Source organism: Neoarius graeffei, chromosome 8, assembly GCF_027579695.1.
Source record: "Neoarius graeffei isolate fNeoGra1 chromosome 8, fNeoGra1.pri, whole genome shotgun sequence".
NCBI lineage: Eukaryota > Metazoa > Chordata > Actinopteri > Siluriformes > Ariidae > Neoarius > Neoarius graeffei.
Genome location: NC_083576.1, coordinates 94,248,031 through 94,320,119, shown reverse-complemented (window position 1 = coordinate 94,320,119; position 72,089 = coordinate 94,248,031). Strand labels below are relative to the sequence as shown.

Sequence of the window (72,089 nt, the reverse complement as noted above, 5' to 3'; positions counted from 1 at the left end):
CTACTGGAGAAGTGCCGCGAACAGCACCAAGAAGTCCACCTTGTCTTCGTGGACCTAGTCACAGCCTTTGACACTGTAAACAGAGAGGTTTTGTGGGAGCTGTTGCTGCACATTGGAATACCACCTAAAGTTGTCAACATAATTCGTAGCTTCCATCAGGACATGCAAGCCCAGGTCCTCGTGGACGGTGAGATGACTAAACCTTTCGAGGTCTCATCGGGCCTGAGGCAGGGCTGTATTCTGGCACCAACGCTCTTCATACTGTTCTTCTCTTTCATGTTGCACCACACACCAAATCCATGGGAAACTTTGGAATTGACATCAGGTACAAGTTGGATGGCAAACTTTTCAACCTTAGACGCCTGAAGACTAAGGCTGCCAAGGAATCAAGACTGGATGACTTCCTGTATGCGGATGACGCGGCACACTGCGCAGCAACGGCACAGTCACTGCAAAGCGCAGTTAACGCCCTCAACGGAGTGTGCAATGACTGGGGACTTACAATCAGCAAGCCCAAGACTGAAGTTATGCACTTCGGATGCGAAGATCCTCCACCAATTACTATTGAGAACCACCAACTCACCAATTCCAACCACTTCATCTATTTGGGCAGTGAACTATCCGTTGACGCCTCACTTGACACCGAGATTAAGAGGAGAATTGCTAGAGGAGCAGCCGCATTCCACTCACTCTCGAGCAGGTGCTGGGACCGTAAAGGTCTCACCATAACCACCAAGGTTACAGTCTACAAAGCCATCGTCCTCCCATGCCTGCTATACGGCAGTGAGACCTGGAGCACTCTTGCTTCCCACATCCACCTTCTTGAGATGTTTCATCAAAGATCACTGAGACAGATTTTGAACATAAAATGGTGGCACCATGTAACTAACACTGAGGTCCTCAGGCGAGCTAAATCAACAACAATAGAGACCATGATTCGGAGCAACCACCTCCGTTGGCTAGGCCATGTATGCCGGATGCCAGATCATAGGATACCAAAACAACTGCTCTTTAGTGAGCTTGCCAAAGGCAAAAGATCCCATGGCCGCCCAAAGAAAAGGTGGAAAGATTGTATCAAAGAGGACCTATCTATATTTGGTTTTGATGATAAATGGTATGAAGCTACAGCGGAACGACCTAAATGGAGAAACCTCATTTCCGATGGCAAAATACTGTCGGAGTTGAGACTGCAAAAATGAGCTGAAGAGCGTAGAGAACGATGACATAGAAGGGTCCCCCATTCTCACACGTGAGAGGGACCATAAGTAATGAAGTATCATACCGTCTTGAACTTCCCCCTCACAGCTGAGTATCTCCTACCTTCCATGTATTATACCTGAAACCTGCTATCCCGGGGCCCCTTGTCAGCAACACACCAGTCCAGGAGCACCCTACACTCAATCTAGAGGGAGAGCCCACCTACCAGGTAAATAAGATCCTCGACTCAAGATGAAGAGGAGGCCAAGTCAAGTACCTGGTAGATTGGGAAGGATATGGACCCGAGGAACAAAGTTGGGTCAGGGCCAGGGACATTCTTGACCCACTTCTGAAACAAGAGTTTCATGCCCAATATCCCAACAAACCAGCACCCAGAGGTAGGGGTCGTCCAAAAAAGAATGTAGCTCCCGGAGGTAGCTCCTTGGGGGGGGGGGGGGGGGGTTCTGTCAGTAAACCCACTGAAAAAAAACAAACTACAAAGATGGACACTCTGAACTACAGTTCCCAAGACTCACAGCGCCCTCTGTCTCCAGCCTACTGAAACTCAGCTGTCTCTCATTTCTTTAATCACATGTCCCTCTATTTAAGCTCCCCAAATAAACACTCCAGTGTGAAGTATCATTCTGCCTGCTCAGTACATACCTAGCCTTCTTTCTTCTGACTGCTTCTTGTATTTCTGACCCTTTCACTTTTCCTCTAACGTTTTCGCTCTTTGCCTGATCTTCCCTGTGTTGTTCGCCGATCGCCCAACCCTTGCTTGTTTACCGACTCTGATTCTAGTCTCTTGTCTTGGCTTTGATTGTCAGTCTCCACCCCGCTCTCCTCTGCGCTTACATCTGTAAGTGCCTGCATTCTAACATGTGTGTCTGTGTGTGTGTGTGTCTGTGTGTACACACAAACATAGAGTACCAGTCAAAAGTTTGTCCACCCCTTCTAATTCACTGTTTTTCTTTATTTTTATGAATTAAAAGTCACTTTATGTCTTAAAGTAATGATGGATGTCATTTCTCTTTACTTAGTTGTTTGGTTCTTGACATAATATGGATTACTACAGTATAGAGCTATTTACTGTATTTTTATTATTTACTATTTACTGTTTGAGCTCAGATGCATTAAGTAGGTAAGAAACTCATCCACTAATTACCTTTTGATGAGACACAGCTGTTAATTGAAAAGCGTTCCAGGTGACTCCCTCATGAAGCTGGTTAAGAAAATGACAATAGTGTACAAAGTATCATCAAGGGAAACACTGGATATGCTAAAGAATCTAAAATATCAAACATATTTTGTTTTTTAACTTTTTTTTTACCACATAATTCCAGATATGTCCCAGATGTTATTTCATAGTGTTTGATGTCTTCAGTTTTGTTCTACAGTGTAGAGAATCGTCACAATACAGAAACACCTGTGAATGAGTCGAGTAGGGGGGTACAAACTTTTGACTGGTACCATAAAAACATTTTCTCAGCAGCTGACTGTCGAATTGACTTCATCCAACCTGATATATTTTCCTGCTGATAATTACAGGACATTTAGCTGATTTCTTTACCATCTGCTTCACTCTGGTTTCCACTCCGACTCGTCGCCATCCCAAGCCACTCGAGCCTGTATTCATTCACGAGTTCAGGCAAAACACACGGCACAGAGAAGAGCAGCAGACAGGTTCTACAGTCAGATCAGTAACACCACATGCCACACTCTCTCCGTCAGATTATTACAGCTTCTTCACACTCTCTCACCAGTGGAACATCACAGAGGGATTCTGAAACATGAATGTTCACTAGAAGAACCAGAAGAACCCAAAAGTTCTGCTGAAGGAGTCAAAACAGAACACATTCTATACACCAACCCAACTGCTCAGCACACAATGACATCACTGTTCTTCTACATTCCATCCTTCTGACCGTGTGTGTGTGTGTGTGTGTGGTGCAGTCCATCGTTCTCCCCCGACACAACATGGATGACAGAAAAAACATCCATGTTCTGCTTCATTTTCCTGAGAAAATCTCTCTCTCTCTCTCTCTCTCTCTCTCTCACACACACACCTACTCAGAGGAGTCCATCGTATCCCATAAGTATCCAACAATTTGAGGACTTCAGTGAATCCACAGTCTGTCTCTCACTGTCTTTCAACTATTGCTAAAATCGGTGTGTGTGTGTGTGTCGTACCTGTGGAGTCCAGCACTTCCTCTATAAGTGGTGGCAGCCGCAATCCATCCATGGTTTTCATGGAGGAGAGAGACACAGTCCTCACACACACCCGCCTACACACACCACTCACACACGCACGCAACACACACACACACACTGTGTAGAGCCTGAATCTGATACAGCGTGGGAGAGAGAGAGAGAGAGAGAGAGAGAGAGAGAGTGTGAAACTGAAAACAGCAGCAAGGAAAGGAAGTGCAGTCAGAGTTTACTACACATCTCTCTCTCTCTTGCATATATTTACCGTAGATGAGTGTCTCATTCTTCATAGCACTAAAATTTGTGTCCCTTTTTCTCATTCTTTCACATTCTGTACACTTTTGACACACAGTTGGAGTCTTATCTACACACACACACACACAAAATTCCAGTGAAGCACATTATGATTTAACCCTTCAGGAGGTCATGAGAAATCTGGAAATAATTCTCTCTCTCTCATTGCTGCTGGGAGAAAGAGAGGCACAGGAAGTAAGTGTTTGTGTGTGTGATGATATACTGCAATTCTGCAGTGTGTTAGAGTATATGTAAAGATTGAGCTTAGACGGGCTGAATAGGTGTGGAAGAAGGAGGTGTGGCCTGTGTATCTGTCAGTCTCAGTGTAGGAGGTGTGGCCTATGTATCTGTCAGTCTCAGTGTAGGAGGTGTGGCCTATGTATCTGTCAGTCTCAGTGTAGGAGGTGTGGCCTATGTATCTGTCAGTCTCAGTGTAGGAGGTGTGGCCTATGTATCTGTCAGTCTCAGTGTAGGAGGTGTGGCCTATGTATCTGTCAGTCTCAGTGTAGGAGGTGTGGCCTATGTATCTGTCAGTCTCAGTGTAGGAGGTGTGGCCTATGTATCTGTCAGTCTCAGTGCAGGAGGTGTGGCCTATGTATCTGTCAGTCTCAGTGCAGGAGGTGTGGCCTATGTATCTGTCAGTCTCAGTGTAGGAGGTGTGGCCTATGTATCTGTCAGTCTCAGTGTAGGAGGTGTGGCCTATGTATCTGTCAGTCTCAGTGAAGGAGGTGTGGCCTATGTATCTGTCAGTCTCAGTGAAGGAGGTGTGGCCTGTGTAGCTGTCAGTCTCAGTGTAGGAGGTGTGGCCTATGTAGCTGTCAGTCTCAGTGAAGGAGGTGTGGCCTATGTAGCTGTCAGTCTCAGTGAAGGAGGTGTGGCCTGTGTAGCTGTCAGTCTCAGTGTAGGAGGTGTGGCCTGTGTAGCTGTCAGTCTCAGTGAAGTTTTTTCAGTTTCGCCATTTTAAAATTCACATCTGTCACATGTGAGGTTTCTGAACTGAAAACTAAAGGAGCACAACCTCACCTCAACAGCACTGGTCTTCCCTGGGGGTCATGTGGTATCACAGACTTCATCCTCAGGAGCTACTTAAAAGATTAACTAAGGACAAATGGGTGAAAATTGAAGACCCCAGCATGGTGTGTTTGTGAAGTTCAGGACACCACGAGCCTCCAAAAAAGCTTTAGTGAAAACAGATTCTACACATCAGCGGAACTGTACTGGACCCATGGAGAACCGTTCCAAAAGACCTTCCCTCATGAGATGGACTGATGAAGATTTATTATCTGTCTGTATTTTTGTTTGTAGTTTAACTAATTTATAACTTCAGTAAATGAAGCTGGCACCATTTAGCTGGGGGTTTCATTAAATTCTGTTAAAAATAAATAGCCAGTGAACAACCAATAAAATACAGCATTACATATCACAAGCTGGTCATCGTTACTTCATTGGGGAGTCTTTGGAACAGCTGAACATAAACAGCCAAAGAGGTTTATAGGTATTTACAATGACTTTATAAAATAAAGGATTTAATACATTACAACTGTGAAACCCACAAACACAATCAGTAAACATCAACACTGTTCTCAAAGTGAGCTTCTTCAGAACCTGAACTGACAGGAGCTGGTTCTCCAGCGCAGGCAGAGCCCAGTGATGAGCGCATCGTCTCAAATCAATTTTATTTTATTAAATGTAAATGATAGAAATGCAGACACACTAATGCCATGTAATGAAGTAACATTACACACTCAATGAGAACCTCACACACACACACACACACACACACACACACACACACACACACACACACACAAACAGCTTCCTGAAACCATTTAACCCTCAGCTTTCCTCTGGCCCTGGGTCGTTGCTTGGCAACAAGAAGTGAAATGAACATGACAAACACAAGATTGTAATTTCACAGGGAAAAAAAGAATATTTGCATTTTTATTATTGCATACAGAGTCCAGAACCTCACTGGGATCTGATACGGACACTACACTTACCCAGAAACAGATATTAGAGAGAGAGAGAGAGAGAGAGAGAGAGAGAAGATGAATCTCAGCTGTTCCAGTCAATCCAAAACATAAACTCATTCTAGAACCCTGAACGCAGGATTAGTGTACTACACAGTGCACATGTTTATACAGTGTAGGGAATAGAACAAGTAATGCACTACAAATCTCTCTCTCTCACACACACACACACACACACACACACACACACGTTTCTCTCTCTGCCCGTCTCCCTGTTCTTCTAGTCGTCATGCCAACGTGATGAGAATCACTCTGCCCTTGCTTATTAATTATAGCCTACTCATGAACACACACACACACACACACACACACACACACACACACACACAGTATTAAAATGATAAAAGGCGTTACACATCTCTTTTACATGTCAAATGAAAGCAAATTAAAAAATGTATAATGTTTTTGTCCTTTTTAAAAAAACTTAATCTGTATCCAGTCAAACCCTTTCTTAGCAACACGTGCCCTTCCCCCACAGACACAAAATAAATACCTGAAAGATGAACAAGTAAGAGTGATTTTTTTCTTTTAAAATGTAAAGCCTTAATAATAATAATAATAATAATAATAATAATAATAATAATAAAGCTATGGAACAGTCTTCCAAGTAGTGTTCGGGAATCAGACACAGTCTCAGTGTTTAAGTCTCGGCTGAAAACAGATCTGTTTAGTCAAGCCTTGTGTTAATGGTGTTTATGAGGTAAAGGAGTAGATCTGGAGGATCCTCAGACAGAGTGTTTTGGTAAACTGGGATGTATGGATGCTGTCAGTCCCCACTCGCTTGCTCACTCGAGTTTGTTGACGGTGTAGTGGCTGCTGCTTTATGTCCCGGGGCCCCTCATGCCTGTGTTACCTTCTGGCTCTCCCCTTTTAGTTATGCTGTCATAGTTAGTTTTGCCGGAGTCCCTGCTTGCACTCAGCGCACAATGTATCCTGTTTCTTACTCATTAGGTGATATTGAGCATACCTAACACCCTGTTTTCTCTCTCTCTCTCTTTCTCTCCCCCCCTTCACTCTGTCTGTCCCTCTCTGAGTTACATATCAATCCTGAGACCAATATGCTGAACCTCTTCTGCTCCTCGGACCTGCCTGATCCATCCTGATGCCCTACGTCTGGCTGGAGTCTCATCACATTGCTCCTGTGGAGGACGGCCCCATATGGACAGTTGAAAGTCACACTTGGAAGACGCTCTGGACTCTTACAGTAATGCTTTTATGGCTGAGGACTACAGTTGTCATGAACAGTTTTGCACTCAAGTTTCCATCAATGAACAGTTTATAACAAAACAGACTTCCTGTTAAACTATAATGAATTTCCTGGTTCCACAGTTGTACTTTGTGACTCTATAGGACACAGTTATAGAAGTGAGTTATTTATAATCATGCTATCTGTTATCACCCAGATGAGGATGGGTTCCCTTTTGAGTCTGGTTCCTCTCGAGGTTTCTTCCTCGTGTCGTCTGAGGGAGTTTTTCCTTGCCACCGTCGCCACAGGCTTCATCATCAGGGATAAAATTAGCTCATGTTTAATAAAGTCTTTAATTTTCTCTAAAGCTGCTTTGTGACAATGTCTATTGTTAAAAATGCTATAAAAATAAACTTGATTTGACTTAATATTTAAATATCTTAAATGCCCAAACTTGAAATGCATGTTGCGGAGAGTGGTGGCTGAGAACTGCAAGACCGGAATTTCCCATCTTCCTCATGTGCTGAAGAGACCTCATGTACCATTAGATATTTAAAAGTTATTCCATGAAATTGAGTTGTACCTGAGCTGATAGGCGACGAGGCGCATAGCACCGAGTTGTCTATAAGCCATGTACGATGAGATTGAGTGGAATAACTCTTATTCTATCCACATTCACTGGATTTTGAGAAACAGAGCAATTTTATTTTTTGCAAATTTGATAAATAAAAACTTTACAAAACCTCTGACAAAATCATTTCCACTTAGAATGTAAACAAACCAGTGAAATGACAGGAGCAATTTGTGAAAAATGCAATAATAATTCTTGAATAATAAAAAAGACACATTCTTACCGTCAAATACTTTTATTCCATATTTTGTTGCTTTTTTTGTATTTTTGAGGGTTTTGTTTTCGAATAGAGTTTTTATTTTGTCCTCGGTTGGTTCAGCAGCACGCTCCGTCATTTTGTTTTTGTCTACTCACGGTATATGAGCTGATATCTTAGCAGTAGAGTAGCCAATCAGAGCGCACAATTGCTCATATCCAGTGAATGTGGATAGAATAATATCAGATATCTGAGACTAATGGCCTTGGATTCTTTTACAGCCTGAGACCCTCTCAGTCTTGATCTAAAAAAACAGCTTCTAGTAAGAGCATTTCCCAAATTTTCTGGACCTGCGCTTGTCACTTGACATAGTAAAAGAGTCCCATCAACAGTGGTGTGTCTGTTACAAGGAGACTCCAGAACTCTGCTCAGCAAAATTTGTTCAGCTCGCTATGATGGCCATCTCAAAATCACTGGAAGGCCTAAACTTTACAAGTATTATATTCAATTAAACCAAACATGAAGACACAATTCCCAAACACCTGAAAATCCCTGTGTGTTAATTGTTTGGATTTTTGTCTTATAAACAGTCAGTCATCACCACCACCATGAGTGTTTTATGCAGTAAGAATGTTTGTTCATCTTTATAGCAGTATAACAATCACTATAAAATTACACCTAAATATTCAAATGTCATCATCATCATCATCATCATTCGACTGCCATCAAGATAGACGACACAATGCTCCACCATAGGGACCTATAAGACATTGCCTGAGCTAATTTCTCAAAGACTAAGCTGGAGTCTCTGGCTAGAGTATCAGGGAATGTTAAAGGTCTATTTCACCTTTTTGGGCACAGTAATCTCCACAGAATGACATCGGAGATTATTTGATATTTTGCTCGGAAACAATGTCCAGCGAACCTAGCTCTCCTAGGTGCCACTGTTCTAGAGATGGACAGGACGTGAAATTAGCTCAGCCTTTAGGGGGACCAGCAGCTTTAGTCAGGTGTATATCGGGAGCCAGGGCGCCGGACATAGCAGATAATCTTAAGGTCCTAGGCAAGCACAGGCTCTCAAAGATAGTTATCCATGCAGGAGCTAATGATATACGCCTTTGTCAGTCTGAGGTTACTAAGAGTAAGTTTGTAGAGGTGTTTAAATTAGCGAAGGCGATGTCCGATGCTGTAGTATGCTCTGGCACCATCCCAATGCAGCATGGCGATGTGGCTTACAGCAGGTTATGGTCGCTGAACTGCTGGTTGTCCAGGTGGTGCTCTGAAAACAATGTGGGCTTTAGAGATAATTGGGCTAATTTTGAGGGCACTGCTGGCCTGTTAGGGTGGGACAGTATCACATCAAGAAAGCACTTCAGAACTGCAGATATCCCAACTGGTCTTTCCTCAAAAGCAGAAAAAGGAACAGAACGGACAAGGAGGATAACAGGAACAAACACAAGAACATTGTCATTCCCTACATTTCTGGTCTATCTGAGAAACTCAGAAGGATCTTCTACAAACACAACATTCCGGTACATTTCAGACCCAGTAACACCCTGAAGCAGAAACTGGTCCACCCTAAGGACAGAATACCCAGACACAAACAGGACAACGTAGTGTATGCCATTCAGTGCAGTGAGGAATGCGTATATTGGGGAGACAAAACAACCGCTTCACAGATGCATGGCTCAACACAGGAGAGCCAGTTCCTCAGGCCAGGACTCTGCTGTCTACCTTCATCTTAACAACAAAGTACACTCATTTCAGGATTGCAACGTACGCATTTTAACCAGAGAGGATCGTTGGTATGAGCGAGGAGTTAAAGAAGCCATTTTTGTCAACCTAGAACGGCCATCACTGAACAGTGGTGGGGGTCTAAGACATCATTTATCAGCCACCTACAATGCAGTCCTTGGCACACTTCCCAGACAACTGAATGCACACCAAAACCCAGCTGTTTTCAGTGACTCACAGGAGGACAGAGAGAATCAGCATTCCATTGATCACCCTAACGGGCAATACATTGATCATCCTAACGACTCTCGAGGCCGTTCACAACCAGCCCCCAGTGACCCACACCAACAGGATGACTCAATGACACCTTAGATGAGCTTTTCATCCATGAGAGGATAAATACCTGATGCTCCCTACCAGTCAGATAGAACTGAAGAAGCCTTTCGGACAAGAGGTGAAACGTCTTCAAGAATCTTCAAGCAAGTCCAGTTGATCTCTTGTACCACCCACAGCTGACAGTATCCATCCCACTCAGGAAGGTGCTGCTCTCATTTCCTGCAGCATAGGTCATAGTCTCAGAACAGGTCTAGTTAATTTCTGACAATCCAGAGCCAAGGCCAGGGAGCAGACGAACAGGCTAAACCGACTGTCTGCTAGCTGCACAGAGTCGTCACTCAGGGTCCACTACATCGAGACTGTATCTGTTCCCCGAGCTCAACAAAAAGGTAGAAATACTCAGTTTGTTCCAGTAACCTAATCAATATAAAATTAGATCATACTGACTGTACAGCTGCTGCCAGCACCTTTGATCTAAAGGTGGGGCTATTAAATATTAGATCTCTTACATCTAAAGCGCTAATGGTTAATGAACTCATTACTGATCAGGAGTTTAATGTACTGTGTTTAACTGAAACATGGATTAAGCCAAATGAATATATAGCATTAAATGAAGCTAGTCCTCCTGGATACAGTTATATACACCAGCCTCGTCTAACTGGCAGAGGAGGAGGCGTCGCGGTTATTTATAACGATTATCTAGGTGTAAAACACAAACCTGGTTATAAATGTAATACATTTGAAGTTCCTCATATTAATATCATGTATGTAGCCTCGAAAAATAGGTCTACCCAGTTAATTCCGTTACTTATTATTTTCAGGCCCCCGGGGCCATATTCTGAGTTTCTTTCTGAATTTGCAGATTTTATCTCAGATCTGGTTATTTCCTTAGACAAAGCTTTAGTTGTCGGAGATTTTAATATTCACTTCGATAACCCAGAAGACCCTTTAAAAACAGCGTTTGTGTCCATCTTAGATTCAGTAGGGATTAATCAGAATGTCATAGGACCGACCCATAATGGTGGTCACACCCTCGATCTCAAAGTAACATTCGGGTTAAACGTAGAAAATATAGTCACACTTCCACAGTCTGAAGTTCTCAGATCATTATCTCATCTTATTCAAAATATGTCTGAGTAATAATATATGCACCTCACCACACTACTGTATTAAACGTACATTCACATCAACTACTGCACAGAGCTTTATAAATGATCTCCCAGAGTTATCAACTTTGATTGCGTCACTGTCAGCCCCTGCAGAACTTGATCAGGCAACTGAATGCTTAGAGTCAACGTTCCGCCATACCTTAGATAATGTAGCTCCTCTTAAAAGGAAAATGGTCAGAGATTAAAAAAAAATTAGCACCCTGGTATAATGATGACACTCGCACATTAAAACAGACCACTTGAAAATTGGAACGTAAATGGCATCAAACAAAATTGGTAGCATTCAAATTAGCGTGGAAGGAGAGCTTCCTGAAGTATAGAAAAGCTCTTAGTGCTGCGAGATCAACATATCTCTCCTTCCTAATAGAAGATAACAAAAATAATCCTAGATTCCTATTTAATACTGTAGCAAAATTAACCAGGAATAAGTCCACTATAGACACATGCACACCTGCAGTATGGAGTAGCAACGACTTCATGAATTTTTTTAATGACAAGATTGAGAATATCCGACAAAAAATTCAAACTACTAATTTAAGGTCAGACAATGTAAGTGACCCTGTAGTTAACAATATAACTGTATCAGATCAGCAATTAGAATGTTTTACTCCCCTAAAAGAAACTGAATTACTTTCATTAATCTCGGCATCAAAAGCCTCAACTTGTGTACTAGATTCCTTACCTACACGTCTATTCAAGCAGATAATACCTGAAGTAATTGAACCATTGATCATGGATACAAGCGGCCAAAATGAGTTTCCTTAGCAGGGTGGCTGGGTGCTCCCTTAGAGATAGGGTGAGAAGCGCAGTCACTCGGGAGGAGCTCGGAGTAGAGCCGCTGCTCCTCCACATCGAGAGGAATCAGCTGAGGTGGCTTGGGCATCTCTTTCGGATGCCTCCTGGATGCCTCCCTGGGGAGGTGTTCCAGGCATGTCCCCCCAGGAGGGGCCCCGGGGAAGACCCAGAACACGCTGGAGGGACTATGTCTCTCAGCTGGCCTGGGAACGCCTCGGTGTTCTTCCCGAGGAGCTGGCCAAGGTGTCTGGGGAGAGGGAAGTTTGGGCTTCCATGCTCAGACTGCTGCCTCCACGACCCGGCCTCGGATAAGTGGATGAAAATGAATGAATGAACCACTTCTAAAAATAATAAATTCTTCTCTTAGAATCAGCTATGTATCCAAATCCTTTAAACTAGCAGTTATCAAACCCCTGATTAAAAAACCTGACCTTGATCCCTGTCAGCTGTCCAATTATCGGCCAATATCAAACCTCCCCTTTATCTCCAAGATCCTAGAAAAAGCTGTGGCACAGCAGTTATGCTCATATTTACATAGGAATAACATCCATGAAATCTATCAGTCAGGATTTAGACCTCATCATAGCACAGAGACAGCTCTGGTTAAAGTAGTAAACGACCTACTGTTGGTGTCTGATCAGGGCTGTGTCTCGCTGCTTGTGTTGCTTGACCTTAGTGCAGCATCTGATACCATTGATCATTCCATTCTTCTGGATAGACTAGAAAATGTTGTGGGAGTTAAGGGAACGGCCCTCTCCTGGCTCAGGTCTTATTTAACTGATCGATATCAGTTTGTTGATGTAAATGGTGATATTTCTAGACATACTGAGGTAAAGTTTGGTGTTCCACAAGGTTCTGTCTTGGGTCCACTGCTTTTTTCTTTATATATGTTCCCTCTGGGTGATATTATTCATAAGCATGGTATTAGTTTCCACTGTTATGCTGATGACACACAGTTGTACATTTCTGCAAAACCTGATGAGAGACACCAGCTTAATAGAATTGAGGAATGTGTAAAGGACATTAGACACTGGATGCTTATTAACTTCCTTCTGCTTAACTCTGACAAGACTGAAGTACTTGTACTCGGACCACATGCAGCTAGAAGTAAGTTTTCTGATTCCACAGTAACTCTGGATGGCCTTTCTGTTTCTTCACGTGCAGCAGTAAAAGACCTCGGAGTGATTATTGACCCCAGTCTTTCATTCGAAACTCACATTGATAACATTACCCGGATAGCTTTCTTTCATCTCAGAAATATTGCTAAGATAAGAAATTTAATGTCACTACATGACGTAGAAAAACTAGTTCATGCTTTTGTTCCCTCCAGGTTGGATTATTGTAATGCCTTACTGTCTGGATGTTCCAATAAGTGCATAAACAAGCTCCAGTTAGTTCAAAATGCAGCAGCAAGAGTCCTTACTAGAACTAGAAAATATGACCCCATCACCCCTGTCTTATCCACACTGCATTGGCTCCCAATCAAATTTCGTATTGATTATAAAATACTACGATTGACCTTTAAAGCACTGAATGGTCTCGCACCACAGTACCTGAGTGAACTTCTGCTCCTCTATGACCCGCCACACCTACTTAGATCAAAAGGTGCAGGCTATCTGCTGGTACCTCGTATAGTGAAGGCTACATCAGGGGGCAGAGCCTTTTCTTACAAAGCCCCACATTTATGGAACAGCCTTCCAAGTAGTGTTCAGGAATCAGATACAGTCTCAGCATTTAAGTCTCGGCTGAAAACATCTGTTTAGTCAAGCCTTGTGTTAATGGTGTTTATGAGGTAAAGGTGTAGATCTGGAGGGTCCTCAGACAGAGTGTTTTGGTAAACTGGGATGTATGGATGCTGTCAGTCCCCCACTTGCTTGCTCACTCAAGTTTGTTGACAGTGTAGTGGCTGCTGCTTTATGTCCCGGGGCCCCTCATGCCTGTGTTACCTTCTGGCTCTCCCCTTTTAGTGATGCTGTCATAGTTAGTTGCCAGAGTCCCTGCTTGTAATCAGTGCAATATGTATCCTGTTCCTACTTATTCAAGTGACATTGGGCATACCTAACAACCTGTGTTTTTTCTCTCTCTCTCTCTCTCTCTCTCCCCAAATCTGTCCCTCTGAGTTACATGTTGGTCCTGGGATCGAGATGCTGAACCTCTTCTGCTCCTCAGACCTGCCTGATCCATCCTGATGCCCTGTGTCTGGTTGGGGTCTCATCGCATCGCTCCTGTGGAGGGCGGCCCCATGTGGACAGTTGGGGGTCACACCTGGAGGACAATCTGGACTCTTGCAGTGGTGCTTTTGTGACTGGGGACTGCAGTTGACTTGCTGACTTTGGGACTGCGGTTTCCATCGGTGGGGGGTTTATAGCATCAACGAAGCTGACTTTATGTTTGGACTGTTAATGTTATAGTCATGTTGTCTGTTGTTGCCCAAATGAGGATGGGTTCCCTTTTGAGTCTGGTTCCTCTCGAGGTTTCTTCCTCATGTCGTCTGAGGGAGTTTTTCCTTGCCACAGTCACCACAGGCTTGCTCACTGGGGACAGATTAGGGATAAAATTAGCTCATATTTTAAGTCGTTCAAATTCTGTAAAGCTGCTCTGCGACAATGTTTATTGTTAAAAGCGCTATACAAATAAACGACTTGACTTCACCATAGATCACAGTTTTGGTTGGGTGGCCTTTCCAGGATAGGTTTTGGACCCGCATTAGCAGTCTTGTGTATGTGCCATCAAGGCGTTTTTCAAGTTCTTTACTAATGGTCCATGTTTCAGCACCATAAAGTAGTATGCTTTCAACACAGGCCCAAAAGAAGCTAACCTTGGTTGATCTGGTGATGTCCGACTGCTATATATGATTTAATCTGTTGCATGCAGCCCACGCTTGACCCTTTCTTGATAGAGAGTCCTTTTTACTGTCAGCAACAAAAGAGCCAAAATATTTAAAGTCGTTCACCTCTTTTATAACAGAACCATCTCTTGGGCTGATTGCATTGTGGTCCCCATCTTCAGTTATAGCCATGCAATCTGTCTTCTTTGTATTGCTGCTTCATCTAGAGACAGGAGGAACTTCTGTGCTGATGTCAGCTGCTTGGTTATAAAAGCAACGTCATCAGCATAGTCTAGGTCATTTAGGTGCTTTCAGCTTTAACAACCAGATCATCTGCCTATGGCAAGACCATTATGGTTGATGGTGTCAACTGATTGTCTTTGGACATAGTCCACAGCGATGATAAAAAGAAAAGGAGCGAGCATATCACCTTGGAGTATACATGCTATTGTTGTAAATGCCTTTACTGGTACAAAAATTGTGTCTGTATCGGGTTCTGATGTAGGTTTTACTGACCACAGGTTGATTGAGTGTTGTCTCAGTGTGCCACCTTCTAAACTTCCTCTGCGTTCTACTGTCTCTTTCCGTAATCTTTCTTCTATTGATGTGCATTCTTTCTCTGCCTCTCTCCTTTCTTCTTTTTGTAAATTTGCTGAGGTTTCCTCTCCTGATGATACAGTTGCTATTTACAATAATACTATATCTAACACACAACACTTTCGCTCCCCTTAAAACTAGACAGGTCTCTGCAAATCGCGCCTCTCCTTGGTTCACCTCTGAGCTTAGGGCCATGAAGGCCAAGGGAAGGCGGCTAGAGCACCTTTATAAGAAAACTGGCCTTACTATTCATCTTTCACTCTTCTCTGAACACATCACAAAGTATAAGGATGCTCTTAATGCTGCTCGATCTTCCTACTATGCTAACATCATTAAGAGTGGCAACTATAGACCCAAAACTCTGTTTAATACAATAAATAAACTTCTTCAGCCTCCTTCCTCAACCACTCCCAGTTCTCCTGCTCAGTGTCAGGCTTTTTTGGATTTTTTCAATGATAAAATTTCCAGTATTTACCAACACTTTCATTCTGAAATTCATTCTTCTGTCCCGCTAGTAGCTCTTTCTCATAAAGCTGACTGCTGTCTCTCTGCTTTCTCTCCTGTTGATTCTTTTAAAGTATCGGAAATTATAACTAAGTCCTCCTCCTCATGTTTGTTGGACCCTGCACCCACTGCACTTCTTAAATCTTGTGTATCTGCTATCTCCCCTTATATTGCTCATTTGATTAATCAGTGTTTTGCTTTAGTCACTGTTCCCATCTCCCTCAAAATTGCTTCAGTTACACCAATACTAAAGAAACCTGGTCTAGATTCTCTTTCACTGTCCAATTACAGACCCATTTCAAATCTCCCTTTTCTAGCTAAAGTAATGGAGAGAGTTGTAGCCTCTCAGCTTCATACTTTCCTTGCTCAAAATGATCTGTATGAACCCTTTCAGTCAGGCTTTCGTAATTTGCATAGCACTGAATCTGCTCTCTTGAGAGTTGTTAATGACCTCCTGCTCTCAACTGATGCTGGTCATCTCAATGTTCTTGTTCTCCTGGACCTCACAGCCACCTTTGACACCATACATCATGAGAGACTCATTTCCAGACTGTCTTCTTTTGGTATTACTGGCTTAGCTTTATCCTGGTTTCAGTCATATCTAGCAAACAGGCAACAGTTTATTTCTATTGGTGTTCATAAATCATCCACTGCTACTGTTGCTTAAGGTGTGCCTCAGGGTTCTGTCCTTGGTCCCCTTCTTTTTATATGTTTCTCCTATAGGCCAGATTATTCGTAACCATGGCCTTAACTTCATTGTTATGCTGATGATATTCAAATCTACATCACTATCACTCCTTCCATAGCCTCTGTTCAGCTGCTAAGGTCTTGCATCACTGACCTTAAGCAATGGCTGTATAAGAACTGCCTTAAACTTAATGCTGGCAAAACGGAGGTTCTATTAGTAGGTACCAAAAGACAGGTTCAGAATTCATCTCATCTCATCTCATTATCTCTAGCCGCTTTATCCTTCTACAGGGTCGCAGGCAAGCTGGAGCCTATCCCAGCTGACTACGGGCGAAAGGCGGGGTACACCCTGGACAAGTCGCCAGGTCATCACAGGACTGACACATAGACACAGACAACCATTCACACTCACATTCACATCTACGGTCAATTTAGAGTCACCAGTTAACCTAACCTGCATGTCTTTGGACTGTGGGGGAAACCGGAGCACCCGGAGGAAACCCACGCGGACACGGGGAGAACATGCAAACTCCACACAGAAAGGCCCTCGCCGGCCCCGGGGCTCGAACCCAGGACCTTCTTGCTGTGAGGCGACAGCGCTAACCACTACACCACCGTGCCGCCCAGGTTCAGAATTTCTCCAGTTTTACTATTGATGTTGATGGTGTGTCTATTCATCCTTCCCAAGTTATAAAAAACCTTGGAGTTATCTTTGACTCCACCCTTACGTTTGAACCCCATCTTAAACTAATTACTAAGAATGCTTTCTTTCACCTCCGCAATATTGCTCATCTCCGCCCTTTTCTTTTGGAAACTGATGCCAATATGTTGGTCAATGCATTTATTTTTTCTCGTCTTGACTATTGCAATTCTCTCTTTTATGGTCTCCCTGCCATATTGCTCAATCACCTGCAGTACATTCAAAACTCAGCAGCAAGAATCCTCACACTCACCAAGCGCACTGCTCACATCACTCCTGTTTTACAGCAACTGCATTGGTTGCCAGTTATCTCCCGGATCAAATACAAAATCTTGCTGTTAACCTATAAAACTCTTCATGGTTTCGCTCCTTCCTATCTCTGTGAGCTAATTCATTTGTACTGTCCCTCCCGCTCCCTCAGATCTTCTGTTTGTGGACTTCTGACTGTTCCTCGTTTTAAATTGGCATCTATGGGTGGCAGATCATTTAGTGTTGCTGCTCCTAAACTTTGGAATTCGTTGCCACAATCGCTTCGTGACTGTTCCACACTCTCTTCCTTCAAAGCCAACTTGAAAACTTTTCTCTTTACCTCACACTATTCTTCCTAATTTTTTTTTTTTTTTTGGTAGTAACTCTTTTGTAAAGCGTCCTTGAATTTGTGAAAGGCGCCATATAAATTGAACTTATTATTATTATTATTTGTTGGACCCTCATGAGTCTGTACAAAGCATGATGGATTATGGTACATAACCGCAATCACCTTGACTATCTCCTTTGACACTCCATAACTGAGTAGGATGTGGGGGATCACTTTCCTGTTCAGACTCTTAAATGCTTTTGATTAGTCTACAAATGAGTGATGCATTCTTTTTTGAGACTTTCAGTTCTTCAATTAGGGCAGCACATTGGTGTAGTGGTTAGCGCTGTCGCCTCACAGCAAGAAGGTCTGGGTTTGAGCCCCGTTGCCAGCGAGGGCCTTTCTGTGTGGAGTTTGCATGTTCTCCCCGTGTCCGCGTGGGTTTCCTCCGGGTGCTCCGGTTTCCCCCACAGTCCAAAGACATGCAGGTTAGGTTAACTGGTGACTCTAAATTGACCGTAGGTGTGAATGTGAGTGTGAATGGTTGTCTGTGTCTATGTGTCAGCCCTGTGATGACCTGGTGACTTGTCCAGGGTGTACCCTGCCTTTCGCCCGTAGTCAGCTGGGATAGGATCCAGCTCGCCTGTGACCCTGTGTAGAACAGGATAAAATGGCTAGAGATGATGAGTTCTTCAATTATTTGTCTGAGAGCAAGGATCTGTGGTAGTGTAGATCTTTTGCGGAAACCATTTTGGTTTCTTTGAAGGAGTGGCTCAATGTGTGGAGTCATTCAATTGAGAATAAGAGAGTTGTGGACCTTTGATGCAATTGGAGACAGAGTAAATCCTCTGTAGTTTTCGGGCAAACGCAGATCACCTTTCTTAGGTATAGAGTTGATATATGACTGGGCGAAAGCTGCTGGTTTGTTGCCCTTGTTTCATTCCAGAATTCAATAAATTGCTCTTGGAAAACATGGTTTTTCCATCTTACTGCAGGAATATAGTCAGGACTAGGTGCTTTTGAGTTGCTGAACTTTCTGAGGCAAGTTTGAAGCTCAGCAATGGTGAATGGATTTGTATCAATAGGTAATTGATCAGATACTTTGTTATAGAAAGGCTCACTCAGGTCTACAGGGTGTTGTTCAGGTTGGCCTAGAAGTGTGCTGAAGTGTTAGTACCAAGAATTCAAGCAATCATTGGCATCAGCTCCCTTTATCTTAATGTATCAAATGTGTTTGAATACTAAATGTTTTAAGATCCTGAAATTTGAATGCAACTTTGATATTTAACATCCCTAATGCACAATTCTAAAATAAAGTGAAGAAACAGGAAATAAAGCATAAAGTACGGAAACTTGTTTATTCAAAAACAAACTATTACACATTTTAGCAAGTATGTACCATCCTACTTACAGTGGTTCAAAACAAAAAACTGAGTAATAAATATATTAAGCTATCTTTAACACACAGTCAAGACCAGTGAATGAGGGGCCACAATCCTTGACAGACTGAATTGCTGCAGTCCTAGAGTGAGTGAGGGGCTATGATCCTAGAGTTACTGAAGCACTGTGATAAAGTGACTAAGGGGACCCAATCCTTAAGTAACCAAGGAGCTGTTATCCTCAGACCTAAAAGGCTGCAGTCCTAGAGTGACCGAGGGGCTGCAATCTTCTGGAGACCATGAAGCCGTAATCCTTATTATACACCAAGGGGCTGTGATCACAGAGTGACTAACCTGCTGAGATGTACAATGCACAAAGGAGCTGCAATCCTTCGAGAGATGGCGGGGCTGAAGCCATTGAACAGAGGGAATGAGATCATAGAAAAAAAAAAGAGATGGGAATTTTATAAAACAATGACAGAATGTCGTCATTAATGCTACTACCAATCAGCAGTTGCTAAATTGTGAGATTTTAACTGTATATTTCACAAGATGTGACAAGTCAGTTGCAGGGCTTCAGAAAAACATGCAAGGAAAAAAAACTGTTCAGAAAGAATTATCACGTTATCTGTGGGTTGTGCGCTGGTGTGTTTGGAGATTACACCGGTCACTAAAACTCTTTCCACACTCTGAGCAGCGATACGGTTTTTCTCCTGAGTGAACACGCTGGTGTTTTTGGAGATTACTCTGTTGATTAAAACTTTTTCCACACTGCGCGCAGTAATACGGCTTCTCTCCCGTGTGAATGCGCTGGTGTTTTTGGAGATTACTCTGCTGAGTAAAGCGCTTTCCACAGTCTGAGCAGTGATAGGGTTTCTCTCCCGTGTGAATGTGCTGATGCTTTTGGAGATTACTCTGCTGATTAAAACTCTTCCCACACTGCAAGCAGTGATACGGTTTCTCTCCCGTGTGAATACGCTGGTGTATTTGGAGATTACACCGGTCACTAAAATTCTTCCCACACTGTGAGCAGTGATAGGGTTTCTCTCCCGTGTGAATGCGCTGGTGTTTTTGGAGATTGCACTGTTGAGTAAAATTCCTTCCACATTCTGAGCAGTGATACGGCTTCTCTCCGGTATGAATGTGCTGGTGTCTTTGAAGCGCTCCTCTCTCATTAAAACTCTTCCCACAGTATGAGCACTCATACGGCCTGTCTCCTCTATGAATACGCTTATGCGCTTGGAGATCAATCTGATTATTAAAACTTTCTAGACACCTTGAGCATTCGTATGGTTTCTGTCCTGTGTGAACGCGCCGGTGTAGTTGGAGACTACTCTGCAGAGTAAAACTCTTCCCACACTGTGAGCACTGATACAGCCGCTCACCTGTGTGAAGGTGCTGATGGTGTTGGAGGCTACTCTGGTAAGTGAAACCCTTTCCACAGTAGGTGCAGTGGTAATTTTTCCTCTGGAATCGTTTGGGAGCGGTGTCAGCAGGAAGGGTACCAATCATTCCGGATTTGAACAGTTTCACATATTCTTCATTGTGGCATCTCTTGATGTGTTTATGGAGATAAATTTGAACTGTGTAGGAAATTGGACACAAGGAACAGGTGAAAACTTGTGTCAAGGTGTTGTTCATGTCTGGGGTAAAGAAAAAAAAAACCTGAGTTAAAAATGCAACAAAATGAAGAAATGTATAACAGAACCAGTCCAAAAGATTGTCTAAGCAGTCTAAAGAGGATACTAATTTAAGTAATACATACTTAACATTTTTTTTTATAACTGAATAAAGAGCATTACTCAAAATACTGTAGTAAAGCATGTTCTTGTACAGTTGTGTTGCATGAAATTAGCAGCTGCATTACATCACATTCCAGGCATTTAACAGATGCTCTTATCCAGAGTGACATAAATGCAAAAGTCATATACAAGAAGTTTTGAATGCTGAATGATATAAACACGTTTCAGAGCAATATGCTGCCATCCAGACAAAATCTTTTTCAGGGAAGGTCTTCCATCTTTCAGCAAGACAACGCCAAACCACTTTCTGCACATACTCTAGAGCCATGCAGTTTTAATAAGAGTCCAGGTGCTAAACTGGCCTGTTGCAGCCCAGACCTGTCTCCCATTTAAAACATCTGGTGCATTACAAAGCAAAAAATATGGCAAAGGAGTCCTCAAACTGTTGAGTGACTGAAATTGTATATCAGACAAGAATGGGACAACATTTCTCTTTCAAAACTACAGCAATTGGTCTCCTCAGTTCCCAAACATTTACAGAGTGTCTGTTAAAAGCAGAGGTGATGCAACACAGTGGTAAACATGCCCGTCCCAACTTTTCTGAAATGTGCTGCTGACATCAAATTCAAAATGAGCATAAATTGTATTGTTTTTTGAAAAATATATTATTTGTTTCAACATTTGATATGTTGTCTTTGTACTATTTTCAATGAAAGATAGGGTTTCCATGATGTGCAAATTATCACATTGTTTTTATTTACAGTTTACAAAAAGTGTCCCAACTTTTTTGGAATTGGGGTTGTACTTGGTGTAATATTCTGTTGAAGTACCAATACTCAACAATCAAGAAAGCAAACCAACCATACAAATGAACTGACAAAGAAAAAACAACTCCAACTGCTAAGCCCAGGCTAGACATCAGCCTGGGTTGGTCTAGACCGATACACAGTTACACAGTGAGCAGGGAAGCAGGAGAGAGGTGCAGCCTGAAGAGGTGAGTCTTCAGTCTGTGCTTGAAGGTGGTCAGGGAGTCAGCAGTTCTGACCACAGTGGGAAGGTCATTCCACCAATGGGGAACCAGGACAGACAGCAGTCTTGAGTGGGCAGGAGCAGAGAGGAGGAGGGGCCAGGTGACCAGTAGTAGCAGAGCATAGGGGCAGATCAGACTCTGGAGGTATGCTGGCCCTAACCCCTTGACAGCCTGCTAAGCTAGCACCAATGTCTTAAATTCGATGTGAGCTGCAATAGGTAGCCAGTGCAGCTCAGCGAGCAGAGGGGTGACAAGGGAAGAATGAAGGAGGTTGTAGATCCGGCAAGCTGCAGTGTTCTGACAACAGATGCTGGAGGGCCAGTAAGGAGAGAGTTGCAGTAGTCCAAGCAGGAGAAGATCAGTGCTTGGACCAGGAGCTGGGTAGAGTGAGTGGTGAGGAAAGTGCAGATCCTTTAGATGTTGGGTCACTGCAAAAATGGTCGCTGATGAGAAGTGTGTCAAACACAACCCCTAGGTTCTTTGCAAAGGTGACCTAGAGACGTCCCCCAGGTAGATGACGATGTCCAGGGGTGGAGAGGATGGAGCATGAATGTAGGTCACCTCTGCCTTGCCTGGGTTGAGCTGCAGGTGATTGTTGTCCATCCAGCTCTGGATATTGTGCAAACAGGCAGAGATGTGAGCAGAGATCTGTGTGTCAGAAGGAGGAAAAAAAAAAAAGAGAGAAACATTTGGGTGTCATCAGCATAGCAGTGGTAGGATAGACCATGTGCAGAGATAATCGGGCCAAGAGACTGAGTGTACAGGGAGAAGAGAAGCGGACTAAGGACTGAACCTTGAGCAACATCAATGGCAAGTGGGTATAGTGCTGATACAGTACCAGACCAGGTAACCTGGAAGAAGCAACCAGAAAGGTAGGACTTGAACCAGTCTATGGCTGTCCTGCAGATCCCCAGAACTGATAGGGATGACAGGAAGATGATCAACTGTACCAAATGCAGCAGAAAGGTCAAGGAGAATAAGGACAGAGGAGAGGGAGGTGACACATGCTGCATGAAGTGTCTCACTGATGTAGAGAAGCATAGTCTCGGTTGAGTGTCCAGCTCAGAAGCCGGACTGGTGAGGATCCAGGAAGTTGTTCCGTGAGAGAAGAGTTGGTTAGCAACAGCACGTTCAAGCATCTTTGATTGGAAAGGAACAAGAGAAACTGGGAGGTAGTTCTGGACGATCGAGGCAGCACAGTAGCGTGAAGGTTAGCACAGTCACCTCACAGCAAGAAGGTTTTGGGTTCGAACCTCACGGCCAACAGTGTGGAGTTTGCATGAGTTTCCTCTGGGTGCGCCGGTTTCCCCCCCCACACAGTTAAAAGACATGCAGATTAGGTAAAATATCCAGCCATATCGTACACTGGGGTTAGTGCCGGTCCCAAGCCCAGATAGATTGGGGAGGGTTGCGACAAGAAGGGCATGCAGTGTAAAACCTATACCAAATCAAATATGTGGAACAGATCTACTGTGGCAAGCCCAAACATACGAGAGCAGCTGAAAGTTGTAGTAGTAGTTCTGGATGACAGAGGGGTCTAGGGTGGGGTTGTGCTTTTGTTCAGCAAAGCTGTGAAGTTATTGGTGCTAGCTAGTTAAATAACTAGTTACCTAATGGTGTGATTATAACTTGGTCCAAGTTTGATCATGTCTGCTAAGTGTAAAGTTTAGTCAGAGGAATAAAAGCCAAAAGACACTGGCTGAGGGTGCCTGCCTGGGAAGCCTGGGGAGGAACTGCCAGGGTGTTCCAACAACTAGTAAAAACAGCAGTAGGGAACATGGTCTTGTTAGCCATATTGAGGCCATGCAGAGCACGCTAAGCCCTAGTTTCTGAATCCTTTACAAAGTGAGAAGAATCAGTGGAAGAAGTGGTAAACTTATAACAAGTACTGCAGCCGATTGTGAGCGAAGACAAGTAGGCTGTTTAGATCTGCCAAGAAGACCTGCAAACACCTGGCACTGGTGATGAGGTCCACCACTGTAAACTTCTCACAGATCTGGACCATCATTACTGGGTGGAGACACCACTCTACTGGAAATGTGCACCATCTCAATAGTGTGCCTTAATTGGAAAGAAGAGGCTTCGGGTCAGATGGTGTGCAACCAACTCCAGTTGGTTGATGTGTTTTGACTGACCTCAAGCCCTCAAAAGCATGGACTGCTTTAACTGAGACAGTGAAGTCCATGGTGTTTGGGGTCCAGATTCAGGCTGGAAACCTACTTCAGAAACGCTCTTAATTCTAAGTAAATCTAACTTCATTACAATTAACTATTGCCCTCAGAGTTTAATGTGAGACCAAGGGCTACAATTAGGGCTGGGTATCACCAGATATCTCACGATACGATACTATGGCGATATTTTGCCCACGATAACGATAATATCACGGTACAGCGATTCTGCAATAATCGATATATTGCAAGAAATTTCAACCACATCACGATATCTGTGTCACTGAAGAAAATCAGAATTTATTGACCACTGTAAAATTACATTTCACATACATAACTACACACTCTTGCCAGACATATATTTGTCTCTATTCCACTGCTGGCAAAACCAAGAGTTGCTTCACTACAACATACAGAAAATTCCCATTTCTGTGCTAGTATTCTCAACTTTTCTGTAAGCATGGACACATCAGTGCTGCTTAACAAGCAGAATCAAATTGTTTTATGAAAACTTAAAACTTGCACTGCAGACTGCACATACATTTCAGTGCTAACACTAATATCAATTTGTTCTTTGTAAACTTGAGAACATATACCGGAGAACATTTAACTTGCGCTTATTTTGCAGGAACAACACATTGTCTGAAACATTGAAAAGTGCAGTGTGCAGCTTAGTCTCCTACTGCGCATGCGCAGAACACATGGATTAGCAAGTTCTCATACAGACCGGTTTATTATTCAAAACAAGGCATTACAAATTATTTGACTCGGCCAAAGACTCGACCAATACGCACAAAACATAAAAATCGGCAAATGCATGAAATACTCACCGATTTTCTATCACCCCAGCTGATCGGTAGGACAAAACTACTGTTGAAATTTCCTACCCTCCTGGATTTCGCGCATGCGCAGTAGGCTTGGTAGGATAACTTTACAGAACACCGGCTCACTGTTTTTTTTTTTCCTCCTTTCCTTTGGAATCCAAAGTGCCTCCAAACATCTGCCTTAAAGTTCGGCAGTGTCTCTAGGTTTACGTTAACAGCCATACTTGCTTGTTTTTTTTCCTCACTGCAACCGCCGTGGAAAAAAAGAGAAGACGAAGAGTGCCTTGCAGTGAGGGAGCGGCACAGCGACACCTCGCGGAGCGGAGGTGCGGAAGTCGTACTGGATTTACAACCCGTCTGAAACATGATTTATTATTTGAAAAAATATCGATATTCAAATTTTGAGTATCGATATTGAATCAGAAGACAAAGTATCGCGATATATCGCCGTATCGATATTTTTGCACACCCCTAGCTACAATCAGACCTCTGTCCAAAAGAGAACAAACAGCTTGGTTCAGAGCAAGCCCTGTTAAAGCTGGGGGCCAACAGAAGAACCATAGTTTCTATATGGCCAAAAGTTTGTGGACACCTGACCAATCACAAACGTATATACTTTTTAAAAATATCAGTTTGTATTTATTCCCCCTTTGCTGTTATAATAAGCTCCATTCTTCTAGAAAAGCTTTTCACTAGATTTTGGAGCTTCACTATGAAGTGTGTTAATGCAGCACCACGAGCATTAGTGAGATCAGGCACTCATGTTGGGTGAAGATGCTTGGGGTGCAGTCAGCATTCCAGTTCATCCCAAAGGTGTTCAGTGGGGTTGAAGTCTCTGTGCAGGACACTGGAGTTCTTACACTCCAAACGTAACAGACCATGTCTTCATGGAGCTTAATTTGTGGATGGAAGAGATCTCATCTCAACTCACTGGACAGCTACCACCCACCTCAAACTGGGCAGTCCCCAGTCAGTAAGGTGTTGTCCCATCACTGCCTGCCTGCTCTATTGAATGTGTGAAGCTTAGAGATTTCCTCAACAAACAAGTCAATATCCTATGTCAGGCAAACAAAAGACATCAAAAACCCCAGCTCTTCAAACAACAAGCTGGAATGTAAGGACAATATGTCCAGGACATAATAACATCCAACAAGCCAACGATGCTAGTTTTAGAGCTGGGCAATCCACAGTGGACATGATCTCACTATGCCAATTGCAGAAGAAGTGCTGTGAACAGCAGAAGCCACTCTGCCTAACATTTACTGACTTTATCAGGGCCTTCGACCAAGTTAGCACAAGTGGACTCTTCAAACTGCTACAAAGATCGCCTTCTTTCCCAAGCTACTGGATATGGTCATCTCTTTCCATGAGGACATGCACTCAATAGTGTATTATCAGAAGCCTATCCACTGAACACCAGGGTGAACCAGAGATGCATACTGGTCCCAACATTTTTCAGCATTTTCTCCATGCTCCTGAAGTACGTATTTGGAGACTGCACCAAGGGTGTCTATCTATACACCAGAGCTGATGGCAAGCTGTTTGATATCGCTAATCTTGATTCCAAGACCAAAGTTAGCACAGTACTTATACATGCGCTGCTGTTTGCTGACGATGTTGCCCTGGTGTCTCACACAAAAACCCAACTGCAACACTTCAAAAACACGTGACCACCTGTCACAGGCCCGCAAAGGAGTTCGGGCTCACCATCATCTTGAAGACAAAGGTCATTGCCCAAGACACCAACTCTGTCCCATCCATCCCCATCAATGACTACACCCTCGAAGAGGTGGATAGCTTCACCACCCTCGGGTCCACCGTTTACAGTAATGTGACTTTGAATGCCAATATCATCAATAGGATAGTAAAGGTTGCAGTTGTTATGGCCAGACTGAACAAGACAGTGTGGAACAATGGACTGTAGGTATGAATTAATGAATGAACCCTTTATTATCACTAGGTCACAAGTACCAGTGAAATTGACCATCAACCTGTCCTTACATACACACAATCGACAGAGGGGGAGTAACAGGACAGGAAGACAAGGATGAAAAGAAAAAATACAGAGTAACATGAGGAGAGGGGAGGAGAAAAAAAAAGCAACCCCCACACTATGCTCCTGTGAGGAGTACAGTGTGGGAACATTAAAAAAAACCTCAGCACATAAGCACAAAATAACAAGTACACTTTACAACATGAAAACTCGGGACTTGAGGGAGGAGGTAGAGGTAACCCAGCACAAGCAAGCAGCCGTCCGCTCCTACAGCCACGATGGCGCTGGTCACGCACCCACTTGTCACACTGGGGGTGAAGCAGCGACCGCGGGAAGGGGGGGTGGGAATTCGAGAGAGTCTAACAGCAGTGACCTCCAGGGGGAATTGTTTCCCCAGCAACGGCCTTGGCCAAGGCCAGTGCTGTCTGAGGGAGCCGAAAGCAGATAAGATTGGATTTGTTTGGTCTTGGGTCGAGCAGACGCATTCCTTTACACGACTACTCTGATTGTCCATACTGGTCTCTCGAATCCATTTTCCTCTGCAAAGCCAAAAGCTTCTCCATGATGTTATCCATGTTGCGGTTCAAGTTCTGAATAGCCACAGTCTGAGTGCCGACAGCTCTGCCCACCACTTCAATCATGTCGGGCAGCTTTATGGGGCTTTGAACAGCTGTCATCGTTTTCTGATTTCCTCGATAAACCAGAGCAATGCCTAATCCAATCAGCAAAAGTCCTGTAATCATGGTTCTGAAGAGGTAGATGTCTTCAATGTCCTCCACAGAAAGAACCGCCAGGCATACGACCCGCCACCGCTCCCACGCATCCATCGTGTAGCCAGCTGCGAACGTTCCGGCAGGACAGGCTGGTTCCCCCGAACCCAGGCTTCTCGTCGAGAAGATTGCGTCAACTGCATGAAGAGACCAGTTTATCAATTCCATGGTCTTTAGTTTGGAGAGCAGTGTGGAGAGAGTCTTTCAAAAGTATAGACACTAGACAGACGAGACAGCAGAAGCAGGAAAGATAAGGGAAGGGAGAGACAGAGAATGCGACCGCCTTCCGCAAGAGGACGGAGAAGAGCTCAGCATATCCTCAACATGTAGTACTCCATTCTCAGCCAGAGGCAGTTCAGATGGCTGGCCACGTGAGGTGCATGGACCTCAGCCATATCCCAAGCTGTATCTATATGGCGAGCTCACCAAGGGACCAAACCTTCAGGTCAAGGATGTCTGCAAGAGGGACCTGAAGCAGGTTGGCATCAACATTGGCTCCTAGGAGAGCACTGCTGATGACTGGGACACATGGAGGCCAGCAGTGCAGAAGGGGGTTCAGGCATCAGAGAACACCAAAAATGAAGAGCTGGACACCAAGAGGGTCAGAAGGAAGGAGAGGACAGCTTCTGTTCAGCGTTCCTCATCCTTCACCTGTGGCAACCAAGCAAGAGGCTGTAACTTGAGTGGGCCTCGTTAGTCACTCTAGAAGGTGTTCCACCATGAGCAAAACTGATGTGGTACACCATTGTCTCCCAAGACAGAAGGATACCATGATGGATACAGGGCCTCAGCTCCTGAATAATTTATTTCAAATGTCTGATTCTGGAGGGGAGGGGGGATTCTTGAATCGTTTCTTTAGACAGAGGGCTTGGGACAGATTCAACTCTGAGCCAGGAGTCAAACCTGGCAACCAACATCTGTGGGCTGTGCTGAATCAAATATCAATTCAAGTTCAATGTTTCTCAATTCCTGTTTTGGGGGAAAGCTTGCAGTAAATTATTCATCACCTCCTTGTTTTCACACTCCAAAATAAGTTGTTTTTATTACTACTTTTTGGAAGATGATTAGTGGATTAGAAAAAGTACAAACACTGACCTGAATATAACACATTTCATCCAAAAATTAGTTTCAAGACTAAAATAATAATAATAATAATAATAATAATAATTCATAGACATAACTATTTGCAGAGCATTTTTTGTTCCAGAGGTAGTCAAAAGTGATGCCGGCATATCTGGCATACTCCTCCTCATACCACACCGAGAGCTCCTGTCCTGGCTCGATGGGTCGACAGCAGCGGTACAGAATCCCACCTCGGTACTGAAACGCCACCAGATTCTGCTCTTCATCATTACGAGCGCAATTCACATACCTGAGAGAACGAGGGAAAGAAATAAAAAGCAAAGAGACAAAGCAATGGTTAAAAAAAAAAAAGTCAAATCTATTTTTCTAAACAAAGACGCGACAACATGTCTGACCTCATCCAGTTAGACTGCACCTCTGATGTGGCATCTATATATTTTTCATGCTGCCTGCTTTCATATATCTGCAAAAAAAATGTAATTATACATCAAATATTTTATCCATTAACACCATCGATGTAATGGCACTCAAAACTAGGAAGCATTTATAAGTGTGATGTTTCTAAAAACAAAATTAGTCTGCTGCCCCAGATAATGGCGAGTTATTGTTTTACCAGTGGCATTTAGAACAATATACTTGTGCCGCTTTTAATGCACTCACTGGGGTAATGAAGCAGAGACAGACTGACGCCGGACATTTCTGTTTAAACCCACTGTCTGTTCGCCGCTTCATTACAATCCTGTGTTTGTGAAATTAAATCAGTTCAATTAATCCGAATTCACAAAAATAACTCTGGTTCTCTTTGCTCATGATGTAAGAATCAAAGTTTTAGCACAAGACACGAGTCGATGAAACCATCTTAAGAACCATGGGATTCCTGAAGAAGCGAACTCACCACCCAGGAGTAGGCACTGTTCATGGCTTCCTCTCGCTCTACCGTGTCTCCCTGGTAGGGCCCGAAGTGAGCACCAACTGGAATCACGCCGCTGTTGTTAAACACTCCCAGGCCTGCATTGGGAATACCAGACTTCCGAATCTCAAGACCCAGAGGAAGGGTTTGTCTGGCTCGGTCAGTGACCCCCAATGGAACTGGAACATCAGGGATGAAGAGAGCCGGACCGTGAACCTCACACTTGTTGATGAAGAAAGATCTGCAATCCTCACAATCTGAAACGAGAAAAGGTGTGTGAAAAAAATGGGTTCTTTTGAACAAGATTTTGTTTAAATTTAAAAAAAAAAAATTTTTATTTCTAGCCATCTCAGATCACCTCCATGTCATCACTTGCTTTTAGATAATAAAGGACTTCATGCATCACCACTTTCTCCTCTTAGCTTTGTATAATTTACTTATAAAGCAACTATGAGTCTAATAAATGTTCTAACTAAATAATTATCGTTAAGTGAAAAAAAATAAACAAAAAAAGGCAAATATGGCATCTAGTTTTCCAGTCATAAATTAATCTTTGTTCAGTAAAATTGCAAAAGTGTAATTTATACTGAATTCTGTGTTCTGGTGTCTTACAGAGATAGTCGTCATGTTTTGGCTTTTCTTTCAGAACGATCGGGAATCCTTCGTTCTGTTCCATTTGGTCCTCAGGAGAGACGTCTTCTACCGAGCTCGATGTCCCGCCATCTAAGGGTTCATAAAGTTTAAGCAAAAAAGAAAAAAAAAACCTCAAACTGTTTTTATTTTCACAAATTAAAACAGTTAAAGTGTTGTTATATCTGTAGACGAGTCTCAAAAGTATGTGACTCTCTTACAGAAGTCATCATCATCATCATCATCGTCGTCATCAGTTTCTTCCTCTTTCGGAGTTTTCCTCCAGAATTCTCTGTTCCTCTGGACCACAGGAGCGACGTGTTCCACCGAGCTCGAGGTTCTTCCGTCAGACGTGCTGCACAGCTCCGTCTGCATCCTCACAAATCTGAGCTGGGGGAGAAAATGAAAACAGCGTTTACATCCTCCATCTCTGGGTTTGTAGAGGTTCTGGTTCTGTAAGTCCTGAACCACTGGAAAAAAAAAAAAGTTTCTTTCACATCAACAGAATGATGAGGGACCGTGACTGGTCTGTTAGGAAACTAGTTTTTAGGAACCTAAATAAAGTGTGATATGATCTTTTCTACCAGATGATGTTTTGTGTAACGCTTGATGCTGGTTTATCTTTTAAACGCCCATGTAAAAATAATGCATTAAATTAATAAACAAACAAACTACCAATAAAAATTAATAGAATTAAAACATTGAATACTTAAATATAGGCACAAATTCTGTGTCCTTTCTGTAGTAGAGCTTAGAATATTTACTTTGAGTTATAATGCTTTCTGAGATTTATTTTTCCCTTTCTTTGAGTTTTACAGCAGCACATTACTCACATTTTAATTAGAAAATGTTAATTCAGATGTGTACATGACAAATAAATAAACTCACTATTACTCAGTATTAATTTTGTAAAATGTGAACAAACACAATCACAGAACTAAATCAATTAAACCGCTAACACCGCTATAGAATGCAAACTGTGGCGTCTCAAAACACCTCGCTGTGTATAAAGAGTGCACTACATAGTGTGCAGACGTCACTGTTACATCCCCTAGGTGGCGAACTTCACTAGGAAGTGACCATCCATTTGAGATTCGGAAACTAACATTAGCCGAGCAGCTCAATTTTCGTTACCTCAGGATTGAAAGGAGAATGTAATCACCTGAAATACACAAAACACACAAGCTTTTGTCAATCAAACCTAATATTCGTTAAAACTGGATCCGAAGTATTTTATGTGCCGATGACTAGCGAGATGTGAGCAAAGATCCTCCTCTACTGCAGCTCATCTTCTTCTGTTCCTCTAAGTTTATGACAGATCTGAAGCGGCACACCGCCCCCTAGAGGAGCTCTGTATAATCATCAAACCCGGGAAAAACAACAACAATAATAATAATAATAATTTAGTAAGTAAATAAATATAAAATTATTTTCTGCCAAGCCGCTATACTAATAAGGGATACATTTATTAATTCATATGTTTAAAATCTTCATTTTTCTGTAACAATGTCTATTATTAAACATGACACAAACTGACTAATCAGTTGTTTTCACTTAAAACATCTCAAATCAAATTTACATTAATGTTTATTTTTAAAAAAAACAGCACATTAATCTGAGCAACACATACGCGTACAGACACCTGATTATCTCTTATTAATTATAACTAATACAGGACAGAGAGCCTGTATCCAAAACTCTGCGTTGGTGTATGTAATGGTGGCCTCAGGAAACTGCTGCAAAAGCAGCACACCACTCTTCACACAACTGCTCCTGTCATGCTGAAGAAACAACAGGTGATTCAGCACCATTGTTTTGGACAACCTGAAAGAGCATGACTATAGGGTGGAGCCTGCCGATCACCTCCAGCGTAATCAGCACCTTAATTCAGCCTCCTTGAGCAGCCAGGGGAGTATAAAAAGGCACCGCAGTGCTCAGAGTTTATTTAGTGTTTCTGTGCGTGAAGCTCACACACATTCTCCCTTTCTGCCCAAGCAACCTCACAGAAGCCAAGGATGATGACGACAATGAGCTCGAGTTCCGTGGACTCTAAGCCGGCAACCCACACCACCACCGGAATGCCACAAGGCTTTGGCACAGCCAGCCCCCACCTGCAACCTCACCCTGGGCCTGTTTGGGCTCTCCGCCACCTGTTCAGACCGCACTCACCTCACTGTTTTGCTTTTCCTGCACCTTCCCAGCCCTCTTTATTCATTGAAGATTTTTGCACATTGTACACTGAGACCTGTTATACAGGGGGCTGCAAAAGTAGGTAAAATGAAAAATAAAAATGTTCACACAAAATGTTATTTTATTGATTAGACAAACATATCAATAATAAACATATTAACCCCTCAAATGTTCAAACTGTTTGCCCCTGGCATTCACACACTCCACTAGTCATGTGTGGAGACACTGGCACAAAGATCTTTAGCATCAATTTCCTGGCAAGCCTCCCGTATGAACTGAATCATGGCATCCACAGGATGTGGCCTGCATGCGAAAACCCTATCTTTTACACATTCCCAGAAAAAGAAGTCTATAGGGGTGAGATCCAGCAAACATGGTGGCCAGTCAACGGCTCCCCGATGTCCAATCCACCTGTTGGGAAATTCTTTGTCAAGTAGTGCATGCACATTGAATGCGAAGTGGGGTGGCACCCGATCCTGCTGAAAGTAGAAGTTATCCTGCTGCTGTTGTTCGCATATAATCCTTACTGTATACCTACTTTTGCAGCCCCCTGTATGTCTGTACTCTCCCCATCTTGCAGCAAGAGTGTTACGCTGGTGGACAATTTGCATGACGCCCCCACCCACCCTCCACATGGAACCCTTCCTGCAGCATCTCCTGAGACTAGTGTCCAGCAACAACAGGCGAGACAAAAACTCATGAAGGTCCTACAATTCACCACCTAGGAGTTGCTGCAGCAGCAAGCCAGGGCCTCTCCTCTCCCAAGCTACCTCCCAGAGCCCTGTCAAGAGGTCCTCTGTCTGCTTCACAAACTCAATCCCTCAGACAATGCGGAAGCCTACCTCTACATGTTTGAGCAGACGGCGTATAGTGAGGGTTGGCTCGAAGAAGAATGGGCCCAGGCTCTGGCTCCCTTCCTCAACAGAGAAGTCCAACTGGTCTACCTCAGCCTCCCCCTGGCTGTAGCAGTCAATTACATGCTCCTAAAAGAGCAGATCCTGGGGTGCTGCAGGTTCTCCATCTGCCAGGAGGGAGTTCCACCACTGGGTGTATCGGGCTGATGTCAACCCCTGTAACCAGATGGACACCCTATTAAAGGACCACCAAGTACTAGCTACAGCCCTAGGAGCACTTAGCAATGCAGGTCATAGAGCAAGTCACCATGGACCACTTCCTCCAGGCACTGCCCCCTGAAGAGTGCACAGCTGTCAGAATAAGGGCACCTAAGAGCCCCACAGAGTTGGTGGGAGCCCTCGAGTGTGCCTTGACAACCCTGGACATCCCAAAAAAATATAAATAAATAAATAAAACCCACCCACACCAGACAAAATTGCAAGGCCAATGCTGGGAGCTACCGCCTGCTCCTCTCTTCACCCCATGTCCTGTCCACCCACAGTCACCCAACATTGAGCCCATATCCAACACACCCAAACAACCTCCCTCCGCTCTCGCCCCAGCCCGGAAACCATGGCTTGCTGGCTGTGTCGTACACTCACCCAACAACCCTCATCTACCAAACCTCCCTGTTTGGGTAGAGTGCCAGCCAGTGGAAGCCCTTCTGGATTCAGGCAGCACCATCATGCTGGTCTAGCCTTCAATCCTGCCTGCAGATGTGGGACACAGCGGTACCTTCAAAGTCACATGCATGCACAGGGATGCACAAGAGGTGGCCACTGCTCATGTCAAGATTGGAGATGAGAAAGGTGAGTGGAAATTAACTGTTGGTATGGTTCCTGACCTCCCTGTACGTCTCCTCCTAGAATAAGACGGGCCTGGGTTCCCAAAAGAGCTGCCTACCACCACAAGGACAAGGCGATGAATGCCCCAGAGACCAGTGGACCACACCCCACTGCACCAAGACACATGCCTGACTGGGGAACGTGAGGAGGCGGAGGAGAGCATTGCTGAAGGAGAGTCTCACAATACCTCTAACCCACTCTTGTGTGTGTTTAAGCAGGTGACATGTGAAGGAAACTTTGGGCAGGAGCAGAAACAGGATGAGCAATTCGAAAACTCCTGGGAACAGGTACACTGGGTGGAAGGGAAGGACCAGTAGCCAGGACAGGTGAGGCAGCCTCTTCCCCAGTTCTAGGTCTTGGTCCACCAAAGCCTCCTATACAAACATGCAGAATGGCGAAGGCAAACAGTAGACCTGCTGGTCATCCCCCCCCAAGGTGGGCCTGGTCATGCACCTGGCCCACTCAAACCCCCTGGGCAGCCACCTCATGAGCCAGAGCACCTTGGAGATGACCAGGAACCGGTTTGTCTGGCTCAGAATGAATGTTGTCAAGAACTTTTGCCAGCTCTGCCCCTGCTGCCAGTGCATCACCACAAAGAAACCAGCTCCTGCCCATCATTAGTGTTCCCATTGAGAAAGTGGACAGGGATCTGGTGGTCCCCTTCTCAAGTTGACCCAGGGTCACAAACACAGTCTTGTCATTGTGGACTATGTCACCTGCTACGCCATGGCCATCCTTCTTTGGAAAGCCACCTTTAAAAACATTGCCAAGGAACTGGTTCTGCTATTCTCCCATGTAGGAATCCTGAAAGATCTACTCACAGACCAAGGTACACCATTCATCTCATGTCAGATGCGTGTTGGCTGTTGCAAGTGAATCAGATCCACACGTCTGTCTACCACCCTTAGACAGACAGTCTGGTTGAGAGGTTTAACCAGACCCTGAAGCGGATGCTGTGGTAGGTGGTGGATAAGAACGGCTGGAATTGGGATCTCCTTCTCCTATATATCCTGCTCGTCATCAGGGAAACTGCTCAGACATAAACCATCTTCACCCTCTTTGAGCTCTTGTTTGAGAGAATGCCCTGAGGCCTCCTGGACATGGCATGGCCAAGGAGGCCTGGAAGGAGCAGCCCTCGCCATTTTGCCTCACCATTGACCATGTAAGGAAGATGCAGGAGTGCATCAAGAAGGTGGCCCCCATCACCAAAACATGCTCGTCGCCCAGGCTGAGCAGAGCCACCTCTATAACCGCTCTGCCCAGCCCCAGGAATTCCAGCCCAGTCATCATGTCTTTTCCCTCATCCCCACCGCCAAACTGAAAGTTCCTAGCACAGTGGCAAGGTCCATTTACCATGGTTGAGTATGTGGAGCCAGTGAACTACTGCCTGCAACAGCCAGGTTAGTGAAAAACACCCCAAATTAACATGGCAACTTGCTAAAACACTGGGTCAACCTGTACCACTATTCTCAGCACAAGCCCTTCTGTCCACAGAACCCCTCGGGAGTATCCTGGTCCATCAGGGGAAAAAGACCTGTCTGGGCACCATCGAGAAGAACTGGGGGAACTCGGACCAATTCTTGGATGTCTTTGCAGCACAACCAGGGCAGACCCACCTGATCCAGCACAACATAAACACACCTCCCCCCAGGATGTTTTTTGGCAACACCCCAGTCATGTCCCAGAGGCCTGCCATCACACAATTGAGGAAGAAGTAGCTTGAATGCCACACACCAACATCAAAGACTCCACCAGCCTCTGGTCAAGCCCCATCGTGGCAGTGCCAAGCCCGATGGGAGTCTGAGGCTTTGTAATGACTTCAGGAAGCTCAATGCAGTCTCAGACCTTGACAGCTACCCCCTGCCCAGAGTATATGACTTGGGTTAACAGGCTAGGGAGGGCCTGCTTCATCTCATCTCTCGACCTTACCAAGGGCTACTGGCAGGTGGCCCTGATGCCCCAGGCCCGGCCAAAGACCACTTTTACCACTGCATCAGGTCCTTCCCCTTTGGCCTCCATGGGGCACTCGCAACATTCCAGCATCTCATGAACATCATCCTACACCCCCATCTGGACTTCGCTGCTGCCTACCTGAATGATGTCATCCTCCATTTGTCCACCTGGGCCGACCACTTACAACCATTTCAAATCTATCCTGGGGGAACTACAAAAGGCTGGGCTCACGGCCAACCTCCGGAAGTGCCATCTGGGGTTGCCCGAAGCATGGTACCTGGGCTACCACATCGGCTGGGGCCTATTGATGCCCCAAGAGAAGAAAATAAAGGCCATGCAGAACTACCCCCAGCCCACCTCCAAGTGCCAGGTATGTGCCCTTCTTGGGGCTAGCTGCTTATTACTGTAGATTCATGCCTAACTTCTCCTCTCTAGCCTCTCCCCTCTCAGACCTAACCAAGAAGCGGAAGCCAGAGAGGATAAGGTAGACCAAACAAACTGAGCAGACATTCCAGACCCTGAAGAAGGCCCTCACCACTGCCCTGTCCTCTGAAACCCAGACTTTGACGTTCCTTTTATCATCCATATGGACGCCCTGGAGACAGGCCTGGATGCTGTCCTCTCACAGGTTGTAGAGGGCAAAGAGCACCCCATGCTCTACATCAGCTGCAAGCTACTCCCCGCTGAGAACTATGCCACTGTGGAGAGAGAATCCTTGGCCATCAAATGAGCAGTAATCACACTAAGGTACTATCTGTCTGGTCATCATTTCACTCTGGTCACCAACCATGCCCCACTCAGACTCTTTCTAAAGGAAGCAAAAATGTGACGCCTCACCGAATCCAGGGACACATGTCGGCCGAAACAAATCCAAGATAATCGCAAAAGAAGCATTTTTTTTTTTAAATTTGTGTTTTTTGTTTTTTTCCATCATGTGCAAGTTGAGATCTTGAAGAATGCAATCAGTATTTCAGATAATAGATTGTTTTGTTGGAAAAGCATACATTTTTTGTTGCAAATTGTCTCGTTTTTGTCAGGACTGTAGCCTGCTGGGGGGTGTGGGTAAATTACCATATGGGCCATTCACATGATGATTTAAGTCTTTTGTTTTGTTTTTTTCGCGAATCAGCTGTATGATCCGAGCTGAGCGCATGGCTACTTAACTGCATACAGGCGTGTGATTTCACTATGGAATGAGTTACTAAACAGAGCGCAGAGGAGCTGAAACACCGCGAAGCAAACAGACACACGGTATTTACATCGGAGATAACCATTTCTAGCAAAAAAAAAACGCAACCTCGTTTTCCAGATTGAATGGAATACTTGAATGATCGGATGATACACGGACCGTTCTAGGATTACATTCCATCGGAGGCATTGGTGTGTGCAAGGCGCCGTTTCTCTTTCTGATGGGGCAAGTTTATTAATCTAAGGCTGTGTGGCTATTTTTGCATGTAATGGAGAGTGTTGTGGTTTGGTTAAGCCTAGGTCACAACCGGACGTACGATTTTTTGGCCGTGTGATTTTTGGCGTTTCCCAAATCGCTGCGTTTTTTTTTTTTGTTCACAGAGAAAGACGCGCGTTGGCTGTAAGTTTGTCTTGCAACCTGAAAAAAACATAAGCGCCCGTAGAGTTTGTTTGACATGACAAAGAACCTCTGCGGCCGGTCTGCGGCTCGAAAATCAGCGCATCACATGCGCGCTCTCGTGCGTTTCTTGCATTTTTTGCGTGTAGACCGGCCGTAGGAGCATGGTACGGCCAGTTGTGACTGAGACTTTACATGAAACTAGTGTTGTGTTAGTTGTGTCATCATCGTGCTATCTTTCTTTCTTACGGTGTGAGTAATTTTTCAACCACAAAACGTTAAAGTATACTTTAGGACTTATTTTTGTACTTCATAATTGTTTTGGGCATACTTTGCATGGAAGGAAAATTGACGTGGTGATCTTTGTTTACATGAAAGTAGTATCGTGCTAGCTCATAGGGGGTAGGGCTTTCCTTAATGTCATGCAAATGAGCACCATTATGTGCCCGCCCTACACCCAGAGTAGCTGAGATAGAAAACTTTGAGGGCGATTTTCTCCCTTTTCTGTTTTAAGAGGTATACACTTTCAAAAGGCCACACATTCTTCAAATATTGTCAGATCTTCACATGGAAGGCATCATTGGAAAGCTTAGAAACTGTACTTTCTGAATCTGTCAATAACTCAAAATGCCCCCGGGCGGACATGTGTCCCTGGATTCTGTGATATGCCACAAATGTCTTAGCCCACTATGCTCCTCCAAATTAAGGTCATCCTGCACACACTGGTGGCCAGATAACGTCAGAGTAACCTGGTTTTCTGCCTAAAGTCACAACACTTTTAAGCAATCTATTGATCTTGCATCATTCCATGACCATAAAATTAACATCATATGAATGGACAACCCCCTTGTACAGTGTGTGACTAGAGACAGTGCCTGAATAGACCATGTTCAAGGCCTTAATAATAGAGGAGTTTGCACCAAGCTGTGGCCAGAAGGTTGTCTGTGCCAGCCAGCATGTACACCCTACAAGGCACCGGTGTAAAGAACCCAAACAAGTTGAAGCCCTTCTGATTAATGGTTATGAAGAGCTTTCCTGATTCAACTGAGAGGCATAGGAAAACTAGAAGGGCTGCAGAAATGAAAGCTCAGTTGTAAGCACAAGGTTGGAGTCACGTGGTTAATACACGTCCTTGATGCTGGATGGAGATTTGGGGCAGTGCCTTTAGACTGGCACAGTGGGATGGTGGTCCCTATTTTTTTTTTTTTAAACATAATGGACTAAAGCATGTGTACCAATTTCAGGGGAATCACATTCCTCCAGGAAAAGTTAATGTGAGAGTTGGAGAGAGAAGTCTCTGTCCAATAGTTCCTCGTAACCTAGCATTCAGGAGGAACAATCTGGTTTCCATCCAGGCCATGGAACTCTCGACCAGCTCTTCACTCTTACACAGCTTTCTGTGGGATCACAGGAGTACACTAATCCTATATTTGCTTTGTGGATCTGGATAAAGCCCATGATTGAGGGCCTTGACCTTTGTTGATGGGGTACCAAAGGAATATGGAGTATCCGAGTCACAGCTTCACACAAGCCAATCTCTGTACAAGAGCAATGATAATAGGTGGACAAACATGTCATGATACATTTTGTGGAGTTTTATTGGGCCCAAGTTAGCTCTGTTAATCAAAACAGAATGGAACAATAATCTGAAAAGACAAAGCCACTAAATCAGCTGTAATAAGTCAGTTGCATGAAATTGGAGTAATCCTAAATGATGACATAACATCAATGTTATAAAACAGAGACAGAATAAGAGCAAGAGAATTGTAGAGAAACGAGGCCTTTATCAGCTGCACTGTGCTTTTTTGAAAGACCTGGAGAATTCCCAGCTCCAGGTGAAGACCCTGGTAACAGATATGCAACTGCTTGGTAGGAATTTCCCTGCCAAGACAGAAGCACCTTAAGGAGGACTTTAACTCCACAAAGGGAAACTGATGATGGGTTAGATAACAGATATTAAAATGGCCCCTCCCCCAATTTTCTATAATGAGAAGGGTCACACATTAAAACAATCATAGGAGTCATCACAATGACTGCCACTCCAAAACCAGAACTCAACCTTCAATTAAACTTAGGAGTACATTACAATTTAATAGTACATGAAGATATATTTACGAAGGTAATACCATGTGTACTAGCATTCAAATTACATCAAGTTAAAATCAGACAAGAGTGAATTGATCAGCACAGCAAAACTGTAATAAAAATTTCCAAAACCAGAGAATTACAAGACAGAATTTTTTGTTTAAATAAATCATGCCTGGTTGGGTGAAGGAGAGACCCATCTATATTTGCATTTTATTTATTTCACAAATGTCTATGCACTTTGTTTAGTTATGTTTTATGTGGTATACTTCGGTCCTGTATATTTGTGGTGGACGTTTGATTGCGCCTGCTCACTGAGCTGCATTCATGACCCTCCTGTTCCCAGCCTTCTGCTTCATTTAGAAACATGAAATGTGATCGGAAACATAATTGTGCGTGTTCAGTGTAAGAAAGTCCAATTCCCTGGAGTTATGCTGGGGGGGGGGGGGCCTTCCCCAACTGCCAACACTAAAACAGCTTGCGTCCTGAGTGAGTGCGCTGGTGTTTTCTGAGATTACTCAGCTGACTAAAGCTCTTGCCGCACTGTAAACAGTGATATGGCTTCTCTCCAGTGTGAATGCGCTGGTGCTTTTCGAGATGACTCTGTTGATTAAAACTCTTTCCGCACTGCAGGCAGTGATACGGTTTCTCTCCAGTGTGAATGCGCTGGTGTCTTTGTAGAGCTGCTTTCTCAGTAAAACTTTTCCCGCACTGTAAGCAGGGATACGGTTTCTCTCCGGTGTGAATGCGCTGGTGTCGTCGAAGAGCTGCTTTCTCACTAAAGCTCTTACCACACTGTGGGCACTCATACGGTTTCTCTCCTGTGTGAATGCGTTGGTGTAGTTGGAGACCACCCGGTAGAGTAAAGCTCTTTCCACACTGCGCGCACTTGTATGGCCTCTCACCTGTGTGAAAGCGCTGGTGTCTTTGAAGAGCACTCTGATAAGTAAAACCCTTCCCACAAAAAGAACAATGGTAGTTGTTTCTCTCGAGTTGGTCCTGAGAGGTGTTAACTGGGAGGCCAACAATCTCTCCTGAGTTCAGGCGTCTCAGGTATTCCTCGTAGTGGCATCTCTTGATGTGTTTGTGAAGGTAAATTTCAGATGTATAGGAAAGTGGACATAATGAGCAAGTGAAGACTTGCAAAAAGGTGTAGTTCATATCTGTAGTTAAAAAAAAAAAAAATTATATACATAAAAGTCAACATTATACAACAATTATTGGCAAGGCAAAGCACATCAGTTAAATTCAAACTACCATCAATGACAGTATGAAGAATTCAGCAAACCAGAAACCGTGTGAGAAGAGGTGAAGCTTGGAGGATATCTCCAAACTCCTGCAACTGGTTTTCTGGGAAGGCTTTTCACTGGATTTAAAGAAACAGCTGCAGGAATTTGCTTGCATTTAACCATAAGCATTAGTGAGGTTCGTTAGGTGACAAAACATTGCAGTCAACGATAGAATTTCTGATAATTTATAACCATTCATAAGTTAATTCACACTAAACTCTGCAAAGCATTAATTTATGGACCTCACTTTCTATATGGGGGCACTCTTATACAGAAACAGGAAAGGGCAATGGTGTGTGCCTTGCATGGATTAGGGCTACCAGGACCAACCCCTGAAGCCCCCTGAAGTATGTGCACCCCTGACCATCACAGTGATGTGTTTCTTGAACATCCCATTCCAAATCCAAGAGGAACCTTTGCTGTTATAATGAGCTCTGCTCTTCTGGGAAGGCTTTCCACGAGACTTTGGGACATGGCTGTGGGAATTTGTGTTCATTCAGTTACAAGAGCATTAGTGAGGTCAGGCACTCATATCAGGTGAGAAAACCTGGCATGCAATCTGCATTCAAATTTTATCATAAAGGTTCAGTGGGGTTAAGTTCAGTCAGGGCTCTGTGCAGGACACTCAAATTCTTCTACTCTAACCTTAACACACCATGTCTTCATGGAGTTGGCTTCGTGCACACGGGCATCGTCATGCTGGAACAGGTTTGGGCCTCTTTGGGCTGATACTTTTAACTATATAGTGAGTTTGTACTTGTTACCAGAGATCTTTGGTCCAAAGGTCAGATTAAAGACCATGCATTTTAAACGTTCGGGGAAAGAGAGGGTCAACTGATCACCACTTGGTGGTGAGCTGGATTCATCACTCATGGAGTAAACCTCCCAGGTTGTTTGGGGATGTCGAGCTAAAGCTTCAGTAAGCAACAAATTTGAAGTCCCACTATTCAAAAAGACTTCTCCTGTGTGAGAATCCTTCATAATGGCAAGGCTAGGAGAGGATGAGATTCAGCCGAAGATGTTTAAGGTACTGGTCAAGCTTGGGGACTTGCTAACATGCCTCTTCAATGCTGCATAACCGCGAGTTGGCTGAGAGGTAAGCATGCCCGCCTCTCGACTGAGTTCTACTCACGGTTGGGTCATACCAAAGACCATCATAAAGATGGCACCTACTGCCATCTGGCAAGGCACACCACAATACAGATGTGTGTAGGGAGTCAAACTCTTGCGGTTACCAGAGGACCTACCTCCTACTGTAACTTTAGTGATGTAATAGGTGAGAGGCCAAGGACTACTGAAATGGAGATCAGCGCCGCTCGATGTGACTTGTGGCATGGGAAGGATAAATGCTGCATAGAGATCTGGCGCTTTGCTCTTGGACTGGCAAATTGGGATGGTGGTCCCTAATTTTACAAAAGGAGCAAGAGAGAATATTGTAATTACAGGAGAACCATGGCTTAAAATTTTCCCAGATGAGGTAACTCCATCCAATAACCGAACCTAGGATTTGAAAAGAAAAAATGCAGGTCCTGAAAGGGAATGGGGTCTCTATGGTGCCATGTCACATGATCTAGTCCCTGTATGATCACAGTCTTGGTGTTAAATCGAAACTGTATAAGGTGGGTGTCTGATTCTGTTAACAGTCTGCCATGTCACATCATGACTCCTGCTTTTGGTTTTAATGGAGAGGATATCGAATGCAGTGAAAGCTGGAGAAGGGCTCAGTATGGCAGGCTAAAGCAAACATCACCGTTATATGCAGGTACTGTTCTCTCGACACCATTCAAAATAAACATCCAACAAATTTTGAACGTTTCAGTGCCGAGTATAACGTAGCAGTGATGAAAATCAGGACTTCAGTGTCTGAGGGTGTGGTTCTCTTCCACAAATGGAATGGGCTGCACCCTTCCGGTGAGATCATGCCCCTGCTTTAATTAGCTTGGGATCTTGGGGAAAACAGCACCAGACTGACAAACAGATTGGGTAAGCGGCAGCTTGCATACTTCACTAGCCCAACCCTGACCTGTGGTGGGGTATGTGGAAAGTTTTGCTGTGGTTTGGTACAGGTTTGTACTGGGTGAATGGGATCTGGTGATAAGGGGGATTGATAAGTGCTGATTTTCCCCCCCTCTCTCTTTTTCCCCATTGAGCCAAAATGACCCTGAAGCCTTTTGGGTTTTTTTTAAATGCCTCCCAGGTACCACAGGACTGACAGTTAACCCTCCACTGAGAAACAGAATCTGCTGTGTTCTCCACAGTGCTGCTGGGTACCTTACAAATACATTTTGTTTTTAAAAATTCAACAATAGAAAAAGCTTGGACATAACTGTTTTCGGAGCACTTTTTGTTCCAAAGGTAATCAAACGTGACGTCTTTGGCGTAATCCTCTTCGTACCACATCAAGAGCTCCTGTCCTGGTTCGATTGGTTGACTGCAACGGTACACAATCCCACCCTGATACTGGAACGCCACCAGATTCTGCTCTCTCTCATTACGAGCACAATTCACGTACCTGAGAGAATTAGGACGTGACAGAGTGAAAAATGAGAAATAATGGACAGAGTGAGAGAAAGTAAAAGGGAGAGATCAGTTAGTGGCAGGAGGAAGACGAAAGCTGTCTGAAATATGAAACGGTAAAAGCAATGACTTTAAACAAAGACACAAAGTTCTTCAGTAGCACTTTGCTCACCTCATCCAGTTCGAATTCATCTCTGATGTGGCATCAATGTATTTCTCACACTGCTCACTTTGGTACACCTGCAAAAAATTACCGCCTTTACATTTACTCCTTCGTTACAAACAGTGCTGCAGCACATGGGGGCGTGGTTTAAGATCAGTCTGCACTAGGAGGGAGGTGTTTGGGGACAAGTTAGAGGGGCAGTGACCAACATGATACATCTGAGTACTATAGGCGCCTTCAGAATGGAGGAACTTTTTTATAGTTCTCATAACTGTTGGGGGACGTTCCCCCTATTTTGTATTTCTGCACTGCAGGAACTGATGGTACTACCAGGCAAATCACCTCTAATAGAAGCGAACTCACCACCCAGGAGTAGGCGCTGTTCATGGCTTCCTCTCGCTCTACCGCGTCTCCCTGGTAGGGCCCGAAGTGAGCACCAACTGGAATCGTGTCACTGTTGTTAAACACTCCCAGGCCTGCGTCAGGAATACTGGACTTCCGAATCTCAAGACCCGGAGGAAGGGTTTGTCTGGCTCGGTCAGCAACCCCCAACGGAACCGCAACGTCAGGGATGAAGAGAGCCGGACCGTGAACATCACATTTATTCACAAAGTAAGATTTGCAATCTTCACAATCTGGAACGGGAGAAAACATTTCCTCGATTCATTTCTCAGCTTCAGCACAGCTTTTATAAAACATACATTTTCTTTTCCAGTCACAACTTAATCCTCGTTAAAAACTAAACAGTTAACGAGTGTTGATCATGTGTTTTAGTTATCAGACTGGACCACTAACACAGGTAGTCGTCATGTTCAGGTTCCTCTTCTTTGAGAATGATCTGTAATCCGAGGTTCTGCTGGTCCTCAGGGGTGAGGTCTTCCAGAGAGCTCGATGTTCCACCATCTAAAGATTAATAACTCAGATTTAAATACCGACATCACACGTGAACATCTGACGTGTTTAAAGGTGAAGTTTAGTCACAGATGGGAAGGTGCGTGATTGCCTTACAGATGAACTCTTCATCTTCATCAGTTTCTTCCTCTTTCAGAGGTTTTTTCCAGATTTCTCCATTCTGCTGGTCCACAGGGGTGCCGTGTCCCACTGAGCTCGATGTTCTTCCATCAGAAGTGCTGCACACCTCCGTCTGCATCCTCACAAAGCTGATCACCAAGTGTTGGAAAGCTTACCTGAAAAAAAAGAAAAAAAAAAAAGATTGGTTGAACAGTCGCTCCCTCACCATCCACACTTTAAAAGGTAACAAGACAAAAACGCAGCTTGTTACTGAGAAACCACAAAGAAGCGTAAACTCATCGGTCCTGAAGACTTCTCCATGGTGGAATCATATCGGATTAAACCGTTAGCTCTTTAACTGTATTGTTTTTGTATCGTATCATTCACTATCAGTCTGTGAAAGAGGGAGATTCACAGCCCTACAGGTGAAACCGCAGGTCCCCTGGACAGAATAAACCCACTGACGGTAACTATGGTTACATGTAGCCTGATGATAATAATAATAATAATAATAATAATAATAATAATAATAATAATAAATCCTCAGTGGGAATAAAAGCTACACACTTTGAGGACAGTCTGAAGGAAATTCCTGTCTGACTGAATGAGTGCATTATTTAAAATCATTTTATTAATCCATTAAATAGAATAAGTGTGCTGTTTAAAAAAATAAAGTTCATGTTAAGTGTTTACTCCATTAAAAATAACGTGACGGACGTCACACTGATATTCTGAGGCAGATGTGAATCGACACAAATAACAGCGACTCGACTCAGGATCTGAAACTCATCAGAAATTACACATGGTGATAAACAATCCCAAACAGCAGCCTTCAGCATCTGGAACATGAGTAGATGTGTGAGTAAAGGTGTTATAGATCCATCTCAGTGATGGATAACACGTCCATTTTGCACACGGCACTCTGACTGCGCTTCCCAGGCTCTTCTTCACCATGTGTTTAATAATTACACTCAGATCAGGTTTTACCGAGACGGAAATAATTAACTCAAGCAGCTTACTGGACTCATGCCCTTGTAGTTGCCATGGAAACGTTAAACACTAATCCACATCACTCCATACAAGTGCATAACAGTGGATCGGGTTATATAACATGCACATAAACGCAGAGTTTACACACAGTGTAGCTGCAGTTTACAACACAACAGTTTATTCTGAAAATGAACAAATTAATTCTAATTACTGAAGATCTTTACATGTTTAAAAAAAGTGTTGGACTCGCATGTAAAAGAGCTCAGTCCACTCCTTCATGCATTTTTAATCTCAGTTATGTTCTCAGCTTTGTGTGTGGCGACATCTTCACATCACACTACAGGAGTTCAGGGGGAAAAAATCCAGCTACAGTTTTTACTTCGTGGGAAAAAAAAAAAAAAAATCAACCAGATTTAAGAATAAAATCTTCCACGACTCAGCAGAATTCCTTGAGCCTCAGAGATCACAAGCCTGAACCTCCATCACTGGTCTCTTTAATGTGTGTTCTTCACCTGAGAAGGTTCATGCGCTGTATCTTTCATTAGCTTTAAAAGGTACTTCAGTGTTGAATTGTTCTTATACACATTTCAGGCCCCACAGAAGTACCCTTGATGATGAGCAGAAGTACCATTTGGTACCTTTATTTCAGCAGCAAGACACAAACGACTGAATTACAGACAGTCCGAGTTGAGGTTGTGTCCCCCCCCTTATCATTTTGTTTATTCTGTAAACTCTATACAATGTTATCAGTAATTTATGTAAATTATTATATAAATAAAAATATGTAACATTTCATTCTGTAGAGTCAGAATTAGGCCATTCAAAATGTGACTTTAAAAGCAAAACAAAATTTCAATGTTATTTTGGTTTTGTATCATAATCAGATTATAATTTGTATTTTCAAAACTGAATTTCACAACAAATTTAATGTTGAAATTCAAACTGAAGTGTGTGTATAATCAGCGTGAGGTGTGTAAGGCTGGGTGAGATGATCAAATCTCCATATCGTTGTAAGTGTTTCATATGCTTTAAGGCACTGTGAGATTTATTTTTAACTGGCAAATTAGCCGATTTGATGTTTAAAATAATGCAGATTTTTTTTAAATTGAGTACAATTTTAAGTTTTTTTCAGTAAAATGCTTTAATATCAAAGTAAATATATGTTTGTAGGTGTTTAAGTCACTGAGCAGGTTGTGATGCCACGCTGCTGTCAGTCTGGGAGTAAACCTGCAGAGCGCGATAAATAAATATCGTGAATCGTTCAGAACCGTGATGTGATATGTGTGTCGTATCGCTCCGCCCCTAATGCAATTATTCTAATCTGCATATCAAATACTTAAGTTTTGGATTTACTTACAAACAAACACAGTGCACTCCATGCCCTCACTACCTTACGCATGCAGTAGAACTCAGTCCAGAATTCAGAAATTACAATTCTATTAGTTGTTTTATTTCTACAGCGCTGTAACACACACACACACACACACACGGCGGATGTGGGTCTCAGTGACTCACCTCAGTCTCTGCAGCAGAACTGATCAGATCTCTTTAAATCCACACACAGTAACCGTCTTTCATCCTGAACTCGATGAGATTCGATCTAACCCAGACTGAGTGTCTGCTGTGCAGCTGATGTGAGAGGAAGTGAGAGGATGGTGTGAAGTGCAAGCTCCTCCTCTGCTGCAGCGCCTCTTCTTTTGTTCCTGTGTTTCCAACAGGTGAAGCTGCACATCGCCCCCTGGAGGAGCTCTGAGGAACCGCCCCTCTCTCCCCCCCCTCCCCTTTCTCATGTTCACACGTGGCATTCCAACATTCCTGTCGGATCCTCGTGACGTCATTACGGTTCGACATCCAGGGCTAGATTGTCTTTCAGTTTGTTAATGTCAGAAAGTTGCTTTGTCTTCTTTTCTTTTTTTTTTACTGGATTAATGCTCCATCACTTCTTCACAAAACAGATCCAACACGTGACACTTTTCCACACCGTCAACCAATCAGAGTCCCGCACGCGCCATGCTCGCTTCCTATTGGTCAGCTCTGAGCTCCTCAGGGATCATCGACAATCATTTCCCAAAAACCCCTCAGTGATCAGATTAAATGTGCAGGCTGGTGGTCAGTTATCTTAGTGCTGCATTTTTTAAATAAAACTTTCCTGGCAAACTCATTGTTTTTTATGGTTCAAAATCTTTAAGTTGATTGATTAAATAAATAAATAAATAAATGTTATTAACAGCTTAAGGTCGGTCTGTATGGTGAAATACTGTGACCTCGGCCTTGAATACTGACCTCAGCCCAGAGGGCCTCGCCCAGTACTTTCAAGGCCGAGGTCACGGTATTTCACCATACGGACCGACCTTAAAGTGCCATTCCACCATTGGATGTATTCTTTGGCATAAAATACAATATATTTTATGACAACATGACTAGACAGAGAAATCTTTTAGCTTCAAAATGATATATCAAACATAATTTTTTGACAACGACAAGTATATTAATTTTGCGACCAAAGTCACCTACCCTTTTAATTTCCGCGCGGTAGTGAAACGTGATGTCATCGGCAGGTTCCCCTTCTTGTGTACCATGTCACGTGTGATGTGGCACAGATTATCAGCAATGGCGGATAGAATGCGATTTCCACTTGTCGATTGCTGTGCCGATATTCACCATCGACCGTCTCCTTTGGGCATCACTTGCTATTTTCCTTCGCTTCTTTTCCGAAGCTGACAATCGCGTTCTATCCGCCATTGCTGATAATCTGTGCCACATCACACGTAACGTGGTACACAAGAAGGGGAACCTGCCAATGACATCACGTTTCACTACTGCACGGAAATTAAAAGGGTAGGTGACTTTGGTCGCAAAATTAATATACTTGTCGTTGTCAAAAAATTATGTTTGATATATCATTTTGAAGCTAAAAGATTTCTCTGTCTAGTCATGTTGTCATGAAATATATTGTATTTTATGCCAAAAAATACCTCCAATTGTGGAATGGCACTTTAAGCTGGTAAATAATATATTTATTATTTTCTTTACCGCGGGCGGCACGGTGGTGTAGTGGTTAGCGCTGTCGCCTCACAGCAAGAAGGTCCGGGTTCAAGCCCCGTGGCCGGCGAGGGCCTTTCTGTGCGGAGTTTGCATGTTCTCCCCGTGTCCACGTGGGTTTCCTCTGGGTGCTCCGGTTTCCCCCACAGTCCAAAGACATGCAGGTTAGGTTAACTGGTGACTCTAAATTGAGCGTAGGTGTGAATGTGAATGGTTGTCTGTGTCTATGTGTCAGCCCTGTGATGACCTGGCGACTTGTCCAGGGTGAACCCCGCCTTTCGCCCGTAGTCAGCTGGGATAGGCTCCAGCTTGCCTGCGACCCTGTAGAAGGATAAAACAGCTAGAGATAATGAGATGAGATTTTCTTTACCAAATTCTAACAGAAAACGAGAGCGCCCGAAAGGGAAAACTGAGCCGAGCCGCCATTTTGAATCCTCATTCACGGCTGTAATGTAAATTGCTTCCTCCTCGGTATACAAGTGCACTTCCATGGCAGGAAAAACACTACATTTTGCCGCCTATGTCGTCCCCTATTTATACAAATAGGAGTCATTCAGGATTCAGCCATGTTTTTGCTCGGCGTTAGCAACAGTTACAGGTTTTTAGCTTTCTCCTGAAATGTTTTCTTTTGTTTCTTCTTCCTCAGGGTAGTAAAACTCGCTTTCGCTGTGAACACTGTCGTTATCGCTATCCATGCTGTAAAATTAATGCTATTCTCCTGAGAAATGCTGGCAAAAATTTATAAGATTTTTGATAATCTTATAAATAAATCATAAAAAAGGATAAATGTTGACAAAAAATGCTGCTATGTTTGTTGTTGTTGTGAACAAGCGAGTCGCCAGAGGACCGTAACCGGGGTCCGTACCGTAGGATACAGACCCGCTCGCCAGCCAATCAGAGCACAGGATTTGATGGAAACCGCACCATGAAAAAAATAAACTTTTTTTTTCCTGAAAAACAAAAATAATAAATATCAACACGAGTACATTTTCAGGTGTCATGTTTTATTTATTTTTTAAAAGAGACTGAGACAATTCAGCCTTTAAATCACAGCAAATATAAAGATCTGCAATTTATTGAGTTTTATTGGATGTGAATCTAGTGATGTCACTACAGGGTCCAAGCCTAGAACCTTCAGCTCCAAGTTAGTCTCTTTCACAGACTGGAGAGGACACTGGGTTTTATTACACACACACACACACACACACACACACACACACACACACACACGAGTGTTTACTGGAGATATGGAGATACACCACTGGTATTTTTTCATCCGAGCTCCATCCGGGACATGGAAAACCAAAACCGGGACATACAGTGGGGCAAAAAAGTATTTAGTCAGTCACCAATTGTGCAAGTTCTCCCACTTAAAAAGATGAGAGAGGCCTGTAATTTTCATCATAGGTACACTTCAACTATGAGAGACAGAATGGGGGGAAAGAATCCAGGAAATCACATTGTAGGATTTTTAATGAATTTATTTGCAAATTATGGTGGAAAATAAGTATTTGGTCAATAACAAAAGTTCATCTCAATACTTTGTTATATACCCTTTGTTGGCAATGACAGAGGTCAAACGTTTTCTGTAAGTCTTCACAAGGTTTTCACACACTGTTGCTGGTATTTTGGCCCATTCCTCCATGCAGATCTCCTCTAGAGCAGTGATGTTTTGGGGCTGTCGCTGAGCAACACGGACTTTCAACTCCCTCCAAAGATTTTCTATGGGGTTGAGATCTGGAGACTGGCTAGGCCACTCCAGGACCTTGAAATGCTTCTTACGAAGCCACTCCTTCGTTGCCCGGGCGGTGTGTTTGGGATCATTGTCATGCTGAAAGACCCAGCCACGTTTCATCTTCAATGCCCTTGCTGATGGAAGGAGGTTTTCACTCAAAATCTCACGATACATGGCCCCATTCATTCTTTCCTTTACACGGATCAGTCGTCCTGGTCCCTTTGCAGAAAAACAGCCCCAAAGCATGATGTTTCCACCCCCATGCTTCACAGTAGGTATGGTGTTCTTTGGATGCAACTCAGCATTCTTTCTCCTCCAAACACAAGTTGAGTTTTTACCAAAAAGTTCTATTTTGGTTTCATCTGACCATATGACATTCTCCCAATCCTCTGCAATGGCCTTTTCACAGGCCTGCCAAAAAAGACCATCAAACGACTTCAGCTGGTTCAAAATGCAGCGGCGAGGGTTCTCACACGAACAAAAAGAACAGAGCACATTACCCCAATTCTAAGGTCCCTTCACTGGCTTCCAGTAAGCTACAGAATTGACTTTAAAACATTGCTGCTGGTGTACAAATCTCTAAATGGTCCAGGGCCCAATTACCTCTCTGATATGTTGCAGCGGCCTAACCCAATCAGATCTACCAGATCGAAAAAGAAAAATTTACTATTAAAACCTGTTGTTAAAACAAAGTATGGTGAAGCAGCTTTTAGCTACTATGCAGTGCAGCTATGGAACCAACTGCCAGAGGACATCAAAAATGCTCCTGCTGTTGGCAGCTTCAAATCTAGGTTAAAGACCAAGCTGTTCTCAGATGCTTTCTGTTAAATAATTAATATTGTCTTCTTTACATTTTTTATAATTTTTACTTTCTCTGCATGTTTCAAATTTATTTTAACTTTATTCTATTTTATTCTGCTGGTTTCTTTTTTTTTCTCCTCGTATTTGAACTACTACTTCATTTTATTATTTTATTTCTACTATTGTTTAATTCTTATTATTTTCTTTTAATTCTTTTAATTAATTGTTTAATTCTTTTAATATTATATATTAGAATACAAATAAAATTATTTTATGTAATTTTATTCTCTATTGTTTACTGTTTTGTTTTTACTTCTGTAAAGCACATTGAACTGCCATTGTGTATGAAATGTGCTATATAAATAAACTTGCCTTGCCTCTTCTGGATCGTCCAAATGCTCTCTAGCAAACTTCAGACGGGCCTGGACATGTACTGGCTTAAGCAGGGGGACACGTCTGGCACTGCAGGATTTGAGTCCCTGGCGGCGTAGTGTGTTACTGATGGTAGCCTTTGTTACTTTGGTCCCAGCTCTCTGCAGGTCATTCACTAGGTCCCCCCGTGTGGTTCTGGGATTTTTGTTCACCGTTCTTGTGATCATTTTGACCCCACGGGGTGAGATCTTGCGTGGAGCCCCAGATCGAGGGAGATTATCAGTGGTCTTGTATGTCTTCCATTTTCTAATAATTGCTCCCACAGTTGATTTCTTCACACCAAGCTGCTTACCTATTGCAGATTCAGTCTTCCCAGCCTGGTGCAGGTCTACAATTTTGTTTCTGGTGTCCTTTGACAGCTCTTTGGTCTTGGCCATAGTGGAGTTTGGAGTGTGACTGTTTGAGGCTGTGGACAGGTGTCTTTTATACTGATAACGAGTTCAAACAGGTGCCATTAATACAGGTAATGAGTGGAGGACAGAGGAGCCTCTTAAAGAAGAAGTTACAGGTCTGTGAGAGCCAGAAATCTTGCTTGTTTGTAGGTGACCAAATACTTATTTTACCGAGGAATTTACCAATTAATTCATTAAAAATCCTACAATGTGATTTCCTGGATTCTTTCCCCCCATTCTGTCTCTCATAGTTGAAGTGTACCTATGATGAAAATTACAGGCCTCTCTCATCTTTTTAAGTGGGGGAACTTGCACAATTGGTGGCTGACTAAGTACTTTTTTGCCCCACTGTAAATCTCTGTCCCTCGTGAGGAAATCGATGATTTTTTTTTTTTGATAAATTTGGGGACTTTTTGTTTCTGAATGTGTCGATATAATAAAAAGAAACTCACATGTTGGCTTGAAGATATGAAGTTTAAACTCACATTTTTCATACAAAATACATTGTGGATCTGAGTGAAATATTTAAAAGTTATTCCACGAAATCAAGTCGTGCATGAGCTGATGATCGACGAGGCGCATAGCACAGAGTTGTCTATAATCCCTGTACGACGAGATTGAGTGGAATAACTGTTTTATTCTATCCACATTCACTGCATTTTGAGTAACAGAGCAATTATTTTATTTTTTGCAAATTTGATAAATAAAAAGTTTATACAAAACATCCGGCAAAATCATTTCCACTTAGAACGTAAACAAACTGGTGAAATGACAGAAGCAATTTGTGAAAAATGCAATAATAATAATTCTTGAAAAATAAAAGATGCGTTCTTACCATCAAATACTTTTATTCCATATTTTGTTGCTTTTTGTATTTTTGGGGGTCTTGCTTTCGAGTAGAGTTTTTATTTCATCCTCCGTTGGTTCAGCAACACACTCCGCCATTTTGTTTTTCTCTACTCACAGTATATGAGCTGATATCCTAGTAGTAGAGTAGCCAATCAGAGCGCACGGTTGCTCATATCCAGTGAGTGCGGATAGAATAATTCCCGATATTTCACTCTGATGACATCACTCCGAGTATTTTCCCACTGACTAGATGTATGTTGTCAAAATGGTGAACCGGTTCGAAATTAAAATTCTTTTGATTAACTTGCGTGTTTTGTTTTGTTTTTGTGGGTGTGTCTATATAATATAAAGAACATTACATGGTGGAGTGAAGATATGAAGTTTATCTTCGTGCTGAAAAATATTTCCACTTCACTCACTCGTGATGCATACATTCACCACTCGAAGATAAACTCCATATCTTCACACCACCATGTAACATCCTCTATATATACACTCACAATCCTGGAAACGATGGCTATTTGGGCCCTGATTCCTCACAGGAACAAGACTGGGAGTTTTGTGGTCACTTTAATTCACACACACGTGATTAGAAACATTTATTCGGGGGCGTCATGGCTCAGGTGGCTAGGGCGCCGTGCCATGGATCCGGGGACCTGGGTTCGATTCTGACCCGAGGTCATTTCCGTCTCTCTCTCCCGCTCATTTCCTGTCCTGTCCCTACACTGTCCTATCCAATAAAGGTGAAAAAAGCTTTAAAAAAAGAAACATTTATTCGAAAGCATGTTCAGGATCATTTGTTATTTTATTTACATGTACAGAGTAAAGCAAGCAACTGGCCAGAAATTCAAAATGCTGGATTAAAAATATACTGTAGATTACTTTAAATATAATTAAATATAATTTATACTACTACTCAGGTATATAAGGTGATATATAAACTGTAATGTTTTATTTACTGAGGTCACTAATAATAGTGTGTCATTATAATAGAGTGAAACTCTATTTACCTTCAGACTGATCACATGACCCATTACTAGATCAGAGAGAAAAGACTGAACAGAAATAATCATGATTTACACGTGATCTTACCTGGCTATGCGCAGGAGACACCTGTCTGCCTTTAATCACAGAACACACACCTTAAAGAACAGGAACCTGTTCTCTATAAACAGCTTACACACACACACACACACACACACACACACACACACCCAAAACCTCTTCACAGCTCACTGTTTACACACCGTGACCTCATATCAATACAACAACATATTTATAGTTTCACAGTGTTTACATGATCAATGTTTGTTTTCTGATGGAATCATTCAGTCAGTGGCCGTGATGATAAAAATTAAACATACAGCCTGTTGCATAAGTATTCACCCCCTTGAAGTGTTCCACATATAGTGTTACACTTTAGAACTGAAATGGACTTAATCAGGACTTTAGGTCGTGAATCTAAACAAAACATCCCATAATACTGAAGCAGGGGAAATTATTTACAAATAAACATATAAAAGTTGTGAGTGCAAAAATATTCATCCCTAAATTAGTTGTGGTCGAGTTTCCATCAGAAGTGAGATGATGAGGAGAATGGAGTGGAGCTGTATGGAATTAAAGTGTCATGTGATCAGTATTAATTCTCCTGTTCCTGGAGGAACCCAGAGTGTGTTAGAGGACCAAAACACACAGCAGCATGAAGAACAAGGAGCGATCAAAACAAGTCTGGGACAAAGTTCTGGAAAAATATCAGTCAGGCTTTGGTTAAAAAAAATCCCAAACTCTGTGTCTTCTGCAGAGCGACATTACATCTGTTATTAAATAATAATAATAATAATAATAATAATAATAATAGAGTTTAATTTATATTGTGCCTTTCACAGACCCAAGGTGGATTTACAGGAAAAAAGGAATCTTATTAATTAAAGAATGTAAAGAATGTGACAGAAGCGTGACTCTGCCTCGAGGAGAACGTCCACCTAAAGTCAGTGAGATAGTAAAGAGTGGATTAGTGAGAGACACAGCCAAGAGGACAAGGAGAACTCTGAAAGAGCTGGAGAGCCACAGCACAGCTGGAGAAGCTGTTTACAGGACAACCACAACCTGAACACTTACACTGCACATGGCCCAAACACTCCACACAGTCCAAGCACTCCACACCATCCAAACACTGCACACGGCCCAGACACTCCTCATGGCCCAAAAAATTCCTCACGGCCCAGAAACTCCACACTGCCCAAACACTCCTTATGACCCAGACACTCCATACCGCCCAAACACTCCACATGGTCCAAACACTCCACAGGGCCCAAAAAATTCCTCATGGCCCAAAGACTCCACACCGCCCAAACACTCCCTATGGCCCATACACTCCCTCCAGTCCAAATACACCCTATGGCCCAAAAACTCCTCACGACCCAAACACTCCACAGGGCCCAAACACTCCCCTCCCTATGGCCCAAAAACTCCACACCACTCAAAGATTCCCTCTGGCTCAAACTCCCTACAGCCAAAACACTCCCTACGACCCAAACACTCCACACATCCCAAACAGTCCACATGTTCTAAACGCTCCCTACAGCCCAAACATTCCCTATGTTCAAACACTCTGCACTGCCCAAACACTCCACACCGCCCAAACACTCCTCATGACACAAAGAGACGTGTTTGGTGAAAGCCCTAAGAAGAATGTTGGTGGTTCCATGACGTGTAGAGTTCCCCTTGGCCATCTGGTTGTTTCTCTGACTAATCCCCCTTTACCCACTCACTGAGGTCTCTACACAAGCTCATGGCTGTCACATAGCTTCCACTTCATTGTGGAGTACTTACAGTACCAGTGTAAAGTTTGGACACACCTTCTAGTTCAATCTTTTTCTTTATTTTTATGAATTTAAAGTCACTTCATGTCTTAAAGTCATGATGGAAGTAATTTCTCTTTACTGAGTTGAGCAGTTCTTCACAATCAGTAACAGCGCAGAAAATCTAGGTTCGGAGCAGCATTCAAACATGGCCACTCTGGACTACAACTCCCAAACACCACGGCGCCCTGCCTCTCCGGAATTCTAGATACGCACCTGCTCTGTATCAGAGACTAATTAAGATACTACTTAAACCCTGCAAACACTCACATCTGTGCGAAGTATCGTTCTGTGTCCCTGAACCTGATCATACCAGGCCTTATTTTGACTCTGCCTGACTCTTTGTGCTTTTGACCCTCACTTACATTTATTTAACTATTTGCCTGCCCTTTGATATTCTGTTTGCTGATCGACCGACCGCCGCTTAATCCTGACTTCATTCAAAGCTTGGCAATTTGGATCTGGATGCCCGTTTATGATGCACCCGCTCTCCTCTGCGCCTGCATGTCAGAGTGCAGGCACTTATGGAATTCGCATAATATGGATTACTACAGTTGTGTTATAGGGCTATTTACTGTCTGATCTCAGACTCATTAAGAAGGAATGAAACTCGTCCACTAATGACCTTTTGATGAGATGCAGCTGTTAATTGAAAAGCGTTCCAGGTGACTCCCTCATGAAGCTGGTTAAGAGAATGACAAGAGCGTGTAAAGCATCATCGAGGGAAACACTGGATACGCCGAAGAATCTAAAATATCAAACACACTTTGTTTTTCAACTCTTTTTGTTTACCACATAATTCCAGATGTTATTTCATAGTGTTTGATGTCTTCAGTTTTGTTCAACAGTGTAGAGAATCGTCACAATACAGAAACACCTGTGAATGAGTCGAGTACAGGTGCACAAACTTTTGACTGGTCCTGTATGTGCATATTTACGTCACTGTGATTTATAATCTATCAGAATCATGCTTGCACACAGCGTTTGGAATGTTGATTTTCCAGTGGGTTCCTCAGTCACTGAAGCCCATCCCATGCTCTGAGAAGTGGAACGGCTGGGCTCCGGTGTGAACACGCTGGTGGAACTGAAGGTGGTTCTCTTGAATAAAACTCCTCCCACACTGTAAGCAGTGGTACGGTTTCTCTCCCGTGTGAATGCGCTGGTGTTTTTGGAAGTTGCCCTGCTGGGTAAAACTTTTTCCGCATACGGAGCAGTAGTATGGTTTCTCTCCAGTGTGAATGCGCTGGTGCTGTTGGAGAGTGCTGTGGTGAGTAAAACTCCTCCCACAGTGCACACAGTGATACAGCTTCTCCTCCGTGTGAATGCGCTGGTGTGTTCTGAGATTTCCTCTTTCACTGAAACTCTTCCCGCAGTGTGAGCACTGGTACGGTTTCTCTCCTGTGTGAACGCGCTGGTGTCGCGTGAGCGTTCCTAATTCACTGAAACTCTTCCCACACTGTAAGCAGTGATACGGTTTCTCGCCAGTGTGAATGTTCTGGTGTCGGCGGAGACTTCCTTTCTCGCTAAAGCTCTTCCCGCACTGCGAGCACTGATACGGTTTCTCTCCTGTGTGAATGCGCTGGTGCGCCTGGAGATGGATCTGCTGAGTGAAACTCTTCCCACACTGCGAGCACTGACACAGGTTCTGTCGCGTGTGGAGGCGCTGGTGCAGCTGGAGGCTGCTCTGCTGCGTGAAACTCTTCCCACACTGCGAGCACTGATACGGCTTCTCACCCGTGTGAACACGCTGGTGCACTTTGAGATGTTTACGCTGGATAAAAACCTTCCCGCATTCCGAGCACTGGAGCGAATCTTTCTGCGTTTGTGCGTGAGACGCGTTGGCGCCGAGACTCTCGAAGGACACCGCTGTGGACTGAGTGGAGCTTTTTGAGGGCACGAGGCTCTCGTATTTAATCTCTCCTGATTTCAGGAGACGGACGTATTCCTCATGGTGGCATCTCTTGATGTGTTTGTGGAGATAAATTTTGGATGTGTAAGAAAGAGGACATGAGGAGCAGGAGAAGACTTGAAGGACGGTGTTCATTCCTGCAGGAGAAAAGGACATTAGAATTGATATTTCTATGCAGTTCATTCAGACTTAACCCACAGAAAATAATCAGACTCGTGAGTCTCTAGAAGACGTGACAGATTCATGAACATCACTACTGAACAAGGAACTGAATTCACGTTCAATGGTTATGAATCTCAGTTTTGTAAAGCACACAGTTTAATATTTTTCCAAACCCCGGTCATAAAACCTGAATTATTCGGTTGATGAGCTGAATTGCGTTTAAAATAATTTTTAAATCCCAATAAGTTACAAGTTACAGACATCACCATTCACGGAGCACTTTCTGTTCCAGATGTAGTTGAAGGTGATGCTGAGCTCTTTAGTGAACTCCTCTTCGTACCACAGCAACAGCTCCTGTCCTGGCTCAATGGGTCGACAGCAGCGGTACAGAATCCCACCTCGGTACTGAAACGCCACCAGATTCTGCTCTTCATCATTAGGAGCGCAATTCACATACCTGAGAGAACGAGGGAAAGAAATCAGCTCAATAAAGATTCACCTTCAGTATGTTTTCTATCAGAGATTCTGGAGAAAATGTGGTTTGTGCTTTTTTTTTTTTAATTAAAATTAACAAGCATGATGTGTTTTATTCTGGTTTCCAGAAGCTTCAGAGCACAGAATCAGCTGTGACTAAAGTGTTCACTGACCTTCTTCTCACCTCAGACTGGAGTGATGTTTCTGTTCAGGTTTTGGTGAACTTTTGATGCGTTGTGTTTGTACAGAAGCATATTGCTGCCACATCAGGGAAAAAAAAAGAACATACAATCTGTATCACGGAATAACGTGAAAAGTTTGTTATAACAATATATTTTCACGTTATTACGGGAAACATTTCACATTATAACGTGATAATTTGGTTTCACATTATAACGTGATAATGTTAAACTCGTGTTTGAATCCATGGTGTGAATGAGGTGTGTGGAGGGTAAACTGGGTAAATGAGCCACATTACATGATTTAATCAGGTTCTATTTGATGTTTGGGTTGAGACCCAGCGAGATTCTGCTGCTACTGAACACAGTGAATGACACTGTAATAAGTGTGCACGCACTCAGAAGGATTTTGAATCAGAATGTCAAGGACGTAGTATCTCATCCGGCCTGCCATCAAAACGACCCTGACAACCAAAACATCAAACAGAACTGAAATGTGACGATGTGAGAGAGAGAGGACCAACCTCCACCACAAACTGTTCACAACAGGAACATCAACAAAGGACTAAATTGTGTTCCCTGAGGGAAGATCGACCCAAAACATCCATCAGAACTGGAATCAGATGAGAAATGAGAGGAGATACAATTCTAGTGAGAGGTCTGGAAAATTTGGCCTAATTACTAACTTGTTAGCAAAAAATTTTGACAAAGCAATGACAAAGTTTTGTGCGGAGTGATGAGTTCTTTCAAACAAAACAATCGGAACAGAAATCCGTGGCGAATTGACAGAGGAGATACAATTTAACTGAATTGTGGACGACGGACACCACGCCATGGCAACAGCTCATGGGCCTTATGACCAGATGAGCTAACTACATGGGGCTGTAGAGGAGGAGGTAGCATCATTTCTCACTGATCAGTGGGAGGAGCATGGACAGCTCCATGGTTACAAGCTACCTCCAGCGGGTCAGACTCTCTCCTCCTTCTGTACAGCACCATGTATTTTAAATCCTTCTGAGAGTGCGCAAACTTATTACAGTGTCATTCACCGTGTTCAGTAACAGCAGAATCTCGCCACAGATTCAAACATGAGCTTAAAGTTATCAAGTTATAACCTGAAAAGTTTCACATTTTAACAATATAAGTTATCACATAATAAAGTGAAACGTTTCATGTAATAACGTGATAATATATTGTTATAATACATTTTTCATGTTAGTAGGTGATACTAATTTTTTTCTTTTTTTCTGGTGTGGCAGTAAAAACGCTTCTGTACGCTTGACACAGCTGGCCTTTGCTTTTTAACAGACACATGTGAGAACATGGACACGTTCTTTCCTGGTTCTGAGTTTATCTGACAGACAGGGTTCTGTTTCAGGCTCCGGATTATTCTCTGTTTATAACCAGCTGCTTGCACAAATAATCCACCAACACGGTGCTTTCATTCCCACACTGAAGAGACACTATTGTCCCGGTTTAGATCAGTCTCACGGTTATGGACGTCTGCTCAGGTTTAACAGCAGAGTGATGCAAAATAAAAGCCATGTACGGAGTTTTCCTAAAATATGGAGTAGAAATAAGGAATATAAAACATTTCTCACCTCATCCAGTTTGAATGCATCTCTGATGTGGCATCAATGTATTTTTCACACTGCTCACTCTTGTATATCTGAAAAGAGAGAGAAAAAAACATATTCAAATGTTACATACAACCCCAGTTCCAAAAAAGTTGGAACGCTGTGTAAACTGTAAATAAAAACAGAATGCGATAAACTTGCAAATCTTGCAAAAACCCTATATTTCATTAAAAATAGTACAAAGACAACATATCAGATGTTGAAACAGAAATTTTATTGTTTTTTGAAAAATATCTGCTCATTTTGAATTTGATGTCAGCAGCACATTTCAGAAAAGTTGGGACAGGGGCATGTTCACTGCTGTGCTGCATCACCTCTACTTTTAACAACACTGTAAACGTTTGGGAACTGAGGAGACCAATTGCTGTACTTCTGAAAGAAAAATGTTGTCCCATTCTCGTCTGATATACAGTTTCAGTTACTTAACAGTTTGGGGTCTCCTTTGTCGTATTTTTTGCTTCATAGTGCACCACATGTTTTAAATGGGAGACAGGTCTGGACTGCAGCAGGCCAGTTTAGCACTTGGACTCTTTTACTATGGAGCCATGCAGTTTTAATATGTGCAGAAACATGATACATGTGAAGCTGCCAGCTCTATGAAACGTTATGGTCTTCCTGCATGGCTCCGTAGTAAAAGAGTCTGGGTGTTAAACTGGCCTGCTGCAGTCCAGACCTGTCTCCCATTTACAACATGTGGTGCATTATGAAGCATAAAATACGACAAAGGAGACCCCAAACTGTTAAGCAATATTTTACTGCTTAATACGATGCATATGAAGCTGCCAGCTCTATGAAACGTTATGGTCTTCCGTGCATCATGAGGGATGATTGGTTGAGTCAAGTGTGGTTTGAATGAGATCACAAGATCTTGATGTTGGGATGCATCTCCAGGAATGTGTAGCAGCTCAGTCCTGTTGGGATTTAGTTGATTTGATGACATGCTCTGAGATCTGAGCAGAAACTTGAGGAATGAAGGAAAGATGATGAGTTAAGTGTCATCAGTACAGCATCACTATGACTCCCATGTGCGAGTCTAACCTCACTAACAGACCTGCCAAGAGTGGGCTGCAGCAGTCAAACCCTGACATGATCAGGGACTAAACAAGCACCTGGGTGAGCTCTGTGGATAGAAATATCCTCCTGATGGCGTAATGGAGAAATCAAGTCAGGTTAGCACCGTGAGGTTTTCCAGAAACGTCTTGTCCCACAGTGAAATCTGAGAGTTCTCCAAGGAGCTCGCAAGATCTTAACATCTCCAGGAATGTACAGCAGCTGAGTCTTGTTGGGATTTAGTCTCAGTGGATGAGCTGCCATCCCTGATGAGATGTACACCAGACAGGCTGAGCTCCAAACAGAAACATGAGTGAGGGAGAGGAGGAGGACAGCGTAATCAGCAGAGCAGTGATGTGAGAAACCTCACTAACAGAGATGTACAGAAGATACAGCCTCATACAGAGAGAGACAGGTTTACAGACATTTTACTGATTTTCTTCATACGCATCTACATTAATAAATTTTTACATTTAGCCACGCCCACACATCTCAAAAAAAGAGATAGTTAAAAACTCTGAGAACAAAATGTGGTTCCATGGCTGGGAGTCAAGAAAGTAAAGCTTGCTGTCTGGGTGGGACAGTGTCTGTCAATCACAGTGACACGAGCCAATCATGTGTGCCTGTGAGCTCAGGTATGTGGAAGAGGGCAGACAGCACTTTTCTCCATGTGTGTTACGCTGCACTGTAACGCAGAATGAGCAGCGGTTCAAAAAGATGCAGCTGGCTTCACGTGTCTCAGAGGAAGCATGTGTTAGCCTTCACCCTCCCTCGCTGCTAGACAAAATTTATTTGTTTCCAACGCAATAAACGAGGTCCAATATTACACCCGGGATTTATTGAGCTCTCCCTCAGACATAACGCAATTGCCCTCTACCCTCTGCAGTGTAGTTACTGGAAAAGCAGGTAAAAGTCCATCTGCATCTTTCCTTGAGTAAAATTAAAATATAATCCTCAGTGTAGACGTGTTAAAGGAGGTGCTGGAGATGGAGCAAACTCACTCAGCCCTGTTCAGTGATCCCGGATCTACAAGGATCTCTGCAGAGTGAAACCTACCACATGCCTTTCCCCACAGGTACTACACCACGTAATCACACACTTAACTGTCCTCAGAAACGCAAACTCACCACCCAGGAGTAGGCGCTGTTCATGGCTTCCTCTCGCTCTACCGTGTCTCCCTGGTAGGGCCCGAAGTGAGCACCGACTGGAATCGTGCCACTGTTGTTAAACACTCCCAGGCCTGCATTGGGAATACCAGACTTCCGAATCTCGAGACCCGGAGGAAGGGTTTGTCTGGCTCGGTCAGCGGCCCCCAGCGGAACCAGAACATCAGGGATGAAGAGAGCCGGACCGTGAACCTCACACTTGTTGATGAAGAAAGATCTGCAATCCTCACAATCTGGAACAAGAGACAGAAAAAAATCTTGGGAACAAAAAATTCTAAGCATCTCAGACGTGTCATCATCTGACTTTAGATAAGAAACAGAACTTTATTCATAACCACTTTTTACTTCTAAATGTGTTTAATTTAATTTGAGTCCAATGTGTTCTAAAATATTATAAAAACAATAAGTTTATTTCCAGATTAACAGCCCAGAAAAAATTTCAGGTCACACCCATCAGTGAAGTGTTGAACATCTCAATGTCTTACAGAGAAAGTCGTCGTGTTTTGTTTCTTCCTTTATAAGGATGTGGAATTCTCCGTTCCGCTGGTCTTCACCTTCCTCCACAGAGCTCGAAGTTCCTCCATCTAAAGATTTAGAACATTTCAGATTGACTCTCATCACCGTGTAGCAGACGGAGAAGTGAGACGTGTTATTATATCTGTAGACATGTGACTGTCTTACAGACGTAACCTTCAGTTTTATCTTCGTCACTTTCTTCCTCTTTCAGCGGCTGCTTCCAGAATTCTCCGTTCTGTTGGTCCACCGTGGTGACGTGTCCCACTGAGCTCGATGTTCTTCCATCAGCCTCCATCTGCATTTCTTCACAAACCTGACCTGAAAACAGAGGGTGTTGATTAATTCTCTCCAACAGCAGCTCCAACAGTAGCGCAGGTTTATATTAATTCACTCGAGTGGAGTGGAACCCAATGTGTTCTTCTGCTGTTGCATGCTGAGATGCTTTTCTGCTCACCACGGTTGTAAAGCGTGATTATGTGAGTTACTATATCCTTCCTAGCAAAAGAGCTTGAACAGACCTGTCCATTCCCCTCTGACCCTCTCTTATCAACAAGGCGTTTGTTTCCACCCACAGAACTGTCGCTCACTCACTCAGTGTTTTTTGTTTTCTGCACCATTCTGTGTAAACTCTAGAGACTGTTGTGTGTGAAAACCCCAGGAGATCAGCAGCTTCTGAAATACTCAAACCAGTCCATCTGGCTCAAACCAACACCCAGACCACAGTGACAGAAAGAAAGTCACACTTCACTGTGAGATCACAATGTTTCCCGTTCTGATGTTGGAACATTGTGAACATTAACTGAAGCTCCTGGTTTGTATCTGCGGGATCTGATGTGGAGGATCGGCTGATTACAGAACTGCAGAAAACAGCAGGTGGGTGTTGGGGTGTTCCTAATAAAATGACCGGGGAGTGTATAGTGATTAGTATTAAATGCAATTAATATGTAATTATTATTATTGTTTATGACTGAAGTCTGTACAATACTAAACTAATTCAGCATTTTATTCAGAATAAAAACTTAAACACTAAAATACCGTTTTGCTTTAAAATGTAAAGAAGTAAAAACAAATAAAGAAAACAGAAAGTTAGCAGGCCGAATCCCAACATGCTCCCGACTAAATGTAGTGCACTTCACAATACAGAGCCTTTATTTCGTTCCCTAGCGAGTGCACTTGTCCCGGGAGTGGGCGTGAGTTCGGGACGCAGCGGGGAACGGAACTCTGTGCCCGAGCGCCGCCGCGAACAGCGACTTACCTGAGGACTGAGAGCAGCGCGCGCACTGCAGGCGCTGTATTAGAAAGCCGCAGGGTTTGAGCGCGCGCAGTGACGGAAATGCGCCCAGAATACCGTCCGGGGTCTTTAAAGGATCATCACAGCGGAGGCTGGAAAGCTGCAGTTCTTCTTCTCTTCCTCTGTTTGTAACGGACAGGGACACAGAGACACACAGGGGAACAGCGCCACCTGCTGGAGCACTCACTCACTCACTGACCCAACTCACTCCCTCACTCACTCACTGACCCAACTCACTCACTCACTCACTGACCCAACTCACTCCCTCACTCACTCCCTCACCCACCCAACTCACTCCCTCACTCACTCACCCACCCAACTCACTCCCTCACCCACCCAACTCACTCCCTCACTCACTCACCCACCCAACTCACTCACTCACCCACCCAACTCACTCCCTCACTCACTCACCCACCCAACTCACTCCCTCACCCACCCAACTCACTCCCTCACTCACTCACCCACCCAACTCACTCACTCACCCACCCAACTCACTCACTCACTCACTGACCCACCCAACTCACTCACTCACCCACCCAACTCACTCACTCACTCACTGACCCACCCAACTCACTCACTCACCCACCCAACTCACTCACTCACTCACTGACCCACCCAACTCACTCACTCACCCACCCAACTCACTCACTCACTCACTGACCCACCCAACTCACTCACTCACCCACCCAACTCACTCACTCACTCACTGACCCACCCAACTCACTCCCTCACCCACCTAACTCACTCACTCACTCACTCACCCACCCAACTCACTCACTCACCCACCCAACTCACTCCCTCACTCACTCACCCACCCAACTCACTCACTCACCCACCCAACTCACTCACTCACCCACCCAACTCACTCACTCACTCACTGACCCACCCACCCAACTCACTCACTCACTCACTGACCCAACTCACTCCCTCACTCACTCACCCACCCAACTCACTCCCTCACCCACTCACTGACCCACCCAACTCACTCACCCAACTCACTCACTCACTGACCCACCCAACTCACTCCCTCACCCACTCACTGACCCACCCAACTCACTCACCCAACTCACTCACTCACTGACCCACCCAACTCACTCTCTCACCCACTCACTGACCCACCCAACTCACTCACCCAACTCACTCACTCACTGACCCACCCAACTCACTCACCCAACTCACTCACTCACTCACTGACCCACCCAACTCACTCCCTCACTCACTGACCCACCCATCTCACTCACTGACCCACCCAACTCACTCACTCACTCACTGACCCACCCAACTCACTCACTGACCCACCCAACTCACTCCCTCACTCACTCACTCACTGACCCACCCAACTCACTCCCTCACCCACTCACTGACCCACCCAACTCACTCACTCACTGACCCACCCAACTCACTCACTCACCCAACTCACTCACTCACTGACCCACCCAACTCACTCACTCACTGACCCACCCAACTCACTCCCTCACTCACTGACCCACCCAACTCACTCACTGACCCACCCAACTCACTCATTCACTGACCCACCCAACTCCCTCACCCAACTCACTCACTCACTGACCCACCCAACTCACTCACTCACTGACCCACCCAACTCACTCACTCACTCACTGACCCACCCAACTCACTCACTCACCCACACAACTCACTCACCCAACTCACTCACTCACTGACCCACCCAACTCACTCACCCAACTCACTGACCCACCCAACTCACTCACCCAACTCACTCACTCACTCACCCAACTCACTCCCTCACTCACTCACTGACCCACCCAACTCACTCACTCACTCACTCACTCACTCACTCACTCACTCAGTGACCCACCCAACTCACTCACCCACACAACTCACTCACTGACCTAACTCACTCACTCACTGACCTAACTGACTCACTCACTCACCCACCCAACTCACTCACTCACCCACCCAACTCACTCACTCACCCAACTCACTCACTCACTGACCCAACTCACTCACCTCACTCACCCACCCAACTCACCCAACTCACTCACTGACCTAACTCACTCACTCAACTCACCCACCCACCCAACTCACTTAACTCACCCACCTACCCAACTCACTCACCCACCCAACTCACTCACTCACTCACTCAACTCACCCACCCACCCAACTCACTCACTCACTGACCCAACTCACTCACTCACCCACCCAACTCACTCAACTCACCCACCCAACTCACTCAACTCACCCACCCACCCAACTCACTCACTCAACTCGCCCAACTCACCCACCCACCCAACTCACTCACTCAACTCGCCCAACTCACCCACCCAATTCATTCACTCACTCAACTCATTCACTCACTCACCCAACTCATTCACTCACTCACCCAACTCACTCACTCACTGACCCAACTCACTCACCCACCCAACTCACTCACTCAACTCACCCAACTCACTCACTCACTCACCCAACTCACTCACTCACCTCATTCATTCACCCACCCAACTCACTCACCCAACTCACCCACCCAACTCACTCACTCACTCACCCACCCACCCAACTCACTCACTCACTGACCCAATTCACTCACTCACCCACTGACCCAACTCACTCACTCACCAACCCAACTCACTCACTCACCGACCCAACTCACTCACTCAGCCAACTCACTCACCGACCCAACTCACTCACCAACCCAACTCACTCACCAACCCAACTCACTCACCGACCCAACTCACCCAACTCACTCACTCACCCAACTCACTCACCTCACTCACTCACTGACCCACCTCACTCACTCACCCACCCAACTCACTGACTCACTCACTGACCCACCTCACTCACTCACCCACCCAACTCACTGACCCACCTCACTCACTCACCTGTAGGTACATTCCACTAAGAAACATCATTTCCCATCAGCCCACTTCCGCATTGACCTGCGTCACGCCGGGGCGGGATCATCTACGTCATCCTCCAGGAAGGCATAAACCGCCTGGAATTCCTCAGCCCTTTGTCTCTGGTGTCTAGATTTCAAGGAATCTAGACACACAAAAGAGATGCTCTCTACCAAAAAGACGTTTTTTGTTCCTTTCTTGCAAGATCCATCATTCAGCGCGAGTTTCTTTCTTACCCTTGGCCAAGGTAAACTCCAGAGTCGTGCGATCTTTAAACTCAACCTGAGTTACAACCGGTTTATTCGTATTAGAAGTGACATCACGACTGCCGCTCAAACGCAGTTTTAGTTAAAAGTTGGAAGCGACCGGGTTCCTTCTGACTAAAAAAAAAGCGCTGTGCATATTATTCTGATCAGAGACTTTTCCTCACGAACGCTGAAGTTCGGACCAAGAATCCTCTGCCTTCACGGAAACGACCCAAGTGATCCGCTGGACCAGAAAGCTCTGCGCCTTCTACACGAGCGGCTCACGTGCTTCATGAACAGCGAAGCTCTACAACGGCGAACATCTTCTCAGAACCTTGCTAGAGGCAAGATATTGAGTCAAAAATTTGGGCATAAATTAAGATTGTCTTAGGAATTTGTTTTATTGAAATAGTGTGAATTTAAACCCAGGTCTATTGTTACACTGGTAAAACACGCAGCGTGTTGATTTATCTTGTTAATCTCTCAATTGTTTTTAATAGATAGGCTGTGCATGCTTTTCTTTACTACTAACATATTTAGTTCTCTTATTATACATCTTGACCGCATTAAGATTTCAGGGGATTCAGTAGGGTTGGGCGGTATTACGGTAAGAAGGTATCCCGAGGTATCCAAAAGTACCAACGGTATCGGTCTCATTACCGTCATTTTAAAAAAATGTATAATATCTAAATAAATATGGAGTACATGAGGTCATAATATAAAATAATAAATTGAAGATCATCCCGAATAACTGTGTGATCGTATTTTCACTAATTCTATCAATTTCCTAAAGAAGTTCTCATCGCGTGCAGGGTTGTTTATGTCGTTACCATGGCAACCCTGCGTGACATTTGGAGTCTGACAGAAAGCTTCGCAAGAGACTGAGACCGCGGTTGAAAGATGGCAAGTCAAGATAACGACTTAGTGGCAAAAAAAAAATACAACATCAGCAGTGTGGCAGTATTTTGGTTTCAAACCAAATGAAAAGGGAGAGCCAGCAAACACAGATGAAGCTGTGTGTAAAGTATGTAAGAAGAAAAATCGAAAAAATCTAATATGTCCCCTAAGGCACACCATAGCCTGGGGTACTCCACTTCCATGAGATCTCTCCAATGAGTTGTGTTTTGAGTTGGTTACATGAGTAACAACAAGGTAAAATAATATAATGTATGACATTTGGGATGTGGGTAATAAACGTTTGAAATGTCATCTACTGAAGAAACGGAAGAAAACATCGTAGCGTTGTTAGGATTGTGCTGCGTGCTGTTCAGATGCGTTACAAGGAGTACTCCGAGGACAAAAAGAGAGCAAACCACATGAGTTAAATCAATCTGGTTTATTCTCAGTCGTGCCCTAATGCGCAGCTGCGCGTCGGGGCTTTATATATACTCTGCGTAGGGAGTATCAGCAGTGGAAAGTTACGGAATGTGCTTTGCACACTCAGTATCAAGGTCACACAAGAGTTATGCACAGTTCAACAGAATGTTTCACACAAAAACATAGACAAAATCAAGATATGAAACGGGAACAGAACATGTGGAAATGCAAAATGTACAGAGCAGCACGTACTGTATTGTAGCTGGCCTAAAGTAAACCCTAAACTGCTACACTAAACGACAGTCACCCTTGGGCCGCGCATTTACAAGAGTAGGTTTAGGAGTATTCAGGATTATATTCTTACAATCCCCTCTTTAATACTCTGACGCAAGCCCAGAGTATTATTCACACCCCAGTCTTGGCCGACACAGGGACATAACCTGTGTGCGAGATCATCATATTAACCTCAGAGTAGTTAGACGGGGCTATTCGGACCGGAAAAGGATCGCTGCTGTCATGGGGTAACAAAGAACACACATAACAGGGTTTACTCATATTCATTGATGTTTTTACAGTGAAGTTTACATATTTCTAAAACTCGTTATCCCTTGGGTCCCGGTGTATTGCTTGTGCGGGTAACCCTGCCCCAAGCGTTGAGATCAGCACGATGATGAAGAAAGTCATACTGGTCACTGACTTTGTTCTCTAATGCTCACAGGGTGCAGACGGCGAAAAATGTCACAGGCTCCCGTGCTTTTCAGACTCTTCAGCCCAGAACTTTGCAAGACTCACCAACCATCCCCTCTTTGTAGATCAGCCGAAACTGGATTGCTCCAGATGCTGGAAGGGGATCCCTGAAAAGGCCGTCAGCTATTGTCACAGCAACTTTCTGAAACACAAAAGTCTGTTAAGCATCAACAATATAGATTTCTATTACATTGGAGCCTTCTTTATTCTGCTGGCATGGATCCACTGTGGAAAAAGGTCCGTTAGCACAGCCGTGCGAGTTACAGCGAGTACATCGGTGGGCCCACTGTAGGGTGACTCCTCCATGGGAGCGTTTAGTTTAGCGAATCTCTTTACTAAAACTCTGTCCCCTACCTCAAAGGGGTGAGTGTGTGCCTCTGGAATGGGAGGCTTTTTGGAATTTACTCTCGCCCAATACTCATCCAGCACCCGCATGAGACCCACCGCGTACTCGCTGAGATGTACTTCAAGATCACCCGTTCCTATAACCTGCATGCCTCTACGCCAAGGGACAGGAAAGGGGCGTCCCATGACGAGCTCGTACGGAGATAAATTGTCGAGAGCGACCTGAGCAGTCATGCGCATATCAGCGAGGACCAACGGTAAAACTTGGACCCAATTTTCGTGCCTGCGTCTTGCATAGCCTTACGCAACTTACCCTTAATCGTTCTATTCGCGCGCTCCACAATGCCAGAGGACTGTGGATGGTATGGGATAATGAAAACGCCAATTGATCTTGAGGTCTTTACATAGCTCCTGCGTTACCTTAGAGGTGAACGGCGTTCCCTTATCAGAGTCAATTCCTACCGGAAGACCGTAACGTGGGATAATTTCCTGTGTAAGTTTGTTCACTGCTGTTCGGGCGTTCTCTTTGCTACACGGGAAAGCCTCAATCCACCGTGAAAATTTGTCAATCATGACCAAAAGGTATTTGAACGGGCCCTGCTTTGGCATGTGAGTGAAGTCGATCTGCCATTCTTGGAAAGGCGTGTCGGGTATGGGAAGGTGCTGATGTACCGCGCCTGGTTTAGATAGATTATTCTGGGCGCACGTTAAACACTTGTCCAGAATGTTGTGTGCGTCTGTGTGCAAATTATTGATGCAGAATGTTCTGTTCATATCCTCCACTACCCCTCTTCGGCCGCGATGAGTGGGACCATGGAACTCGCGGACGAGAAAGGGAGTACAGTGACGAGGTAAACAAAGACGGCCCTGTGCGTCAAGCAAAACGCCACTCTTCTCTGTCGCGCCCTGGGCGTCCCAGAACTGCGTATCTGCCACAGAGGCCGAGGCCTGGATAGAAATGAGATCTATGTCAGGTAAGACAGCGCTAACCATGCGATCAGTAGAAACTAAAGCGCAATTAAAGCCTGGAGGCAGGACACCGGATGCGGCTGCAGCTTTAGCGACTCGATCAGCGAATGAATTGCCCTTTACTTCAAATGAGTCCCCTCTTGTGTGCGCGCGTGTCTTAACAATGGCCAACGTGCACGGAAGGAGACAGGCGGTGATTAAATCAGTAACAAGTGAAGAATGAGAAATGGGCTTACCGTCGGCTGTCGTAAACCCCCGAGACGCCCAAATGCGGCCGAAGTCGTGCGCCACGCCGAAAGCGTAGCGTGAGTCGGTGTAAATAGTAACGTCTGTGTCTTGAGCCAAAATACACGCACGAGTCAAAGCATAGAGCTCCGCAGCCTGAGCAGAAGAAAAAGGCAAAGAATGAGCTTCAACAATTTCATCAGGGAGGCGACAAACAGAGTAACCACACAGGAACACACCATCCGCAGGGCGGGAACAGGAACCATCTACAAAAAGAGAATCGCCTGTGGAAAGAGGGGTGGAGTGTAAGTCTGGGCGGATGCTAGTCTCAAAAACGATATTAGAAAGACAGTCATGTGAGTCAAACGCAACATCGTCATCCTGTGAGTTAAGAAGACGCTGAAGAGCGTGGGCGACAGAATCAAACGACGAGGAGGGCTTAACAGTGAGATGCTCTGTGGCCAAAAGAATAAACTCATAGCCAGAGCGACGCTGAGCAGACAAATGCTGAGTGCTAAGATTCCGCAGAATGTACACGACGTCATGTGAAGTGTGTAAAATGAGCGGATGCGACAAAACAAGTTTTTCAGCGTCCGTGACCATGAGAGCACACGCAGCAACAGCCCTAAGACAGCCAGGAAGCCCTTGTGCCACAGCATCAAGAGTTTAGACAGAAACGCGCAAGGTCGCATGCCCCCCCCCCGTGCTCCTGAGCCAGCACCCCAGAGGCGGTCCCCTTCTGATTGCACACATACAGGTGAAACGGCAAACGATAGTTCGGCAGCCCGAGAGCAGGGGCGGAGCACAAAGCTTGCTTCAGAGCCTTGAAGGCCGTTAGCCTGTCCTCAGTCCAGACCAGGGGCTGAGTCAAAGGATCTGAGTGACTTATAGCTGAACGCAAACACTTGTCATAGATTGAACAGTCAGGGATCCATTGACGACAGTAATTGATGAGGCCCAGAAATGCCATGAGAGCGTGCTTGGTTGCAGGCACCTGAGTGTCCATAATGACTTGAACGCGTTCCGGGCTAAGCCTCCTGGAACCCTGAGAGAGGTCATGTCCCAAGTAGCGAACAGTTGTGAGGCAAAACTGCAACCTCGTGCGGGAGACCTTGAAACCCTTCTGCGCCAGGAGTGTGAGGAGAGACAATGT

At 44.1% G+C, this 72,089-nt stretch overlaps 3 protein-coding genes across 4 annotated transcripts in view; all 3 read right to left on the bottom strand.

Annotated features, from left to right (window-relative positions):
• The window catches only part of LOC132891072 (coiled-coil domain-containing protein 136-like), a 91,752-nt gene extending 88,266 nt beyond the window's left edge, over positions 1 to 3,486 (bottom strand). The window contains exon 1 of one of the 2 annotated variants that reach the window (XM_060928549.1): positions 3,388 to 3,486. In XM_060928549.1, coding sequence (XP_060784532.1) covers positions 3,388 to 3,448 — 61 coding nt within the window. In that variant the 5' untranslated portion in view covers positions 3,449 to 3,486. Of the gene's footprint in view, positions 1 to 1,860; positions 1,937 to 3,387 lie in introns of those variants that run through there. The other variant, XM_060928550.1, reaches the window with a different exon arrangement.
• A 15,514-nt stretch (positions 3,487 to 19,000) lies between these two features.
• Positions 19,001 to 64,337, bottom strand: LOC132889967 (zinc finger protein 658B-like). The gene is made up of 14 exons (XM_060926769.1): positions 64,180 to 64,337; positions 63,090 to 63,242; positions 62,894 to 62,992; positions 62,370 to 62,641; positions 60,157 to 60,224; positions 58,169 to 58,359; positions 56,850 to 57,877; positions 44,727 to 44,901; positions 44,514 to 44,621; positions 44,082 to 44,353; positions 43,728 to 43,795; positions 43,366 to 43,550; positions 40,232 to 40,912; positions 19,001 to 20,177 (listed from the first exon to the last, which is right to left on the bottom strand). Exons 2-14 carry the CDS (start codon positions 63,223 to 63,225, stop codon positions 19,672 to 19,674), a joined length of 3,789 nt encoding a protein of 1,262 aa, XP_060782752.1. The 5' UTR covers positions 63,226 to 63,242; positions 64,180 to 64,337; the 3' UTR covers positions 19,001 to 19,671.
• LOC132891070 (histone-lysine N-methyltransferase PRDM7-like) lies at positions 20,700 to 31,492 on the bottom strand. The gene is made up of 7 exons (XM_060928547.1): positions 31,360 to 31,492; positions 30,419 to 30,587; positions 30,180 to 30,290; positions 29,553 to 29,824; positions 29,053 to 29,120; positions 28,756 to 28,946; positions 20,700 to 22,467 (listed from the first exon to the last, which is right to left on the bottom strand). The coding sequence occupies exons 2-7, from the start codon at positions 30,570 to 30,572 to the stop codon at positions 22,313 to 22,315; spliced, it is 951 nt and encodes a 316-aa protein (XP_060784530.1). The 5' UTR covers positions 30,573 to 30,587; positions 31,360 to 31,492; the 3' UTR covers positions 20,700 to 22,312.
• Positions 64,338 to 72,089: the final 7,752 nt, after the last annotated feature.

What these genes read in the sequence shown, in the direction of transcription:
- LOC132891070 (XM_060928547.1), bottom strand. Translation starts at nt 30,572, where the DNA reads ATGCAGACGGAGCTGTGCAGCACGTCTGACGGAAGAACCTCGAGCTCG. An exon ending in ACAGTGCCTACTCCTGGGTG is followed by an intron (nt 29,121 to 29,552) that starts GTGAGTTCGCTT and finishes TTTTTTTTGCAG; the next exon opens with ATATATGAAAGCAGGCAGCA. An exon ending in GTGCAGTCTAACTGGATGAG is followed by an intron (nt 28,947 to 29,052) that starts GTCAGACATGTT and finishes TCGTTCTCTCAG; the next exon opens with GTATGTGAATTGCGCTCGTA.
- LOC132889967 (XM_060926769.1), bottom strand. Translation starts at nt 63,225, where the DNA reads ATGCAGATGGAGGCTGATGGAAGAACATCGAGCTCAGTGGGACACGTC. An exon ending in ATGCATTCAAACTGGATGAG is followed by an intron (nt 58,360 to 60,156) that starts GTGAGAAATGTT and finishes TCGTTCTCTCAG; the next exon opens with GTATGTGAATTGCGCTCCTA. An exon ending in CAGAAAGTGCTCCGTGAATG is followed by an intron (nt 57,878 to 58,168) that starts GTGATGTCTGTA and finishes TTTCTCCTGCAG; the next exon opens with GAATGAACACCGTCCTTCAA.